This window comes from Colossoma macropomum, unplaced genomic scaffold, assembly GCF_904425465.1.
Source record: "Colossoma macropomum unplaced genomic scaffold, Colossoma_macropomum, whole genome shotgun sequence".
Classification (NCBI taxonomy): Eukaryota; Metazoa; Chordata; class Actinopteri; order Characiformes; family Serrasalmidae; genus Colossoma; species Colossoma macropomum.
The window spans coordinates 2,861,305-2,923,491 of NW_023494808.1; the positions used below are offsets into that span (position 1 = coordinate 2,861,305).

The 62,187-nt window shown below is 37.6% G+C and overlaps 3 protein-coding genes and 1 long non-coding RNA gene across 6 annotated transcripts in view; all 4 read right to left on the reverse strand.

The window, feature by feature from the left end:
- Positions 1 to 2,339, reverse strand: part of LOC118797712 (sialoadhesin-like) — a 4,941-nt gene extending 2,602 nt beyond the window's left edge. Inside the window, exons 1-2 of the mRNA XM_036556980.1 lie at positions 1,946 to 2,339; positions 1 to 164 (exon numbers count right to left, since the gene is read on the reverse strand). The exon at positions 1 to 164 is cut by the window's left edge and continues 82 nt beyond it. Coding sequence (XP_036412873.1) covers positions 1 to 164; positions 1,946 to 2,339 — 558 coding nt within the window. The remainder of the gene's footprint in view (positions 165 to 1,945) is intronic.
- A 12,463-nt stretch (positions 2,340 to 14,802) lies between these two features.
- On the reverse strand, positions 14,803 to 33,196 carry LOC118797713 (B-cell receptor CD22-like). The gene is made up of 15 exons (XM_036556981.1): positions 33,110 to 33,196; positions 32,593 to 32,672; positions 32,188 to 32,250; positions 30,794 to 30,932; positions 29,969 to 30,061; positions 27,608 to 27,670; positions 27,032 to 27,376; positions 26,459 to 26,707; positions 26,115 to 26,372; positions 25,759 to 26,016; positions 25,625 to 25,663; positions 25,406 to 25,519; positions 15,746 to 16,003; positions 15,390 to 15,653; positions 14,803 to 14,843 (listed from the first exon to the last, which is right to left on the reverse strand). The coding sequence occupies exons 6-15, from the start codon at positions 27,657 to 27,659 to the stop codon at positions 14,803 to 14,805; spliced, it is 1,878 nt and encodes a 625-aa protein (XP_036412874.1). The 5' UTR covers positions 27,660 to 27,670; positions 29,969 to 30,061; positions 30,794 to 30,932; positions 32,188 to 32,250; positions 32,593 to 32,672; positions 33,110 to 33,196.
- On the reverse strand, positions 23,932 to 25,644 carry LOC118798369. The gene is made up of 3 exons (XR_005005996.1): positions 25,406 to 25,644; positions 25,213 to 25,297; positions 23,932 to 24,287 (listed from the first exon to the last, which is right to left on the reverse strand). It is a non-coding gene; the product is annotated as an uncharacterized LOC118798369 (long non-coding RNA).
- A 22,325-nt stretch (positions 33,197 to 55,521) lies between the features above and the next one.
- LOC118798364 (B-cell receptor CD22-like) lies at positions 55,522 to 60,698 on the reverse strand. Of its 3 annotated transcripts, XM_036557799.1 has the most exons (11): positions 60,678 to 60,698; positions 60,386 to 60,464; positions 60,033 to 60,095; positions 59,351 to 59,695; positions 58,816 to 59,064; positions 57,711 to 57,968; positions 57,352 to 57,615; positions 57,138 to 57,222; positions 56,966 to 57,011; positions 56,692 to 56,757; positions 55,522 to 55,619 (listed from the first exon to the last, which is right to left on the reverse strand). In XM_036557799.1, the coding sequence occupies exons 3-11, from the start codon at positions 60,082 to 60,084 to the stop codon at positions 55,599 to 55,601; spliced, it is 1,386 nt and encodes a 461-aa protein (XP_036413692.1). In that variant the 5' UTR covers positions 60,085 to 60,095; positions 60,386 to 60,464; positions 60,678 to 60,698; the 3' UTR covers positions 55,522 to 55,598. The 3 variants fall into 3 exon arrangements, with proteins under 3 accessions (XP_036413692.1, XP_036413693.1, XP_036413691.1); XM_036557800.1 differs by lacking the exon at positions 60,678 to 60,698 and having other exon boundaries at positions 56,966 to 57,008; positions 60,386 to 60,637; XM_036557798.1 differs by lacking the exon at positions 60,678 to 60,698 and having other exon boundaries at positions 60,386 to 60,637.
- Positions 60,699 to 62,187: the final 1,489 nt, after the last annotated feature.

The window sequence follows — 62,187 nt, forward strand, 5'->3', positions numbered from 1 at the left end:
GCTGACTGTCTGCAGGTGGAGCTGGTTGTTCTTGATCTTTGTGGTTAAAGAATGTCCATTTTTGTACCAGATGAATGTTGGGTCAGTCAGACTGCAGGTGGTTCTACATGTCAGATCTGCTGTTTCTCCCTCTGTCACTTCTTCAGGAGTTTCCACATGGAGCTCTAAGACAATAAGAGGACTATCAGGTTAGGACAGTATAGCTGTAAAGTCAGGGACCCTTATTCATCAAAGTTAGAAATGAGTGCAGATTTAACTGTCCTGAATCAAGCAAGATATACTTTGAACTATAGTAGGGAAACAATCAAGCACCTTATTTACATATTAGTTGTAACTGGCATTACCCCAGTTTGCCCTCATTAACATGTAATTTACGTAAAGTGCACCTTTATTCCTTTAAGATAATTGGAGAAACATCAGAGAGAAAAGCTATAAAGTCAGTGTCTCTTACTCATCAGAGTTGAACAGATTTGGCCTTCATTTTTTTCCATTATGAAACTCTTGCTAACTTCATATACATATAATTTACACGAAGCACACACTAATTAATGCAGGTGTTTTGATAGTGAGCCACCCAAAAAAAAAGTATGCAGCAGGCACATGAAACATAATAGGGGGAGTTTGAGGTCAAGCAGGAGTTGTACTGCTCCCTCTACTGGCCAACGGTGAAATTTGGGTTTTGTTTTAAAATTATTACATGACTGAAAAGAAAATTCCTAAATGATTGAAGGGAATACAATATAAAAATCATAAAATGTAGCATTTTGTCAGATGGTAATGATGGTGTGAGTGTATGTTCTGGCTAGGATAATGTGGCAGGACCCCTTCAAAGATGGAGAAGACCCCTTCAAAGATGGCCTAATTTATTATTTTTATTATTATTTATTATTATTATTTTAAAATTGTGCTTGTGCTTAAACTCAATGCAAGTATTACAGTACTATTCTTGTTTCTTTATAGAGTTTAGAATGTAAAAAGGGATATATTATTGAAATACTGAAATGAAAAGGTATATGAGGTAGATCTTAATGTACTAGGTAAGCTATATTTTGCATTTTAGAGATGGAGTTATTTACTTTGTCAGTAATATGAAGCAAAACACTTTAAATAAACTTCATAGTTGTATCGTTTGTTTTTATCAATGTACATATAAAAAAGGTTGTTGTGTACTTCAGTATAAGGACTGCTGTTTACACGGTTATTAGAATTCTGAATATTATTTTCTATTGTTACTGTTATTGCAGTATTTTCCAATCAGATTTGATTGGACTCCAAAGAGTTTTTGTAAATGTCCAATGAGTGAACCAACAAAATAGGGGAAACATATAGTTAGGTACATATTTATATATCATCACTGACAGGCAAAAGTCCTGTATCTCCATTTTTGCCATTGTTGATTTCTTTTTCTAATTCACTATCCCGAATTTCCTTTTAGGACTCATTAGTACAGTTTTAGAACGGTTTAAATCATATTTTGTTAATAGACAGTTCAGATCATTCATAAACACAATTACTATGGAGTCCCACAAGGTTCGGTTTTAGGGCCTTTAGGGCATTAGAGAAATATTGCTAAAGTTCTGTTTTTTCTATCTCAAAGCAATGCAGAAATACTTGTTAATGTCTTTGTTACAGGTACAGTTGATTATTGCAATACTCTTCTGACTGGCCTCCCTAAAAATACAGTATATCCTCTACAACTCTTTAAAAAGTTAATATTTTCTATGACATATGGTCAAAAACAAAATTAGCAGATCAACTGAATCAGGTGTAAGAACAGATAAAATGATATAGGAGTGAATCAGAACAGAAGCTGAACATCATTAGAGCAGATTAATAAAATCAGCGATGAAAATCAACATGAATATTCAGAGCAGTCATAAATAAGAAACATTACTCTGAAACCAGAGCTGTGTCTTATAGCTGGATAATGGGATGAATAACTCACCTGTAACATTCAGCTGAACTCCAGGTTTACCCATCCATTTGTCCTTATGTACATTTGATATGATTCTGAAGCAATACTGTTTTTCATCCTCCTTCATTACATCACTCAGTTTGAGGGAGAATTGTTTCTGTTCACCAGTGAAATACTTGGCTCTGCCTGAGTAATCTGGGTTTTTACTCAGATCAGTTGGTTTCACCTTTGGAACTGGATCTATGATCCAAAAAGTCTCATTCACTGTTAGACCACCTGGGTGAGTAAAAGTTCCATTTATAAACACTGTGGATCCTTTTAAAGCACATATTTCCTGTTGGTTGTACTTCACACTCCACTCTGTTCCAAAAGCTCCTGAAACATATGATGCATGAAAGAGCTGATTACAGAGTCTGGAGCTCATAAGACAGTCAGTGTTACTGTAGCTTACAGCTTCACTTCTCTCCTCTCTAACTCCAGCAGCTCCTCTACAACACTGAGCTGATTCTGAGAGAAACCACAAACCACAACAAACACTGACTCACCGACAATCATGAGCAGGAAGATCAGAGGAAGAGGAGGAGCCATTCTCAATGACCTCATCACAGTTGCCTGTAGGATTTTATGACATTATGAATTAAATGTTTCCACATCTTCATCCAAAGTCCTGAAGAAGTCCAAAGATTTAAATGCTTCCTCTATAATGAAGTCTAATGTATATTGAAGTGTTTTATTTAATCAATCCTTCATTTTTTCATAGTATCAAGTTATGATTACCTGACTTTGAGAAACAAAAACTTATTAGAATTTATTATAATGTCATAAACAGCTATTAAAAATGAGATATCTGAGTATTTATGACCAGCAGGCTCTGTGCAAAGGAAGGTCTATACTGAGCAACATGGAGGACCTTCTTCATTCAGAGCTATTCTTCCCCCACAGTGCAGATTTAAGGCGTCTCATTTTGTTTCTCAGGCAATAGCAGATCTTGATATGTATTTTATTTGCAATGTATTTGTTTTTATATGTAATTTATTTTGTGTAGCGTGAACATGTGCACTATGTTTTCAAAAGTATTCAGTCACCCATCCAAATCATTCAATTCTGGTGTTCCGATCACTTCCATGGCCGCAGGTGTATAAAACCAAGCACCTAGTTATGCAGACTGCTTCTACAAGCATTTGTGAAAGAATGGGTCACTCTCAGGAGCTCATGTGAATGCCAGCGTGGTACCTTGATAGGACGCCACCTGCGCAAGTCCAGTCATGAAATTTCCTCACTACTAAATATTGCACAGTCAACTGTCAGTGGTATTATAACAAAGTGGAAGCGATTGGAAATGACAGCAACTCAGCCAAGAAGTGGTAGGCCACATAAAATGACAGAGTGGAGTCAGCAGATGCTGAGGCACATAGTGCACAGAGGTCGCCAACTTTCTGCAGAGTCAATCACTACAGACCTCCAAACTTCATGTGGCCTTCAGATTAGCTCAAGAACAGCATAGAGAGCTTCATGGAATGGCTTTCCATTGTTGAGCAGCTGCAACCAAGGCTTACATCACCAAGTGCAATGCAAAGCGTCGAACACAGTGGTGTAAAGCGCCGCCACTGGACTGCAGTGGAGGTATGTTCTCTGGAGTGACGAATCACACTTCTCTGTCTGGCAATTCAATGGACGAGTCTGGGTTTGGCGGTTGCCAGGAGAATGGTACTTGTCTGACTGCATTGTGCCAAGTGTAAAGTTTGGTGGAGGGGGGATTATGGTGTGGGGTTGTTTTTCAGGAGTTGGGCTCAGCCCCTTAGTTCCAGTGAAAGAAATTCGTAATGCTTCAGACCAATAGATTTTGGAGAATTTCATGCTCCCAACTTTGTGGGAACAGTTTGGGGACGGCCCCTTCCTGTTCCAACATGACTGCACACCAGCGCACAAAGGTCCATAAAGACATGGATGAGCAAGTTTGTTATGGAAGAACCTGACTAGCCTGCACAGAGTCCTGACCTCAACCCGATAGAACAACTTTGGGATGAATTAGAGCGGAGACTGTGAGCCAGGCGTTTTTCATCCAACATCAGTGTCTGACCTCACAAATGCACTTCTGGAAGAATGGTCAAAAATTCCCGTAAACACTCCTAAACCTTGTGGAAAGCCTTCCCGGAAGAGTTGAAGCTGTTATATCTGCAAAAGGTGGGCCAACATCATATTAAACCCTATGGATTAAGAATGGGATCTCTCTCAATTTCATATGCCTGTGCAGGCAGATGAGTGAATACTTTTGGAAACATAGTATATGTTCTCCAGGCTTTTCACCAAAACAAGCCCACATGAGTCAACAAACTGCACTTCTTTCAAACTGAAATGGTAGAAACATCAATCTAAACACAAATAACCAAATATGTACCGTAACTTTCTAACAAACTATTACCAATTTTTGGAATTAAAGAAAACATCTTACCGCTCTGTAACAAGGCTCATCTGCAATGTCCAGATGATAAATGGCGAAAACAGCGACAGCACTGAGATGTTCAACTACGTGTGGTTAACACATTTAACTCTAACCTGCTGCACTCTGTTCACATGCCCGGGTTCATGTACATGCTTCTTCCTGTAAAAGACTGCAAGTGACCTTCTTAGTCGCAGCAAGAGATGAACTCTATTTTAAACTTCTGCATAGTCTGAATAATCTATCAGTGTTTAATACAAAATTTCTTTTATTTCTTCATTATATATATAGTGACGTAGAACTTTAACCAGTTCCATCTCTTAATTACAACTTCATAATTACTGTATGAAGAAGTAATGATCACTGGTGTGTTTATCAGTGCTGATCTCAGTACAGTGTTACCCAGCTGATAGAATAAACATCATCAGATCATCTTAAGAATGGACAAAGATCAGGATCTGCTTCCACAGCAGCAGCTGTGATGTGTCATGTCATGAGTGCTCATCCCTCCTCCTCTTTCTTTTAAATGGAAATTCTGTTCTGCAACCCATAATATTTCTATTATTTACAACATGAATCATTTCTCTTGAGTGTTTTAGAGTAAATAATTAACCAAATCTTTAATTCTCTTTGTATTTTCTGATACAAAGGATTGTATGTTAAAAATAATGATTTGCCATTCTACACTTTTACAGCCAAATAAAACTCATATTAGAAGTTTTTACCTCTTAAAGCAGATCTCAGTTCAGAGTGTACTCAGGTTCTTGTGTTAGTATATGAAGAAGGAGTAACTAACCACATTGAGGCTTGGAAATGATGTCATTTCCTTTAAGGCCATGAAATCAACCCCAGTGACAGATTCTTATCTTGCTTCTTTAAACTGACACAAGCAGACGCACAGTCATAAAGAGTAATCCACTTCAAGAAACACAAAAAATGACAAATACTCCTCTCAAATGAAACACTGTGCTGAAAGACCATTGATGAATGAGAATCACGCTGAGTGGAAGGATAAAAATCATTTTTTTGAAATCTACTTTGATAAAATGCACAGTGTATGTATCCAAAATTGTATTTGTCTCTCCCTCTCTATAGTAATGAAGAATTTCTAATGAAAATGCAAATTACATTGTTTCCATCACTCAACCTTTTTGTTAGTTTTGGTGTTCAGCCACTGTTTCAATGAGCGAACATGGCAATGCAGACATTGCTTTTCATCCATCCACTTCATAAGGCATTGTCTGTGCATATAAGCACAAGAAAGACTGTAGAGATGGTGATGGATTTCAGATGTAACCCTTCCCCCAATGTAAATAGCTCTGTGGTTTCCACAATGAATTCACTCCAGTTCCTGGCCACCACCATATCCAGAGATTTGAAATGGGAGATGTCATCCTGTATATTGTGTATATAATAGTTATTATATGTCTTCTCAGAATTGCATATGTATAGACACAATATGGACAAAGATATTGGGACACCTCTCTCAATCATTGAATTCAGGTGTTTCATTCAGTCCCATTGCCACAGTTGTATGAAGTCAAGCAACTATCTATGTAGTCTGCCTTTACACACATTGTTGAAAAAAATGGGTTGTTCTAAAGTACTAGTACTAGGATAGGATGCCATTGTTGCAGTTTGCGAAATTTCTTCCCTCCTAGATATTCCCAGATCCACTGTGAGTCGTATTATTGAAAAGTGAAAGCGTTTAGGAACCACAGCAACTCAGCCACAAAGTGTCAGACCACATAAAGTTACAGAGCGGATCGCAGAGTGCTGAGGAGCATAGAGCATACAAGTTGCAATGCTCTGCTGATCAATAACGGCAGAGTTCAAACCTCCTCTGGCTTTAACATCAGCACAAAAACTGCCACTGGGAGCTTCATGGCAGGGTTTCCATGGCTGAGCAGGTACATGCAAGCCTTACATCACTGAGCCCAATGCCAAGTGTTGGATGGAGTGGTGTAAAGCACCGCCACTGGACTCTGGAGCAGTGGAAACAAATCAGGCTTCTCTCTGTGTCTGATGGACGAGTCTGTGCATGACGAGTGCTTGTTGTGTAATAAATAAAGCAATTGTGATTCTGATGACTTGCTCATCACTCCATTGCATAATGTGACACCAGTTTAAGCCGACTAGGCCTAACAAGGCCTCACACAGTTTGGGCCTTATTTACAGAGAAAGGATGAAAAATGCAAGGAAGTCAGAGCTTATCAAAAGGCCTTTATTTGCCATAATTATTGATTAGTGGTCTTTAAACATGATACATGCTTCATGTTATTTGTAAAAAAAGCTACTGAGCTTTGTGGAACATGCAAGAGATTTTCAATACAGATGTTTAAAAATACATGATGATAAATTACTAATGATACTAATGAATTTCTGTCATAGTTTTTTGTAAAGCGGTTTGCTTCCCATTGCACCCATAATGGCCCATTTTGGTATAGAGGAGCTGAGTGAAAGTGGCTTAGAATTTGTCAAAACGTTTCCATATGTTATGATTATTGATCATGGACCTTCCCAAAGATGTTCACCAAGTTTTGTTCAGATTGACCTTTTGACCTTTGTATTATACGATGTAGTCTTTGAATGAACAAGTTAAAATACCAGACAAGGAGTCTAATTTATATAAAACATAACATGTAATTACAGAGTTATTTAGGGCACTGAACTGAAAAACATGGCATCATTTTTTAAATCTGTTGACTTTGTAATAACATTGTAGTAGCATTTTTTATGATTTTCTGTGTTTTTGAGTCCTAAAGTGCCCCCTAAAGGCCAACCTGGTCCAGCTTTTGCAGACCTCACCAGAGTCTCAGTATATACAAATATTGACAATTTTGAGATTATGTGACCAATGACTGATGATTTCTAGAAATTTAAGCCAGCAGTGCCCTGGCCGCAATGATTAATTCACAGAGAGAGACCATGATGAGGAAAAGTCAACAGTGTTTGATAATTATTTACCTAGAAAGGCCACAGTGTAAATTTAGACCAAACCTGAGTCTAGTTCAAAAACTGTAGTTCTCGATCAGTTAACCATTGCAAAAAATAATAAATAAACAAACAAATAAATAAATAAATAAAAAAAATAAAAATAATAATAATTATAATACATAATTATTATTAATAATACATTTTTAAATACATTTCTAAGTGCACATTTGTTTGGCTTACTGCACTACATTATACGAAAACAGTTATGTGACCATAAAAAAGGACATACATGTACTATGTAATGCTTACTTTATTATCATGAATAGTGCCCCACAGTGACCAAATATTTTGAAATGATACTGGTTGTATGGTGCCTACATAGAGACACCATTCAAGTTTCATGATGATTGGTCAATGTCAAGCCTCTCAAATGTCTGCTGAAATCTGATTGGCTCATGGCAGCCATAAATTTCAATGCATCAAATTGTCCTTATATTAAATTTCAATGCATCAAATTGTCCTTATATTAAATTTCAATGCATCAAATTGTCCTTATATATCAATGAAAAGTCTTTTGAGTAGATGCTACCTGCAAAATTTAAGCTTGATCAGATGTGTGAATACTGAGGAACAGTTATTTAGTAGTTACAACACCACCTAACAATGTTTTTGAGTTTCATTTCCACATTTTGAGTCTAGCATATCTACTAAATGACAAAGCTGTTTCATCTAAGAGCATCGATATTGCATCAGACTCAGTATCAGGCTGAAAATATTTGGATCAGATCAATATATTCTTAAAATCCGTATTCAGAAAAAATCCTTACCTGATTGAGATTTCTTTAAATCTAAAAACACTTAGTACTCAGTACACACTTCTAAACCTTTAACAACACTTTATGTCTCTCACGGTCCATTAAAAATGTTCTAATATAAAGAAACAATCTTAGTGTTTGTTAAAGAGGCTCGTAATCAGCGTCACAATGCTGAGAGAGCAGACAACGCTAATGTATTCATGTGGATGTGGTTAAGACATTAAACTGCAGGTGCACATGCTCATTAATATGCTTCTTCCTGTAACAGGGTACATGTGACCTTCTTAGCTGCTGCGAAAGGACCTGAGGACCTGGCTGTGTGCTAAAGAGCTGTGTACATGTCGTCTTTAGCATTAGGGTCAGCGTTCTGCACAGAGTGGGCAGACTGAAGGTGTTTGTGAATCATCTTTAAAAAATCAGTTAAATCAGTTTTCTCTAAAACAATTTACTGAAAGATGTAAATTGTATTGATCATAATTTACTGACTGAAAACAGAAGCACTCTAAATTTACATAATTTACTGACTGAAAACAAAAATACTCTAAATTTCATGACAGATGGACAAACTGCGATTCTGGCATTTTAATGGCAGCCGTCCAACTCCAGGGACACTGTGACTATTCTGGGATTACTGCTTTTGACAAATCAGTGGTTTGGACCACTGATAAGTCCACCCATATGTTCCAACTCAGCACACATATTGTCCCAGCAAGAACAGAAACTAAATTCAGCGAGGGTACTCAAGTAAAGTGATGACCATAAAATGACATTGGTACAATGCCATAATTATAGGACCTTATCACCACCTAATCATGTTTGTCCATATTTCTGCTCTGCCTTTTGGCTTTGCAAAAAGATGTTTGAAAAACATTTGATAAAATGTGTTAAAATGTGACAGAAATAATAAAAAAAATAGTTTGTTCAATGGATATGTAAATGAATAATACACATTAGTCTATTCTAATGAACAGATTCAAAAACTTAATGGATCAATTATTTACACAATATAGAATACATTTTCATATTTTAAACAATAACTTATAACTAGGTTCCTCACCATTTGAAGTGAAAGCCTAATGGGACATATTTATGAACTGATAATGACAACCAATGAAGTTTGAGTTACAATGACTGGGACCAATTTTGTAAGAAGATGTCACTCTAAAATGTCACTCTAGGTCTTTGGAAGTAAATACCTCAGTGACTGTGAGTATGAGTGGGAAACTGACCAACACATTTCAGTCAGATGCTCAAAATGGAAAACAGTAGCAGCTCCATGCTAGGGCTCCTTACTGAAAACTGCCACAAAGTAAGATTATTTTAAGATATCTATTACAAGCTTCAAATAAAACATGGAGCATGATTTACAAGCTTCAAATGTCTATGTCTAATCTAGACCAACCCAAAATGTTAATGTGAATGCTAACATACTATGCTATACTACTATACTACTATACTAATCCTGTAGGGTGCCAGTAGAAATGATCGTCTCTTTTTTTTTATTTTTGACCATTAATTTACACTTAATTTAAAATACATCAATTAAAAAAAATATAAACACCTAACACATAATGCAGTGGTGTCCAGTCTTATCCATAAAAGGCCGGTGTGGCTGCAGGTTTTCATTCCAACAAAGTAGGAGATCACCAGGAGATCTGTGGTTTGAAGACTGAGACCAGCTGATTAAACAAGTGGCATCAGATGAGCTCCAGCTTGTTTGGAGTGAAAACCTGCAGCCACACCGGCCCTGTGTGGATAAGATTGGACACCCCTGACATAAAGTATATGTTTATCATCTACGGAACAACACAGTTCTCTCCAATGGTACAATAAAACAGTAAGAAATCTTTGTTGTGGCTACCAGTGAAGTTCTTTGGCCTCTGTATTAATACTTTATCATTTTTGTACTAAGATTATGTAAGACTTAATATATTAACTAAGCAAACTGACATCATTCTAGCACATCACATGAGCAGAAAGTATGGATGCCCTGAGAGGTAAGATGAAAAAAGGGTGACAGTGTGTTACAGAGTCTGTCCCACATTATTTGTTTTTGTTCTGCATGTATAATGTGCCAAAAAGAGTTTCTAGTATTACATATATGCACATACATATATGTAAATACATATTGGCTATCACTTGGCATGTTACACCAGTTTTGATCAGCAGGGGGCACCAGATTTTTATACATATATTTTTTTTTATATATATAATATATTTTCTTACCCTTCAAGGAAACCAAGTGAAAATTAGCAAGATTTCTCTTTAGGAATCAGGAGAAAAAAAATCTCTGGGGAGCTAAATGAAAACTGCTCAAAATTGGTGTAACATGCTAAGTTGTATGTTCCACAGGCAGAAAAAAATAAACAATGGGGATCTCAGGAGCACAGTTTCAACTTTCTTTTACCCTTCAGGGCTTCTGTAAGAAAGGCATATAACTACATTATGAAAATTGCTTTGAACTGACTGATGACTCTTACTGTTCTCACTCACATCCACATAACAAATCATCCCAAACAGCATGGCTCTCTTTCTCAGAATGTTTTATCAGTGAAACTATGCTGTCTCTTCATTTTTCATGTCTGATATCAAAGTTCTTTGTGATGTTTTGCATGGAGAGCTCTGTCCATTACAGCACGTAGGGCTACCCAGTTTCACCTTTTCTATCTCCTACTACATGATGTCATAGCTGTTCTTCCCTTCCGGTCACTAATGCAGCTGTAAAGTGTTTCTATTACTGAGCATGTGAAGGATTCCTAACTGTATGATTTTTGATTGTTGTTTAAAAACATGTTCCACTAAAGTTCTGGGAGAAAGTGAATATATACGTTCTAAAAGCAGATCTCAGATCAGGGTGTGAACTCTGACAGAGACTCTTGTGAAATATAAGGTCAGGATCATTTCACATGGTGACCAGCTGTAAATGATGTCATTTCCTACATTGCTATAAAACCAACCCCAGAAACAGGAGTGAGGCCTGTTCCTTAAAAACAGAGCCCTGAAACATGAAGATATTGCATTAAACCTTTTAGCCAACTGTGTTTGAACACATTGACCTCCACATTTAACCATGCAGTGAAACACCCACATACATGAACACACACACTAGGGGGCAGTGAGCACACTTGCCTGGAGCGGTGGGCAGCCCTATCCACAGCACCCAGGAAGAAGTTGGGTGCCCTGCTCAAAGGCACTTCATTCATGTTCTGTCAGCTCAAGGGATCAAACCAGCAACCTTATGGTCACAAGGCTGGTTCTCTAACCTCCAGCCCACGACTGCCACCATGATATGAATTCATATTGAGCAAATATGGTCCAATTAAAAGCTACATATTTATTCACTTATAAAAAAAATGAATAAACACAGGTAAACAAATGTTGTCATCCATGTTTTTGATAAAACATTATCTGTGCAAAGACTGTATATAAATACAATATTGGGCCCTCTTTATATTAAGTCTCTCTAACAATCATGTAGTTACACAGTAACAACATATGTAACAAGAATGTAACTACTGCTCATCTATTCACTGTTAGAGGTGGATAACAGTAGTGCAGCTTTTGTAAATAGACATGCATATCTTGATAGCTATAACAATATATTGTCTCTTATGTAATTGCTAATTACATTTGCATAAAATGCTGTTCTGATTGTAACAGCAGGTGTACAATTACTTACATTATGAAAACATTCACACTGCATCTGCACATAAAATGCCAAATTTCTAAGCCTTAGCTAGCTGTGGTATTGTGATTTTGTTGTAACACAGTAACTTAGGTTCTGGTTATAAACTGTCCTGTAATGTGATGGCATTTACACAACAGCACATGTCTTTAAAAGTAGATATTATATTATTACAATATGTGTTGCATTGAATGACTCCAAAAGCAAATCTGGATTACCAGTCAGTAATTTCAATGGACCTACATAACAACTACAGTTCTCTTCAAAACATAGACCAAGACAAAATACTAATGTTTTTAGCTGATCGTTTTGAGTCCAGATTTAATCCCTTAAATATCCAGGGACCACAGTTTTATTACACCCTTCTATAAGCAAAGAATAGCTCAGGCAGTTTCCACTGAGGTCCCTGTAATTACTGAAAAACAAGCCTTAGTATGTAATAAGCCTATAGGGATTTGAACTCTACAGTGAATATTTGGTCTCACATTGAACACAAACTGGCTTGGCAATGTTTTTCAACTGTTTTAATTCATCAGTTGATTGATGATCGATTAATACCAATTGGTTAACACATCATAACACATACTTACCACAGCTAACATAATGTTAGGAATGTTGGCATTTCATGTGTAGAGCAACTTACAATGAATATCTGTTGCTATCAGAAAAGTCTTGTTGGATTAAAAGCAGTTCATACAAAATGTACATATGTACCTGTATATAACCTGTATATAATTACACATATGCATTTACATAAAAGAAAATATGCTGTTATTACTACCAAGATAGGCTTATGCAGTTACATTAGTAAGAACAGAAGTTGACACACAGGTATTTGCATGAGCTGCACTGCTGTAATCCATCTGTAACAGTGAGTACATTATCCATAGTTACATTTTTGCATGTGCTAATGTTTAATTACAGTTATTATAGACACTTAATGTAAATTGTGCCTTATTTTAAGTGAATGTTGTGTTTTAGATATTTTTTTTTCCATCCATTTGATTTTATCTACTGCTAGTGCAAGGACAATGGCTACTGGTGATCCTGATAATAGTTAATCAGTGAAATAGAACATTTCTAGTGCAGTCAGTGACTCTATTTGTCAGGTACAACTAACATCTATTCTATCACACCTGATTCAAGTCATTAACTAATTAACAAGCTCCTCGCTGGCTGTGTCAGGTGTTACAGTGGGGAAAACCCAAAATGTCCAGAGTATGTGGTCTCCAGGACTGGGATTGTCTAATTGACAAATGTCATAATATCATCTTTACTCCTGGCAGTTTTATAACCACTAAAACATTCAGACCTATCAGGAGAAACAGCATCAGGGTTAAATTACACACCCAGTCACCTTCACTAACTACTATTAGACAATTCAATGACCTGGATGACTAAAAAAAAACTGCACAGACAATAAATCTGTAAACATTGAAACTACTGTGTGTAGAAAAGACTGAATTCTCAAGACTGCAAATTATAGTTTTTATTAGAGAAACATACTGAAATGTAGAGACAAAGCTTTGGCCTTAAACAGCTTCACAAGACATGATGTTGGAAAATCTTATAAACAATAAATACGTAAGTTCCAAGTCCTTTTAAATTGTGTACATTCTATAGACCATAAAAAATTGAAGGTAGAATGGGTTCTTGGTGCTGGTGCAATGAAAGAAAAGCCTCCTTTTAGCACATTAATATTTAAGAGTGGAAATTCAACAGCTCAACATAAAGGTATATCAAATACGTGGGTTTAAAAATGCAAACATTCACATAAAAAATACATAAAAGATCAGGAAAATGCATGTATGTTACAGTTTGATGTTTTGAATAAAACTCTCACTCTTTCTCTCAGCTATGGTTGTCCAGTGGATTGTTGGTGCAGTTTTGGAATTTGGTCTGGTAAACACTGTAGCCGATGGTCTCAGTGTTACTTCTTAAAAACCTATGTAAAGAAGTAGATGTGTTAGTGAAGATCACACTTTAATTTAAACTAGTTAAGAACTTTAAAATGGTTTGACAGCTAATAACTCATAATAACTAATAATAATAATTGTTTGGTTCAACTAACTAATGTTGAAAATACTGTGCATGCTGTTTAAATACTGGGTTTGTACATGTGATAGTATGTGTGAATGATTGAGTGATTGAGTGAATGTGTATGCATGTGAGAGAACAAGAGTGAGAAATAGAGACAGAGAGTGTATGTGTGTATGTATAAGGGAGAGAGAATGGATTGTATTTGTATGAGTGAATGTTTGCATGTTAGTTTGCATATAGTGTGTATGTGGGGTTAAATAGTGTGTAAATACTGTGTGTTAGCATGTACTTTTGTGTTCAAGTGTGTAAAGGTGAGCATTAGTGTACCAGTAGAGTGTAATTACAGTGTAGCAACATTGTAATTACTATGTAACTACTATGTAGGACGTGTGTGACTACAATATAATTACTGTTCATCCATGAGTAATTCTGTATGTAACATGTATGAGGACCAATGTGTGACATGTAGCCCTCAGGATGTCTATAAGTGCAAAGATCTATCAGAAAATAGCGTCTTTACTAACTGAGCTGTCCCACAGTCATTTAACAAACATTGGGTTAAGTTTTATACACAAATTTAACATGAACAATCTGAATAACAGTTGTAATTGAATTTTACCACCCTGATGTTGGGCAGCTCGGGTGTATCTGCTCATTTCTGCTAGTCTGCTTTGCTAACTAGCAATCATTATCAATCAGTGACACAAAATCAATAGTTATTCTAACCTCCAGCACTCTGGCAGTTCCTCTCAAAATTGTTTACTGAATGTGTCATAGAAATATAAGAGTTCCCTGCCTCCATTTTAAAGGTGAAATGGCAGAGTCCTTTCGCTCAGACACGATGTGAGACTGTTTTGTTATTTGCTATTTAGTTTCTCAAGACTCTAAAACTGTGAATGGACTGTAAGAGTGTAATAAGACTTAATGTCTCAAACTCACAGCAACATTCGTGTATACACTGCGTTCGTCTTCAGGAGGTGGATGGGTGCTGTGGCCTTTTTGGCCTTCGTTCTGCAGAACAGAGAGTTAGAGAACGTGAGCAGACACTGGTAAACATCAAACAACTTTACTGTAGTCAGTCACATCTGTCCACTGCAGGTCCACCACTGGATTAAGAATGAAAGGATCCTGATATCTAGAGCTCACCGCATAGATTGGTTCATCCATATTTCCATCCTGCTTCTTTCTCCTGCTCTCAGAAAACAGCCAGCAATAAATCAATAAATAAACATTAGCATTTATAATACAAATATGAACATTTAGCCTTGTTAAAAAAAATAATATATATAATATAATATTTTTTTTATGAAAAATAAAGCTTTTTCGTTGTTATTCTTACCTCCTCCACAAAACTACAGTGAGAAAGACTAAAAAAATAAAACAAAGTCCAACTCCAACAGCTACATACAAAATCACAGGGTAGCCTGTATAGGGATACACAAACAGGCAACGTTCATAAATTAATAAACATTAATAAGAAAATGAACAACATAATAATATGATCTACAAAAGAGAACATACTTTGAACTACAAGCTATAATCTTGTAAATCTCTCACCTTTAAAAGAGACCGGCACTCCAGCTGACCTCTGAGCTCCATGTTCATTCTGAGCTTCACAGTAGTACAGTCCAGTGTGTTCAGCAGTGATGCTGATGATGCTGTAATTCTGTCCAGATCCTACAGGTGAGGTTCCACCTTCTTTGAACCAGGTGTAGTTTTTCACAGGTGGGTTTGCATCACTGCTGCAGGTCAGAGTCACTGAACGGCCCTCCACTATTGCACCAGAGGGACTGATGGACACTGAGAGACTCTTTGGAGGATCTACAGACAAGATAAAAATGATAATGATCTTTGAGATTTCTGGACTTCCGCAAATCATCTAACACAACTTAAAACAGTCACAAGAAGCTTACACAGAACATTAATCTGCACAGCAGTGGAGTTTCTCTCTCCATGATCATTCCGACTCTGGCATGTGTATTCTCCACTGTCCTCAGATCTGATGTTGGGAATACTGTAGGTTTTTCCTTCTCCTACTGATGTTGATCCCTTAATCCAGGTGTAGTTCTTCACAGGTGGGTTTCCATCACTGCTGCAGGTCAGAGTCACTGAACTGCCCTCCACTGTTTCACCAGAGGGACTAATGGACACTGAGACATTATTTGGAGGATCTATAAGAGACAAGAATAAAAGTAAATTAGCTGTTACCCAACCCTGTATGGGATCAGCCTGTGTCTATGCCCACCCACAGAGGGTGACGGCGGTGAGGCATCACTGGTCCAGGTAACTCCAATTCTCAGATGCCCATGGGCTGGTTAGCGCAAACCAGGTACACCTGTGTGATGCTGCACTTGAGCCCATGGCAAACAGCAGTTTGGCACTGCACCTTGTAGAGGGGTGACCATATAAATCAGAGAACAAAAGAACAGAAAGAGCAAATGGCTCTAAAATCAAACGAGAAAAGAGTCTTTTCTGTAAAAGAAAAGAGACAAACAGCCCCAAATCAAAGAGATAAAAAACTAGAAGCTGCTAAAGTAAAGCAAAGAGACAAACAGTCCCCCCATACAAGAAAGAAAAAGAAGGCTGAGAAGAATGTCTGCCCTAAAAAAGTCTCAGAAGATTGAAAAGAGCCAGGAGATCAGGGGTTCAATCCTGGCTTGAGGTGATACTACAACAAAATACGCAATCATTACACTCCAGCCCACTAACAATTACCCACTATAAGCAGTCCACAACTCTTATCGTTTGATTCAATTAAAACCTTGTAAATAGGGGTTTTCGCCAATGCACTTTGCACCCTTACTGTCCTGAAAGAAATGGAGCACAACAAATAATCAACTTACAAAGAACATTTAGGTGAACAGCAGTAGATCTTCTCTCTCCATGTTCATTACGACCCTGGCATGTGTATTCTCCACTGTACTCAGATGTAATGTTGGGAATGCTGTAGGTTTTTCCTTCTCCTACTGATATTGATCCCTTAAACCAGGTGTAGATCTTCACAGGTGGGTTTGCATCACTGCTGCAGGTCAGAGTCACTGAACTGCCCTTCACTATTTCACCAGAGGGACTGATGGACACTGAGACATTCTTTGGAGAATCTAAAGACACACATAACCTTTTTCACATTAATATGGCAAGGTGTTACCAAGACATCTACATTTCTGTTTTCCTGCTAAAACCACTGATTAGTATTTACAGTATGTAGTGTATTGAACAACATGAACTAAACTCACATCTGACTCTGAGGTTGTGAGCAGTAGACTGGAGATGTTGATATCCTCTTACAGCACAGCTATAACTGCCTGCATCCTCACTGCTGACTGTCTGCAAGTGGAGCTGGTTGTTCTTGATGGTCTTTGTGGTTAAAGGACGTCCATTTTTGTACCAGATGAATGTTGGTTCAGTCAGACTGCAGGTGGTTTTACATGTCAGATCTGCTGTTTCTCCCTCTGTCACTTCTCCAGGACTTTCCACGCGGAGCTCTAAGACAATGATGGAATTATTACATTCAGAAAAAAAAAAGTTAATCTCAGACTTTTGTATGGAAAACTTTGATTTGTTTGTGTTAAGTTTTCTGTCACAGTGCTGAGAAACCTGATAACTGTAGCATTTTGTGTTTTCCAAGGTCGGACATGAATAGGATGAAAAAATTGCATGGGAATCAGTGGAGCCAACATGTTGAGTGCATAACCCAAATGTTTAGTTATATCCATGAATAACTTCAGCAGTCCCTCATTAATCAGGAATGTGTTACCAAGTGAAATCACAATGTCTAAAGTGAGAGGATGAATCCTGTCACATAATTGGTAAATTTGATTTATCTTACCTGTAACAATTAGCGTAACTCCAGGTCTTTCCAAATATTTTTGCATTTCTTGATTTGTCTTGATTCTGATGCAGTACTCATGTTCGTCATTCTTCATTACATTATTCAGTTTAAGGGAAACTAATTTCTGTTTATCACCCAAATACTCAACTCTGCCTGAGTAATCTGGGTTTTTGGACAAATCAGGCCAACTCGGATTCTGATCTGGGTCCATAACCCAGAAAACTTCTGTCACTGTTAGACCACCTGGGTGAGTAAAAGTTCCATTTATAAACACTGTGGATCCTTTTAAAGCACATATTTCCTGTTGGTTGTACTTCACACTCCACTTTGTTCCAAAAGCTCCTGAAACATATGATGCATGAAAGAGCTGATTACAGAGTCTCCTAAAAGATGGAAAAAAGCAGTTTTATCCGTTGACAAAATTTACGTTGACAGTCAGCTATACAGTGACAAGGATATTACACCTTGGCTGTTTTGAAACCTATCATTGTGAAAGGCAGATCAGATAAGTTGATACGAAACCTGACAATCTGATATCTATCTATCTATCTATCTATCTATCTATCTATCTATCTATCTGTCTGTCATCCATCCATCCTACTACTGTATGTATATGTAACTAATACATCGCACTCATTACAACATACGTCTAAAGCAGGAGAGCATTCCTATCCATAACTGTAGATTTTCTGCTCTTTTTATCTTTTTGTTCTTTTCTTTGCTTCTCTCTCCTTCTCCCTCCAAATCACTATGTATATCTGTGCAATTTACTTTTTTACTTTCCCAACACCAGTACATATTTTTGTATACCTTATATCAATTTGCTCACACACAAGCTTTCAACCACTAACAGGAGCATTTATAACAAATTATTTATGTCTACACAGAATCATCTTCATAGCAACACACACCTACACACAACCTGGCGAAAACATTCAGGAAACCAATGAACATTTAACATCATTATCATGTCACAGTTGAATTCTATTACATGGAATATACGTGGTATTGGCTCTCAAGATACACAAAGAGTTTACATGTTACAGCTTCACTTCTCTCTAACTCCAGCAGCTACTCTACAACACTGAGCTGATTCTGAGAGATAACAGAAAGTGCGAAGAGCTCTAAAGGTGTTGCAGCAGAGTCAAAGAAGGGACAAGAGAGAAGCACAAACTACCAACTGAACACAGTGAATATGTTGTAGCTCCAGACATTAACAACTTACTTAACTAACTTAGTTCATGTGTATTTCTACATCACAACAATCCATTGTGCTGTTGTAGAAATTATGTTTCAGTAAGATGTGTTGACTCACCTACAATGATGAACAGAAACAACAGAGGAAGAGACACTCTGTGCGACGCCATCGCATTAAAGCCTACAATAATAGTACATAACAAATATACTCTTTGCAGACAAAATTTGAAAATCAATTCATCCAGATGGCTCTTAAAACCCATTATATTGTAATCTAACAACAAAACACTTTGGTCTGAGTAAAATTATGACTTGTCTTAACATTCTAAGAACTGAGTAACCACAATTGATGTGGTCCAAATCTTTTTTATTCTTAATATATTTAGTTTTAAGTCACCAAACATCATGTAGTCTGTTATTATTAAATATATTCAGATCTGAAGAATCAGTCTTACCGCTCTGTAACGAGGCTCATCACTGATGCCCAACTTACAAGGAATGAGAGCTGTGTCGACCTGTGAACCGTTGAAATGCATGTGGTTAACACAAACAAAGCTGTAAGCTGTTGCACTTTATAGAGACATTCAAACATTTTAATATATTAACTTCCTCTGACTGGTTACATGTGATGTTGCAGCAAGACATCAGCATAATCTGCTGCAAAAACAGAATTATCTCTGAGTAAAACCATTAAGTCCTTTCATTTCCCATTTCTAATATTGAAGTTCTTCATAATATGTTCCATTAAGAGCACTGACCCTTCTACAGGACTACAGTTCCACCTCTTGTTTTCAGTGCTGATCTCAGTACAGTGTTACCCAGCTAATAGAATAATCATCGTCAGATCATCTGAATAACACAGTGAGATCTGGACCTGCTTTCTGAAAATTTCTCAGCAACTGGCATGATGTGTGATGTCATAGGTGTTTCCCCTCCTCCACTTCTTTTCAGTAATGATGACTTTTGACAGCAGCTCAGTGCATAGTGTTCCTGTTACTGACAACATGAACCCTCTGAGTCTTGGTTTGTATGAGGCATTGTAGAATCTCCATATATTACACTCCTGTTGTTTTAGTATCCATTTTATAGCAGATTTGCAGTTTGTCCTGGCAGTCATGCTGCAGCTTACTGTAGGCATTCATACAAAGAGATCAAGGATGCTTTATGTGATAAAATGCTGGAAAATTTGGTGCCATTTCAGCTTTAATTCCCAGTTTGTTTATGCTTGTTTGATAAAAATGAGCTCCTGTTAAGGCCACTAGACATTTACATTTACAGCATTTAGCAGACACTCTTATCCAGAGCGACTTACAAAAAGTGCTTTGTCTATCCAAAAAGTATCTTTGCTAGTTAGGTTAGAGAGAAAGTCAGTCCTGAGCTCAGATACTGCTAGAATCAGAAAGTCATTATTGACACCTAGAGAAAAAGGGAGAGTTAAACACAGAGCAGTGCAATACAATACAATACATAAGTGCAGTACAATACATAATCAATACTTAATTCAGTGCTCATTTAAGTGCTGTATAAAGATATGTGTCTTCAGTCTGCGTTTGAAGACAGCGAGAGACTCTGCTGTATGGACAGCCAGTGGGAGTTCATTCCACCACATGGGTGCCAACACAGAGAACAGTCTTGATGCTTGCCTTCCCCGCCTTGAAGGATGGCGGGTCAAGTCGAGCTGTGCTCAAAGCTCGAAGGGCTCGAGACTAGACACTGTGATATTCACCTGTCTTCACATTAGCAATGAAATAGATTTTTGAATGTCCTTTAGATTAACTATGCATTGTTTTCTTCATTAATATTGATACAGTATGTATGGATGGGAATATTGTTTTCAAAATTGGAAGTGAGCTAAATTTTCATATTTGTAGGTGAGCTAACGTCAACATTTATAAAAGTGTTTGCGTTTAAATACATTATTTAATTAAGACAGATGTACCAAATTTATTGATAACAAGAACAATGCTGTGTAGAGAATTGTTTTTACAGCAGGAGGTCCCCAATTCTGCCCTTTCACTCCACATTGCTCGCTAGCAGCTCAATACAGAGGCAACATCATCCTTGTTTATCTGTACAGAGTTGTGGTGAAAAAAAATATTTTATGATACTAATTTAAAGTATCCAAATCAATATCCATTATGCTCATTTATTACTTTGTGTTGTGTTTTATCTGTGAGATGACTTCACAGGCTGTTCATTTGATTAAAAGAGTAAATGTTGTTCTTCATGTTTACCCAATGTGCATCAAATTCATTTACTGATTTATGTTTTTTTTTTTCTGTTTGTATTTACAGCTGCACTCAGGTAAATGCCCTTGTACCCAATATCACACTGACCATTAAAATTCACTATTGGTTAAACATATTAAGAATTTCTGCTCTCTTACAAGAGCCTCCAAGATCTACCAACCTACCAAGTCAGCATCTCAAAAGTTTTAACTCCATTCACACATTTCTGGCAAAGTTTCTGGGAGTAAGTAGTGAAAATTCTGATATCCAAGAACAAAGACGCTGTACTGAATGCTCTTTTTCCACCCCAAGTAAACAGACAAAGATACCTAGTACATTCTGTTCAGAATGATCTACAAACCCAATTCCAAAAAAGTTGGGATGCTGTGCAGAATGTAAATAAATGCAAATAAAAACAGAATGCAATGATATGCAAATCTCATACAGCCATATTTGATTCACAATTGAACAAATATCAGATGTTGAAAGTGAGACATTTTACCATTTCATGAAAAATATCAAGTAATTTAGAACTTGATGGCAGCAACACGTCTCAACAAGTTGGGACAGGGCCATGTCTACCATTGTGTAGCATCCCAACTTCTTTTACCAACAGTCTGTAAACATCTGGGAAGTGAGTGCACAAATTTTTGGAGTTTTAAGAGAGGAATGTTCTCCCATTCTTGTCTTATGTAGTATTCTAGCTGCTCAACACTCCTGGGTCTTCTTTGCCAGATTTTTCTTTTCTTGATGGAGCAAATGTTTTCTCTTGGTGAAAGGTCTGGACTGCAGGCAGGCCAGTTCAGCAACTGGACTCTTCTTCTGTAAAGCCGTTCTGTTGTGATGGATGCAGTATGTGGTTTAGCACTGCTGAAATATGCAACACCTTCCCTGAAAAAGACATCTTAATCTCAGCATATATTGCCAAAACCTGTATATTTAATTCAGCATTAATGGTGCCATCACAGATGTGCTGGACACCCATGCCATGTGCACTAATGCTCCCCCATACCATCATGGATGCTGGCTTTTGAACTATGTGCTAATAACAAGCTGGGAGTTCTTTAGCCTGGAGGATGCAGTGCCCAGTATTTCCAAAAAGAATTTCAAATTTTGATTCACTGGACCACAGGACACTTTTCCACTTCACCTCAGTCTATTTTAAATGAGCTTGGGCCAAGAGAAGGTGGCAGCATTTCTGGATCCTGTTTATATGTGGTTTCTTCTTTGCATGGCACAGCTTTAACTTGCATTTGTGGATTTCACGGCGAACTGTGCAAACTGTGATTTCTGGAAGTGTTCCTGAACCCATGCAGTGATTTCCAGTACAGAATCATGCCTGTTTTGAATGCAGTGCTGCCTGAGACCCAGAAGATCACAAGCATCCAATATTGACCATCGGCCTTGTCCCTTGCATACAGGGATTTCTCCTGATTCTCTGAATCTTTTTATGATATTATGTGCTGTAGATGGTGTGACATCCAAAGTCTTCGCAATTTTGCTCCACAATTTTTAGACGCAGTTTTATACAGGTTGGTTTTCATGACTGGCTCAACATCATGACAAATAAAAGGGAAGCACACAGTGAAAGGATTTTAATAAGAAATAAACTTAATGATCTGGTGCAAACATCTCAAGGACAAAAAATGTAGGCGAAAAATAACTCCAAAATAAAACAAAACAAATAAACTGAAGCATAATACCCAAAAAAACAAAAACCAACTGCCTGGGACACAAACAACAAAACAAAAGAGTAGCTCCCACCACAAGCATACCACACAGGTGTAAGTAGTGTTCCTGATGAGGCTTTCAGCCCCACCCACTACAAGTCCACCTGTAATGGCACAGGCCCGTCACATTGGTGAACCTCTGCTCCTCTTTGCTTCTGAGAGACTCTGCCTCTCTAAAATACTCTTTTTATACTCAGTCATGTGAGTTGGTTACATATTGCTTCTTCAGCTGTTTTTTTATTAGTACCACTTACTTTTCCAGTCTTTTGTTGCCGCTGTCCCGACGTTTTTGAGATGCGTTGCTGCCATCAAGTTCTAAATGAGTTAATATTTTTCAATAAATGGTAAAATGTCTCACGTTCAACATCTGATATTTGTTCTATGTTCTATTGTGAATAAAATTTGGCTGTATGAGATTTGCAAATCATTGCATTCTGTTCATTTCAAAATTTCCAATTTTTTTTGGAATTGGGGTTTTAAGTTTCAAAGCAAGTCAGCAGATAAACAAACTTAGATTCTTGTTTTGGAAGATGACCTCAGTTAAGATGCTGACTGGCTGTAAATGATGTCTTTTCCTCTGTAGCTATAATATGAATCCCAGCAACAGAAGCTGATCTTTGAATAAAGCAGTGAAACAGGCATAAAGTTAATGTCATAAATGTGAACCAGTAATTGTTAAAAATATTTATCCTAAACTTCATAGTTATTGGCCTAGTATTTCTTCATTATTCTGTATTAGTCCTATGCAGAGGTAAGGTTAGTGCCTGCACTGTTACTTTAAGTAGCCCTGCGGTTTGATGTCATCACTGGTGCGACTGTCTCTGTCTGCAGTTTGTGAATTGACAGAAGGAGGGCGCTGTTTCTCTGCTTTGAGAAACAGGGGATGTTTGTTGTGGAAATCAACACATACATTCACTTATAATAGTAATAATAATAATATTAATAGTAATAATAATAATAATAATAATCATCTCATTATCATCATCATCATAATTAATGTATATAAGATTTATTTATTTATGATACAAGGTCACGTTACAATTTTAAAAAGATAAAATACAGATCATATCAAAGAGTGAAAGTGAAATGTAAAGGAATTCTTTTTTTTATTTGGCATTTGTAGGAGTGCTGGATACTGTTTGATGACATTGTAATTAGTGATATTGCTGAGCAAATGATATAAGTTTATAACTCATAATAACTTGGTGCAACCGGAGAAAATCACAGAACAACATAATTGTATGTTTTCAGCTCTAAGCATTTCATAGAGAAAAGACAATTAGCAGAAAATCATACAGATGTTTTTATTTATTTGGGTTTAATTTTTTTGATCGGTAAAATCTAAGGTCCCCACGTAAAGACTGACTGTTTCACATGTTTTAAAATAGATGTTTCAAAGTAATCTCACTCGGGATTGCTGTAGTTTTTATTGAAAATTATGGTGATGGTCTCAGTGATGCTTCTTCGTCTATAAGAAAATGATACAAAATACAGCAGAGCATATGCACACACACACACACACACACACACACACACAAAGCTTTCAGTTTGTGCTTTGGCTTAGCAACTACACTATTATACAATTTTTAAATACTAAACCACATTTAGTTTTAATCTCTCAATGTGAAGCATTATATGGTTGCAATATATCTGGATGATGCTACCCTGAACAAATTTCTGTAAGGTATCACTCTACTTCAGTTTTTGACTGCAGGGAGTCAAATTGCACTGATGTTCCACCTTAAATATTGCAGTTAAGCCTGTCAATCACAACACAGACAAACTGGCCAAAACAGGTGAAGAGAAGCTGACATGGAGAATAATGAGCTGTATGACTCTTCCTCTATTGTTTCTAAAACACAGTTAGTCTGCTGGAAGGTTTAGGTAGTGATACTATGCTTTTAATCTACTGTGAGCTTCTGATATTACTTTAAACACACATGCTAAATATGTACCTTATTCTCTGTTAGCTGGTATGATATTCTGATGTTTTTCCAAGGCTTTATATGGATCATGTTTATGCAGCAGCTCTAGATAAAATATATTTTTTTTCTTACTAAAGTAAAAATAATTCACTTAATCATAAATGTCAATTTAATAATGAAAATCAAGAATAAAATTGTGCCATACTAAGTGGTACAATCTCAAAAGTGTGAGAATCTATATACTACCTTACACACTTTCATATTGAAGCAGAATTTCAGAATTCTGATATCTAGAGCTCACCACTTAGATTGGTTGATCCATATTTCCATCCTGCCTCTTTCTCATGTTCTCAGAAAACAGCCAGTAATAAATCAATAAACATTAGCACTTATGATACAAATATGAACCTATAGCCTTGTTAAATAAACTGTTTATGAAAAATAAAGCTTTTTCATTGTTATTCTTACCTCCTCCACAAAACTACAGTGAGAAAAACTAAAAAAATAAAACAAAGTCCGACTCCAACAGCTACATACAGAATCACAGGGTAGCCTGTATAGGGATACACAAACAGGCAACAATCATAAATGAATAAACATTAATAATCATGTTAACAACACACTTTGAACTACAAATGAAATGTTTAATCTTGTCTCTCACCTCTCACCGGCACCCCAGCTGACCTCTGAGCTCCATGATCATTCTGAGCTTCACAGTAATACAGTCCAGTGTGGTCAGCAGTGATGTTGATGATGTTGTAATTCTGTCCAGATCCTACAGGTGAGGTTCCACCTTCTTTGAACCAGGTGTAGATCTTCACAGGTGGGTTTGCATCACTGCTGCAGGTCAGAGTCACTGAACTGCCCTCCAATATTATACCGGAGGGACTGATGGACACTGAGACGCTCTTTGGAGGGTCTACAGCAAACAAGATAAAAATGATAATGATCTTTGAGATTTCCGGGCTTCCTCAAATCATCTAATACAGCTTAAAACCATCACAAGAAGCTTACAAAGAACATTTAAATGCACAGCCGTGGAGTTTCTCTCTCCATGATCATTCCGACTCTGGCATGTGTATTCTCCACTGGCCTCAGATCTGATGTTGGGAATGCTGTAGGTTTTTCCTGGTCCTGCTGATAGTGATCCATTAAACCAGGTGTAGATCTTCACAGGTGGGTTTGCATCACTGCTGCAGGTCAGAGTCACTGAACTGCCCTCCAATATTATACCAGAGGGATTGATGGACACTGAGACGCTCTTTGGAGGATCTAAAACAGACAAGAAGATAAAAATGATAATGATCTTTGAGATTTCCGGGCTTCCTCAAATCATCTAATACAGCTTAAAACCATCACAAGAAGCTTACATAGAACATTTAAATGCACAGCCGTGGAGTTTCTCTCTCCATGATCATTCCGACTCTGGCATGTGTATTCTCCACTGTCCTCAGATGTGATGTTGGGAATGTTGTAGATTTTTCCTCCTCTTACTGATGTTGATCCCTTAAACCAGGTGTAGTTCTTCACAGGTGGGTTTGCATCACTGCTGCAGGTCAGATTCATTGAACTGCCCTCTATTATTCTGCCAGAGGGACTGATGGACACTGAGATGTTCTTTGGAGAATCTGGAGCCAAATGTGAAATTGTTTAAATTACTATGACATGATGTTACCAAGACATCTATTTTCCATTTGTCATGAACTAAACTCACATCTGACTCTGAGGTTCTGTGCAGTAGAGTTGAGATGTTGATATCCTCTTACAGCACAGCTATAACTGCCTGCATCCTCACTGGTGACTGTCTGCAGGTGGAGCTGGTTGTTCTTGATGGTCTTTGTGGTTAAAGGATGTCCATTTTTGTACCAGATGAATGTTGGGTCAGTCAGACTGCAGGTGGTTTTACATGTCAGATCTGCTGTTTCTCCCTCTGTCACTTCTTCAGGAGTTTCTACATGGAGCTCTAAGACAACGACAGAAATATTACATTTGGGAAAAAAAAAGCTAAACTAGACTTTTTGATTTGTTTGTATTACATTTTCTGTGCTGAGAAAACTGACAACTGCATGGCTTAGTGTTTTCCAAGGTTTGACATCAACAGGATAAAAAAAAAGCATGCAAATCAGTGGAGCCAACATGTTGAGTACATAACCCAAATCTTTAGTTATATCCACAAATAACTTTAGCAGTCCCTCATTAATCAGGAATGTGTTACCAAATAAAATCGCTATGTCTGAGGTGAGAGGATGGATTGTGTCATATATTTGGTTAATTTGAATTATCTTACCTGTGACAGTTAGTGTAACTCCAGGTCTTCCTAAATATTTTTGCATTTCTTGATTTGTCTTGATTCTGATGCAGTACTCGTGTTCATCCTTCTTCAATACATCACTCAGTTTAAGGGAAACAAGTTTCTGTTGATCACTCAAATACTCAACTCTTCCTGAGTAATCTGGGTTCTTGGACATATCAGGCCAACTCGGATTCTGAGCTTGGTCCACAACCCATGAAACTTCTGCCACTGTTAGACCATCTGGGTGAGTATAAGTGCCATTCATAAACACTGTGGATCCTTTTAAAGCACATATTTTCTGTTGGTTGTACTTCACACTCCACTTTGTTCCAAAAGCTCCTGAAACATATGATGCATGAAAGAGCTGATTACAGAGTCTGGAGCCCATAAGACAGTCAGACTTACTGTAGTTTACAGCTTCACTTCTCTCCTCTCCAACTCCAGCAGCTACTCTACAACAACTGATTCTGAGAGAAACCACAAAGTGAGAAGAGCTCTAAAGGTGTTGCAGCAAATTCAAAGAAGCCTGCTGTTGTAGAAATCATGTTTCAGTAAGATGTGTTGACTCACCTACAATCATCAGCAGAATCAACAGAGGAAGAGACACTCTGAGCGACACCATTGCATTAAAGCCTACAACAATAACACATAACAAATATACTCTTTGCAGACAAAATTTGAAAACTGATTCACCCAGCCAGCTGTTAAAACACATTATTTTGTAACCTACCAACAAAACCTTTGGTCTGAATAAACTTATGACTTGTCTTACAGTGTAAGAACTGACTAACCGCAATTAATGTGGTCTAAATTTATTTTAATCTGAATATACTCTAGTTCACTTATACTCTAAGTCACCAAATGTTATGTAGTCTGTTACTATTTAACCTATTCAGATGTTGACATGAACTGTTCAAATGCACTGCTGTAAACATTACCCTTGTTATTGTCATTCCTGCCTGGACAAACCGCAAATCTGCTACAAAATGGATACAATAACACTTTACGCAGTGGTGATCACCGGTGTGGTTATCAGTGCTGATCTCAATGTTCTCAGAAACAACATTATAGTTGGCACTAACATTATAGTGTTTACTGGTTTAGTGCAATATTAGAGGGATTCTACTTGGCCTGATTACTTTCTTTAATTTTAAACTGCTGTGGCTAACATCATTAAAATGCTTTTTTTCTTTCAGGATGCATATGACCTTAACCATCATTCACAATATATGTGCTTAGCCTTAAAGTTTAACTTTGAAGTTAAATTTATTTTAATGTCAAATGTTAAAGTTCTTTAATGTGTGCCACAGAGCGCACTGGCTGTTCCAACAATCTCTTCTCCTTTTATTGTATGAAATTGTAATTAATCTCATAATGCATGAGAAACCATGGTGTATCATGTGTCTTATTCTATGCCAAAGCCACACTGGTGTGAGAAGTGGGATGACCCCCACCCCAAGCAAGAGAAGCAGAGCTTGACGAGGGAAGCAGGGAAGATGGCCTGGTGAGAATTGCTATAACAAAATGTTTCTACCAGATTTTTATGTTCTAAAAACAAGCTGTTGACATCTATTGAATATTTTTTTTTCTTATTTCTTTTTTTCTTAGAGATTTTATTGTGTACACAAGGAAGAACATTTCTTGTAAAGGAAGCCGTATTGGAATATAATCCAGGGCTGTCCAATCTTATCCACAGAGGGCCAGTGTGACAGCAGGTGTTCACTACATCAAAGCAGGAAGGCACTTGAAGAAATGTTTGAAGACTAAGACCAACTGATTAAACAAGCAGAATCAGGTGTGGAATGAAAACCTGCAGCCACACTAGCCCTTTGCAGATAAGATTGGACACTCATGTACTAATCATACATTAAATGAGTTGTACAATCACTGCTCCTTCTGTGTATAGAAATGAACATTATATATATATATATATATATATATATATATATATATATATATATATATATATATATATATATATATATATATATTTGCAGTTTTAATAATGTTTAAACATACAGATGTGTATAGAAAAAAAAATATTCTGTACTTTCTAATATTTATACCAGAGATTCAGGTTCTCAAAACTGCAAACACATTTCATTTCAGTTCTTTTTATTTTCATCCATTTTGCATGTATTTTGAAGCTTCTCCTCTTAACAATTTATTTTTTCTTTGGAGTAATGTGATGTTCCAAATGTGTTAGGAGTTTATAGGATGCATGTGTGCAATGTGACTTATCCAGAAAAATGAAATATTGAAGCTTAGGTAATGAAGGCTTTTTTTAAGAAATACATGGAACTTTTGATTTTTTATGTTATTGAAACTCCTGTTTTTTCAGAAAAGCAGGTATTTTGGGTGGTGGATCATTCTCAGCCCTGGAGTGACACTGGTGCAGTGGTGGTGCTATGTTAGTGTGTTATGTTAATCAGACACAGCAGTGCTGCTGGAATTTTTAAACCCCTCAGTGTCACTTCTGGACTGAGAATTGTCCACCAACCAAAAATATCCAGCCAACAACATCCAATGACCACTGATGAACTAGAGGATGACCAGCACACACTGTGCAGCAGCAGATGAGCTATCATCTCTGACTTTACATCTACAAGGTGGACTGACAAGGTAGGAGTGTCTAATAGAGTGGACAGTGAGTGGACACAGTGTTTAAAAACTCCAGCAGCACTGCTGTGTCTGATCCACTCGTACCAGCACAACACACACTAACACACCACCATCATGTCAGAGTTACTGCAGTGCTTAGAATGATCCACCATCCACATAGTACTTGCTCTGTGGTGGTCCTGTGGGGGTTCTGACCATTGAAGAACAGGGTACCAAAGTATGCAGAGAAATAGATGGACTACAGTCTGTAACTGTAGAACTACAAAGTGCTCCTATATGGTAAGTGGAATTGATAAAATGGACAAGTACCTCTCCTCGCCTTCTAGAGTCCAGCAACTGAACAGCCTAGACAGGGGCTCCATCAACCTCCTCAGGTGGGGGTGGCGTGACGTAGAGTGTGACCTTGTCCAGCAGTAGAAATGTGATAGTGAGGGGGCAAATCTAACTTATAAGAGACAACATTAACCAATTTCAAAATTTAAAATGACGATGATACCCTGAAAACAAGCTAACTGAAACTCCAATGTGCTTGAAAAAGGCTGACCAAACCTGAGAAATGAATTGAGGGCCCCTATCTGACAGGATGTCTTCTGGTATACCAAAAGACCTAAAGACCTGATTAACCTGATTAAGTTTCAGCTGTTTGATATGCCATGGGAAGAGAAGCAAAGGGAATTATCCGAACACTGTGTGAAAATCTATAAGTTACTGTGTGGATTGTGGTGAAACCCTGTGATTCAGGTAGGTCAGTAACAAAATCTAGGGCAATGTGTGACCATGGTCTAATTTTTATAGGTAATGGAAGAACCTTACTGGTTGGTAATGTTTTAGTTTTACTTCATGTTCCAAGTTTACACTGTTCTCTGTGGTGATTGCAAATCTTCTCACAGTGGGTTATTTGAAAATGAAGGGTTTTACTTTTCCTGATCTTTCGATAATGAATGAGATGGTCTAAATGAAGGGAATAAGTTATCAACTGATCCAAAGTCAGATTATCATCTCTATATGCAGGATTGGTGAGAATTTCTTGGCTAAGTCCTTTATTGAAGTTGACAAATAATGCTGGTTCATTCCATACACTGCTAGCAGCCTGCATAAGAAATTCTAAAGAATATTCAGAGACAGTGTGATTACCTGCCGTAAATTCATTAATAATTCTCCAGTCTTTTTGCCCTCTTATGGATGATCAAACACCAGACAAAACTCTTTCAGGAATTGTTCATAGGATAAGGTATGTAAACATGGCCAGCTAGCAGTAGCCCACTCCAATGGTCTGTCAGAGAGGTGTGATAGAACAAACAGAATTTTTGCCTGGTCTGAACTCTGAGGGAAGTTCTCAAAAAACACAGGAAACTGAAGGAAAAACCAGTCTGGATTATACTTTGTGTGTGTGTGTGTGTGTATGTGTGTAAAATTATACAGGATATTGTCATTAACTTGAACTGCAGTTTATATTGTCCCTCCCCATAAGGTCAAGTTCATGCTTTCCTGTGAATGTTTTAGTTCCCCTGGACAGTGTGTGTGTGTGTGTGTGTGTGTGTCTGTGTGTGTGTGTGTGTGTGTGTGTGTGTGTGTGTGTGTGTGTGTAGAATTATACAGGATATTGTCATTAACTTGATCTGCAGTTTATATTGTTCCTCCCCATTAGGTCAAGTTCATGCTTTCCTGTGAATGTCTGAGTTCCCCTGGACAGTGTGTGTGTGTGTGTGTGTGTGTGTGTGTGTGTGTGTGTGTGCACAGCAACAACAACACAGACCAATGTGTTTTAGGAATGCCTGAATCAGAAACATGCTGCTGCTAGTGACCAGAAAACATGTGAACATGATAAACATACTATCAGTGACGTTGAAGCTGCCAGTGTTTAGCTTGAGAAAGAGAGGAGGGAATTGCAGGTGCAGCCTAAGACATAGGAAAGGAAATTGTTTCCTTCCTCCTTTTCTTAAGGAGTTTAGAAGAACAAAAAAGAGAAAATAGAGAAACAGTCGGATACTTCAGAATCTTTTAGTTATGATACTGTTTTTGATCCTACTGTATTAAAATCTCTAAAACAGATGTGGAAGCCAAATAACAATTAAATATATCCCGCTGAACCCAGAACAGATATATCATCAAATATTAAAAAAGGAGGGCACTCTCCTTTTTTAACAGTAACAACACATAAATTATATTCTCTTCAACTGTTGAATGTCCTGTCAGTGTGCTCTCAGATACTGATATTCGATGAGATGGTAAAAAGAAGGAAGCACAGAATCTATAATGTCTCAAGCACTGAGTTGAATTCGGCCACTCCAAACCTTAATTTGGTTTCTTTGAGATATTTAGAGGTGGACTTGCTTTTGTTATTCGGATCATTGTCCTGCTACATAACTAAACTGCACTTGATCTTTAGGTCACAAATTGAAGTTCAATAAAAGTAATTCATTTAAAAAAAATAAGATTTGATCTGGTGCTTGCTTTCAAGTTTCTTGATGCTCTAGAAGTATAGTTGGACTGTAAAAGTGTAACAAGACTTTAAATCTGGAACTCACTGCAGTATTCTTGTAGTCACTGGATGTGTCAACATCAGGAGATCAGGAAGTGGGCTCTACATTCTACAGAATAGAAAGTAGAATAGATGAATAATAAACATTATAAACACCTTTACTGTTTATGTTCTGTTTTACTGTTCTCACTTTACAACTAAGAACTACTACACTCATCACTCTTTCACATTAAAGCAGGATTTAGGGACACTGATATCTAGAATTTTATAAAAGCTCACCACATAGAGATATTCATCTGTGTTTCCATCCTGCCTATTTTTTCTGCTCTCAGATTTTTTTTTTTATAGAGGTTTATTTTTTTTGTTAATGAAACTGATATTTGAAAAGATTAACAAACATGGAATGAAACTAATATTTTATATTTAATGTAAAGTTCAAAGTGATTCTCACCTTCTCCAGCAAACAACAGTGAGAAAAGCTGTGATTCCATACTCCGAATCCAACAGCTATATATAGGATCGTGGAGTAGGCTGATAGCAACACATAACAACAAATACATATGTACAAAGAAAAACTAAGTCTAAAGAATGAATGAAAATCATGTGAATCATGTAAAACAAATAAAATTTAAAAAGTCACACAGCGTGAGATCTGGTGATGCTGGTGACCTTTTTCTTGCAACTGTTGGTACCAGTGACACATACTCTGAGCTGTTGGAGGTTCACTGCCGTACTGACAGTCAGAAACTCTATGACTTTCTCTTTCAATTGTCTTGTGATTGGTTCCTTGGTGACTTACGGTTGTAAAAATATGGTGCTTTGAAATCGGATTAATTTTTTTGAATCACCCTGTATATGCTATGATCGCATTTTTCAAATCACAGTCTTGATTTTTATTTTTCTGATTGATTCATTTCACATTATGGCATATCAGCTATATGTTAAGGCAAGAATAAAGGTAAACTCACATCTGACTCTAAGGTTGTGAGCAGTAGAGTGGAGATGTTGATATCCTCTTACAGCACAGCTATAACTGCCTAAATCCTTGGTAAAAGACTGTGATTATGGGGCGGTGCTGCAAGGCTCTACAGGAAAGATAGCTTGGCAAGGTTTCACGGCAAGGCTGGCTTGGGAAGTTTTTATGTTTCCTAGTTTTTCAAACATGCCTTTGATATACTGCGACTGGCCACTTCAATAAAACCTCTCTTTCTACACACTGACCATTTTATCAGCTCCACTGACAATATAGTTCTACAGTTACAGACAGTAGTCTCTCCATTTCTCTGCATACTTTGTTACCCTGTTCTTCAATTGGCCCTAGGGTCAATCAGATTATATTTTGAGGTGCCATTGCACTTCAAGTTTCAGAAGGGAATGAAAATGCTATTTGTGCATTTTTTTCAAATGAAAGCCTCCCGAGCAAATAAGAGGTGTGTGTGTGTGTGTGTGTGTGTGTGTGTGTGTGTGTGTGTGTGTGCAAAATCCTACAAGTTATTGTCATAACTTGATCTGCACTCTATATCATCCCTCAGTTATGGGTAAGGTTCATGCTTTCCTGTGAAAATTTTAGTTCCAGTGTACTCTGTGTGTCTGGGTGTGTGTGTGTGTGTGTGTGTGTGTGTGTGTGTGTGTGTGTGTGTGTGAAAGAGGAACACTGAACACACATACAAGGAAAAGGCGGGAACTCTTAGCTTTTTACATGTTAATATCATGACTTTTGAGGAACATGGTAAGATGGTTAAGGGAGGCTTGAAGCAGATATTAGATAAACTGTGTTTAAAACAGAAAGTGGTGTAAAGTGTGGTGTTCTAGAGGAGTCAGAGTCTAGAGCACTGTTTTATGGTCCTGAGCAAATTGTGTTAAGGGTTAGGGTTAGGGTTAGGTTAGGGTTAGATTCCCAGTTTCTCAGAGTAGAGAAACAGTGCCCTCCTCCTCTCACTTGACAAACTGCAGACAAAGTCAGTCGGACCAGTGATGACATCAAACCTCACAAGTGAACATGAACTGGAATTAGTATTGGTGAGATCCAAATATCAAAATCTGTTGCTGGGGTAAGCTTTATAGATACAAAGGAAATTACATCATTTCCAGCCAGTCAGCATCTGAAATGAGGCCATCTTCCACAATAAGCTGATGTGAGGAAATCATCGGCTGTCGGCTCTCCACCCTGGAAGACCTTCCCTCATCTAGGATGAGGAAAATCATGGGGATTTCTGGGGGAAATCATGTCTGACTCCTCACACCCTGGTCACTCTCTTCCAGACTCGGACTAACTGCCTTTTCCACAGCTTTTTTCCTCAGGCCATCATCCTCTTAAACAAGGACTCTTCTCACATTCCTCTGCTTTTTTAATGTTAATCTTAATTTAGCTTTATATGTTAGCTTACAGCATCTTAACTATAGTTAGGGAATACTTAGATATTCAAATTAATAATCAGTTATAAACACGTAATTGAAATAACTTAAATCTAAGTTTGTTAGCTAGACAGCTACTGGTGTAACAATGTTAAAACAAAATTAAAGTGTGATTACCTGGGGGTTCAAAGTTTAACTCATTATATTCCTCCATTGCTGCAATATTTTATTTGACAAACAGATACAGGTAAAAAGAGGGGATGAGGAGATAAAATCACTCTCAGGAGTGAAACTAACATTTTGCAATATAAATAAATGTAATGTCATTATGTGAGTTACAGCTAATGTTATGCTGATTGTCACAATTGCCTGAAAAGTTTCAGTTAAGAGGTTTTGGTAAAATATTCTCATAATTCTTTTGACACTTGATTTGTCATACGCTGTTTTAACTGTTTATTATTTTTTGCAGGTTAGCTGGCTGTAATACTACCTCAAACTCCTGATAAAGTCTCTACTCTGCTTCACAATCAACGAACTCCACCCTGAAACAGCTGGACCTCAGTAACAATTACCTGCATTATTCAGGAGTGGAGCTGCTCTTTGCTGGAGTTCACACTGTAACTTTTTTTGATCAAACTGTAATGCACATAACCACTGTATGTACAATGGCATATTCCTTCTGAATAACGCCATCTACTGTCATCAGTGCACATGCACGTGCAATATACATATTTCATATATATATATATATATATATATATATATATATATATATATATATATATATATTGACATTTGGTGCACAGGTCTTTAAGCTATAGATAATGTACTTATGTACTCCAGTACTTGACTGTAACTGTATTATCCCACTGGACATCCTCTATATTATTGCAGATTGTTTCCGTATTGACTATTTTATGTTTATGTACAGTACATATTTTTGTTCTATATTTAATTTACTGGATTTGATTTTGACACATGCACCAAGAGAACTTCCTGTATTTTTGGTACTTGCTGAGTTTAGATTTTGATTCTGATTCTGGTAGCTGTCAACTTGAGCAGGAAAACTTTCCCCAATAATTACAATCATTTCACTTTTCAAACTTTGAAAAATGTCAGATAAATCTGTTCGATTCTTCAGCTACACTTGATAGTTATTAATCACATGTATCTGATGTTGCTGTTTCACCTGCTGTCTGTGCTGTTCTGACACTTTAAGTAACAGCAGAGTTTGATCATCACTGGTGTGACTGTCTCTGCAGTTTGTGAAATGACATGAAGAGGGCACTTTTCTGTCTGATGGGTGAAAGAGGGGATTTTTACAGTGTGAATTTATGATGCTGATGCATTCAAGTGGATAAACCCTTTTTGCAGCTTCAATAGTTAACATTTCACCTAAAGGATTTCGATGTGTTCTCTTTTATAATGAGGATAGACCCATTATGCATGTATTTATATACAGAAAAGATGCATTTTTTACATAATAATTGATGAAATAACTGAGGTAATAATGTATAATCTCTGGTACTGTAATCAATTGGTAATGCTGAAACATCACCAGCAGTTACATTGTTGTGGCATGTATTGTTAATGTGTAACTACACGGTTATTATAGACACTGTAAGAACATTTAATAAATGAAACAAATTATGAAATTGATTTACTGACAAAGCATCTGCATGCTTTAATTTAGTTGTGTTATCTTCATTGGGTGTTGTGTCTATGGTGGTCCGACTCATGCTTTATAGTGAACGGTGGTGTGGTGTTGGTTGTGTATTTATGTATTCAGCTTTCTGTTTGAATACTATTGTTTTGTGTCACCATAGGGTGGAAATAGAAATGTTATAGTGATGGCTGTACAGCTGTCAGGAACAGGCTGTAGCATGGTGTAATGGCATTACAGGACACTGGACCATTAGGAAAGTGTATCTACTAGGTTGACCTACCAGATTTTAGACAGCACAATCCAATAATTAATTTCTGTTTTTTTTTCATGGTTCCTCTAATTGTGTTTATCAATCTTTCTCACAATATGTCCAAGATATGCTTCAGTTTAGCTATCTCAGCTATAAGTGAGTGTCTGAATAAAAATAAGTCTGTAGTTTTATTTTACAAACACCTTGCAATACAAAAGATGTATCAACTAAATGATTTCCACACATGGTCTAAAGCAAAAATAACCAGCCAGTGAGGAAGACCATCCCTCCTCCCACTGACCAAGTATGTTGTATATCAAAAATTCAACTGTGGGGAATGTAAAAGCTCCAAGTTGCTTGGTGTTTATCCCTTAGTGATTTTGTTTCACAACAAAGAAGTCGTTAATTTGATCTCCAGTTGTGTTAAGCACCCTGCCATGTTGCAGCAAGACTGAGTCAGGTCATGGACTCAGCAGAGCAGTAGGAACTAGAGCATCTGTGAAGCACCTTAGCTAATCAGGGCACAGCTATAGGCCATCATGAGCAAGTCCTGAAGCAGATATTAACCTAACTGCAGGGCCTGGCTGGGGCCATCACTCAAGCCCAACAGGTGGAAACTCCTGCCCTGCCTGTTGTGGCTCCTGAAATTCCACCAACTATGGCATTGATCTTTAGAGTTGAGCCTAACCTGCCTTCCCCAGAATGGTTTATGGGTAGCCTGGCCATTGTAGGTGGTTTCGACTGCAAATTATCCTTTGAAGAGCAGCTCTCATAGTTCCCCACTGAGTGTACCATGTGTTCCTCCGCAGAGCTGTTTATGGCCGCTATGAACAGTATGTTTGACCATCCAGAGTGGCTAATTCTTGTGTCCTCCAACTTTGGAGGACAAGTGCTCAGTGGCAGATTATTCCATAGAGTTTAGCACTCTGGCCGCAAAGAATGGATGGAATGTGAATGGCTATTTTCCAACAGAGCCTCCATAGTGAGGTTGAGGATCAGCTGGTCACACAAGACATGCTGGATTCCCTGGAAGAGCTCACTGAACAGGCACTATATTTGAACAACTGTCTATGAGAGCGCTGTATGGAACCGGAGTCTTTGTGCTCATGCTATTATGGCTCCATCCCTGGATGCCCTCAGCCCTCCCCCATTCCCCATACCTCTTGATTCTACCAAAAAGCCCATGCAGTTGGGAGGTACCCACCTTTTTTATCTGGAGTGCAAAGCTCATTTACAAGAGAGTAGTTACCTTTCCTGTGGGCAGCCTAGTTATCTCTGTTCTGGTTGTCCCAAGCTTGAAGGAAAAGGCCAAGGTAAATTGCAGGAGCGGGATCTGTGATGGACCAATCCCCAAGACTTCTGGGCCTTTCCTTACTGCCACACTCTCATGGGGGAAACGTTTTGAGAAAATGCTCCAGGTTTTTGTGGACTCTGGTGCAGCCAGCAATTTTATCGATATTACTCTGGCTAAAATGCTAGTCCGCTAGTTAACCTGGAGACCTCTGTATCAATTTTAGCCATTGACAGGTAAGCCAGCAGACCCAGCCCATCACCTTGTGATAGGTCAGCACACAGAGCAGATTTCAATACTGCTCACTCAGGTGCCTGAGTTGCAGCTAGTATTAGGGTTCTCCTGGACCTCCACACATGTCCTATGACTGAATCATTGACCTCCTCCCAGGCACGAGGGAGGCTGTTTTCTGTTATTCTCTTTTTCCTGAAAAACAGCTGTGGAGGAATGCATCAGGGAGGCCCTAGCAGTTTGGTTCACTTGACCTCCCCCTCGCCAGCTGGGGCCATTATTTTCTTTGTGGGGAAAAGACTGGCGGCCTTTATCCCTGCATTGAGTATAGGGGCTAAACAAAATTACAGTTAAGAACCACTACCCATTGCTGCTGATGAACTCAGTGTTCAAGGCACTGCAGCAGGCCTCATTCAGGTATGCCAGAGGGATGAATGGAAGACAGCATTCTTTACCTCATCTGGTCATTACCAGTACCTCATGATGCCATTTGGTTTGATGAATGCTCCTGCAGTCTTCCAGTGCTTTATTAATGAGGTCCTGCACAAAACTCTTAATGACTATGTTTTTATCTACCTCGATGACATCCTTATCTACATCTGCTCATGTCCAAGAATCATCTGAACATGTACCCAGTGAAAACCTAGGCCATCACTAAGTGGCCATATGTCACATCTCTTCATTTAGTTCAAATCTTTCTGGGCTTTTCTCAGTTTTTTTCTGTAAATTTATATGGAATTTCAGCACAGTAGCCACCCTATTAACTGCCCTCACAAAAGCAAGAGCTTGGGATGCTTTCAGTGGACTCCAGAAGCTCAGAAATCTTTAGAAGGACTTAAGCATCATTTGACCTCTACCCTGGTGCTGTGGCTCCCCAATCTCACATTATGATTTATACTAGAGAACAGAATTGTGAATGATTGTGAACCCACCATTGTGTGGTATAGTGTGTTGCACCACTGGGGCCTGATGAATGACTTTTGACTCAAATGTATACAAGTTACATTCATGGTTTTTGTGACTGAGATTTGCTGGAAAAATTGCAGAAATCCTTTGAGAAGAAGGGTTGAAGCATGTGTTTGCAAGTTTTACAAAAATCATAAACATGTACAATGGCAATACTCATTTGTTTTAAAAAAGAAAACAAAAACAGTGTTTGTCTTTACATGTACAAGTTCTTCCACTACATTCTTCAACTAAACAAATACATGCTTTCTAAACAGGAATAGTAAGAAGGATAAAAATCATCTATGTTATCAAAAACTGTTAACGACGTCAGAGGATCCCAACCTTGTTCCCGGGAATCTATGCACATTATAGTGTAGAGTAGTGGCCATTATAGTGTACGGTTAGGCCAAACTCAGCAGAGCAGCAGGTCACCATAACCAGGGCTGGTCCTCCCTTATTTAAACAATGTTTTTAACTTATTAAAAATCCAAGCTTATTACATACAAGGGCTTATTATTAAGTAACAGGGATGTCAGTGCAAAATGGTTGAGCTATTCATAGGTTGTGAAGTGTGTAATAAAACTTTTGACAGGTCTGCCATCGGGCCTAAGGGGTTCAGGTCCAACTGTGTACCTTCAATAAGTTTTTCCCAGGGAAAAGATACAAATTTATACTTCATAATCTAATGTTTTAAAACAGAACAATAAAATTAAAAGCTTAGAGATGAAAGAGAGTGTGTGGAGGTAATAATAATTAAATAATTATAATTTCAATGAAATGTGGTACAATTATCTTTCCAAACTAATGTTACTAAAGACATACCCTTGAGGGATACCATCCCAGTGAAAGTTTGGTACCCATTTTCTGAGAGTGTATAGTACCAGTAGAAAATCATTTAAAAGAAAAGCTGATGATGATGCTGATGACCTTTCAGAAAGCAGGCCCAGATCACAATTTGTTATTAATATGGTCTTATCACATTTATCCTATGAGCTGGGTAACACTCTATTTATATAGCACAGATAATTCCTGCAGTGATAATTTATTAAGTAGAGGGAGAAGAGGTAGAACTGGCTAAATTATGCTGGAACATGCTTTCAACAACAGACATCACAAGCAACTATAATATTATACATGAAAAATGAAAAATAAAACTAAAAATAATAAATAATAATATTCATAGTTTTACTAGTAAATAGCTTTGCAGGACTTTTAATTGAAGCTTATCTCTTGCTGCAGCTAAGAAGGTCACATGCTTCCTGTAGGAGGAAGGAGCATGTTAATGAGCCTGGATATTTTTATTGAGCAAGAGAGCCTGGAGTTAAGTGTTGGCCACATCTAAATTAAAACTTCAGTGCAGCTTGTGTCCTCACCATTTCGATGATATCTTCCGGGTGCATCCAATGCTACAGGATGCTCCTCAGCAAGTCAAAATGAATGGGTTCCTGTGGTGCTTCTGTGCAACCTTATTGTTTGTGAATGCTTTTTTTTTATGAAAGATGCCCATTAATATAGTATTTTGAAAACTACTGTTACATTTTTGAGTGCTTGTCAACTCAATTTCTAGGATTTTCTAAAAGTATCTTGTATGTGTTCTTGAAGTCAGTAAGAGCCAAACATTTCACTCAGCCAATAGCAGTTTATCCGTCCTCCAGTTTTTTGGTGAATTTTGAAAATGCACAAAAAATCTGAATGGAAAAAAAAATAAAGAAATAAAGAAATAAAGAAAAAGTACCAAAAAAAAAAAAAACAGACAAATATCGCAAAAAGAGTTTTATGCTAGATTGATGTGGAAAATTTAGCATATGGCTAAAGCCAACATGCAAAAAGGGATGATTGAAAAGGATTTTTCTTCTCCCTCAAACTGAGTGATGTAATGAAGAAGGATGAACATGAGTATGCTTTCAGAATCATAACAATTGTAGATAAAGAAAAATGGCTGGGTACACCGGGAGTTCAGCTCAGAGTTACAGGTGAGTTAAACCATCAGGTTTTCAATGATCACACACAGCCTTAGTTTGAGAGCAATGTTTCTTATTAATGAAGACTCTGCCTCCTGTTGCTTTACATCAGTCATTATATTAAAGTGATTTTCATTACATACAAAGTTGATTTTTTCTAATCAGACCTGATTCCGTCCTGCATTGTTTTCTCTGCTTTAAACCTTCTTTTTCATTTATATTTTAAAATTCTAAACTATTCAGAACTGCAGTATACAAGAAAAACCAACTGCAACAATTTAAAACATTTTAAACATTAAACTTTTACTTCTCAGTGTATGATGAGAGTATGAACTTTAAGCTTTTGTAGATGGATGAATGATTATCTACAGCTTTTCTTTTCAGATCTGAGGCCGTATTACAGAAACTTAGTCACTCTGAAATCTTATTTACTTATTTACCACAACAACTTCAGTTAGGATTGAATTTAGTATAGAAGCTATTAAAGAAAAGCAGTTCTTAAGGTCATAATCTTATCCATTAACTCCAAATAAGAAAACAGTATTACAGAAACATCCTAACTTGACCTAATCTCCTAAATACTTTACCAATTTTAACATCTGTATGAACTTTGGTTTTAACCATCAGTTTCTAACAGTTTATGCAGTGAAAAGCAGCATATTTCTTTATAACTGGCATACTGACACTAAATTTGTCCACAGTGAAAATTGTGCTTTGACATGTGAGGTGCTAACAACATTTTGAAAATCTTAGACACTGGAGACACAATGTCCACCATCCCCTCTTTTTTCCTCTGTGTTAATGATGATAAAATATTACAGTGACAGTGGTGAATAATGATAATAATAATGAGTGTCTGTTTATTAGGAGGAATATGTTGGTCAGCTTAAGTGTTTGGGAAATGAAAAGTGCAGAGCAGCAATAAACAGCACACTGACACAACATTCTTAACTTCAAGTTCATCGCACTTTAATTTGACCTGTTTCACATCAGCAATGGTAGCTGACTGTCTGGTTAACTTGATTATTTTGGTTGCATGTTCACGTTTCAGCTCTGCTTATATGGTCAGTTGCTGGCTAACGGACATGCCAGTTGGTTGCTGACTTCGATCAAGTAGATTAAGAGTTCCTATTTGAAAAAAAAGGTGCTGTAAAAAAAGATAAAATTACTGAATTAAGATCATATTTGCTTTCTGTGAAAAAACCCACCATTGACCTTGACCTGTCAAATCATAACCTCATAATCACCTGCAAACAGTCAGCAGTGAGGATGCAGGCAGTTATAGCTGTGCTGTAAGAGGATATCAACACCTCCACTTTACTGCTCACAACCTCAATGTTGGATGTGAGTGAAGCTTATATTTATCATTATATGCCACATGTTCAGAGATGTATAAGTCATGTTGCTGCATGTAATTCTGAGTCAAGTCTCCAATCTTTGGTAGAGAATTTTACAACTTCAAATATCAAGACCTGCATTACAAGAAGATATTCAGAAGAAATTAAGTGCTACACATAACTACAGTGCTTTAAACAAAGGGTTTAAAATAGCTTAAAATGGTTAATTAGGCTGCTAAAATTCAGCAAGTCTTAAATGATTGTAATTCATAACATACTAAAACTTTTGCTAGATTATCTGAATAAAGCTAAACTAACTCTTGCCATATTTGACTTTTTATTTTGGACACCACTTTTGTATGTAAAGCTTCACTCTGTCTATCTGACTGAATGTTTCTCTATAATGAAAGTCTTGTAAATTAGAAACTGCTGAACCTGATGCTGCTGTGAGCTGCAAACTAATAACTGCTGTTTACTTTTTCTGATTTCTGTCTCTAGACTGTAGTTGCAACCACTTAAGATCACTTATTAACAATTAAACCAATAAACAACACCAAAAAGTGTCAATTAGAAGAAAAAAAGTTTTTCACACAAATAAAGTTGGAGTGTTATGATGTCAACACAGATCAGACACTCACAGATAAAAGGACATGGTTGAAGTTTACTTGAGGTTTTGGTGAAGGTACAGAGGGCATAGTCAGAACAGGCTAGGGGCAGAACCAGAGATCAAGACAACAGAAAGAAATGGAACATCCAGAGAGTAGCCAAAAACCAGTCCAAGTTCAAAAACCAAAGTCTCAGATAACATCCAACAAACAAACCAAAAAGGACAGGTCAGAAATATAGAAAACAAATACAAGTCATACACAGAAGAACTTACACAAACAAAGAATGCTCAGTAGACAGCAAAAGATGTTGGCAATATTTTGCAAATTACTAAGCTAAAGCCCATTTAATGTTCATTGGTTGATGGTGATGGGAAGAGAGTCATGTGATCTCTCACAGATTCATGGGAGTTGGAGTCCTCTAGACCATTCCTGGACTCAAGTGATCTTGTGAGGAAAAAGGAACAGGTGGTGGAGGTGTCTGAGTCGATGTATGAGTCACTTAAGTGCACATCTGAGTCAAACCACGAGTCGGCTACGTGCATGTGTGATTTGAGTCACAAGTCAGTAATGTACTTGTCTGTGTGAAGTTTAATCACAAGTCAACTAAGTGCATGTGAGTTGAGTCACAACTCAGTTAAGCATGTGTCCAAGTCAAGTCACGAATCAGCTAAGTGCACATCTGACCTGCAGCAGTAATGCAAACCCACCTATGAAGGTCTGTGCCTGGTTTATGGGATCAACATCAGTAGGAAAAAGAAAAACCTACAGCATTCCCAACATCAGATCTGAGGACAGTGGAGAATACACATGCCAGAGTTGTAATGATCATGGAGAGAGAAGATCCACTGCTGTGTATTTAAATATTCTATGTATGTTGGTTTTAAATGTTCCATTAAGTGATTTCTTGATACTCCCTTTCCCCAAAGTTGTATTTTTGTTGTTTACTATAGATCCTCTGAAGAGTGTCTCAGTGTCCATCAGTCCCTCTGGTGAAATAGTGGAGGGCAGTTCAGTGACTCTGACTTGCAGAAGTGATGGAAACCCACCTGTGAAGATCTACACCTGGTTTAAAGAAGCTAGAGCTTTACCTGTAGGATCTGGATACAGTTACAGTCCTCTACAGAGTGGATCTTACTACTGCGAGGCTCAGAATCAACATGGAGTTCAGAAGTCAGATCAGGTGCTAGTCGATTTAAACGGTAAGGCACATAACTTCATATATTTGTGAATATGTTCCATTTCCTACATCTTGTGATTATACAGTAATTATTCAAGTCATTAATCCATTATGTTTTACAAACTATGGCAGTTCCATAGTCATATTTCGGGTTATATATGTGTTTGTTAGAGTATTGATGTTTTCAGCAGGACACTCATGTTTTCAACAGGAGTCGGACTTTGTGGAGTTGCAGTTTTTCTCACTGTATTTTTCTGGAGAAGGTGAGAATCATTAATTAAATACAGTTACTATTATTATATCACTAGTTGCATGTTGTTTTTTAAAGAGTGTCATTATATTAAATTATTAATAAAAATGCACATCTTGTAATCCTCTTACAGTGTCTCTTTTTTATTTTTTGTGAGCAGGAGGAAGAGGCAGACCAGGAATATGAATGAACCAGATTATGTGGTGAGTTCTTATAGTATTCTAGATATCAATCAGTCAGTGGTGAGTCTCTTAACCCACCTGTTGCATTGGTTAAAAATTGATCCATTTTCCAATCTGTTCTCTAACTCTCTGTCCTGAAGAACACAAGTCATAGAGCCAAGCCTCCTGATGACAACTCTTGCAGTGTTGATGACTATGAGAATGTAACAGTGAGTTGCAAGCAATAAAACTTATTACACTGTTGTACACCACACTCCAGCTACATTTGAGAGAAGGGAAAAACTTGAAACCAAGTACTGATGCAGATTTTAGGACCTTAACATTAAATAAATGGTTTATCTACTTGCTGTTCTTTTATTGGCCACTGGAAAATATACATTACCCAACACTACTTGTACATTAGTCTAACTACTAAGACTTTGCTTGCTATAATTATGTAAGATGGATTGCTGTACTGTAAGACATGAGTAATGACTAATCCTCAACCTCAAGTGCCAACTACAGTTTCATGCTTATAACTAAATTGAAACAATTATGACCAAAAAATTGCATTAGCAAAAATTTATTTACACTGCCTGAAGGAAAATATCTCTGATCTAGTGTTGCTGCACATAAAGACTACTAAAAGAAATGTCACAACGTAAAAAGCTCAGTATTCACTACACTGGAAACATACTAATCAGAAAAAATATAAACAACCTATGAACTTATCAGCTACCAGCTTGAGAGAACTAGCTACATATTTAATGTGTTACACATTTTAAAGTAATAACAGAAACTCACAGCAGATTAAAAACACATTACTACTGACTAAACCTTCTAACAGGTTAGTAATGTCCTCATAAACATTAGAGGAAAAGTGATACAGCTCATTGATCTCCACCTCATTGATTAGTTTCTCCTCATCAGTTTTTGATCAGTTTTTCTATGTTTTGTGAAAAGACAGCAGTTTTTAAGGTGGAACATCAGCATAACACAAGCTGTTGCCCTTGGCCGAAAAAAATATTTGTATCTGACCTGTTCTATAAATGTCTGTTCTGCAGAACACAGACCTCAGAGCCCCGCCTCCTGATGACGACTCATCCAGTGCTCAAGACTACGAGAATGTAACAGTGAGTCCCAAACACTTGGCTGTAATCAAAAACACTGGGATATTATGCAGGACAAGGAAAAGGTGCTTCAACCCTCCACTTCCAAGTATTCTGCTCACAAATGTTCAATCACTGGAGAACAAAATAGACAAGCTAAACGCAAGGATCAGGTTTCAGCCCGACATTGAAAGCTGCTGCGTTTTAACGCTCACAGAAACGTGGCTATCCGCGGCAATATCAAACAATGGCATCACACTGGCCGGCTTCACCATCTACCACCAGGACAGAACTCTGGACTCTGGTAAGGGCAGAGGTGGAGGGGTATGTGCTATGGTGAACTCTCAATGGCGAACAGATGTAGCGGTTCTTGCCAGTCACTGCTCTCCAGATACTGAACTCATAACAGTCAAATTTCTAACCTTTTTTGCCCAGGGACTTTAGCTCAGTCATCCTCACTACAGTCTACATCCCACCTCAGGCAGATAGGTCACATGCATTGGAAATTTTGAATGAGACCATTAATGGACTTGAGAACGTTCACCCTGAGGCTGCTTTTATTGTGTTTGGGGATTTTAACAGGGCAAACTTGAAGACGGCTCTGCCCAAATACTACCAACACATTAAATTTCCCACCCGAGGAGAACAGACTCTTGACCACTGCTACCCTGCAATCAAGGACAGCTACAAACCCCTCCCCCGCCCTTCCTTCGGCAAACTGATCACACATCCATTCTTCTCCTGCCCGCATACAAACAAAGACGTAAACAGGGAAAACCAGTTCTCAGATCAGTCTATCAATGGAGTGAGGAGGCCATCTTCACACTTCAGGACTGCTTTGAATCCACAGACTGGAAGATGTTCCGTGACGCGGCTGGCACAGACATCAATGAATACACTGACTCCATCACAAGCTACATCAATAAATGCACTGAAGAAATTGTACCAAATATCAATATCAGAACATTTCCCAACCAGAAACCCTGGATCAATGCTGAGGTTTGAGCCAAACTAAGAGCTTGGGCTGCTGCCTACAACTCTGGTGACCTGGCTAGCTACAAGAAGGCCAGATATGACCTTCAGAGGACCATCAGGCTGGCCAAAAGGAGCTACAGGACAGGGTGGAATCTTGGCTCTGATCTCAGATGTACGTGGAGTTGCCTGCACACTCTCACTGACTACAAAGAAGGTGTGATCTGGATTGGGGCTCTTCCTCTTCACTTGCAGATGAACTTAATGCTCATTATGCTTGTTTTGAGGCAATCAACACCTCACCTGCTGAGAAACTCCCCTGTCTGAGGTGGTGAGATCCTTCAGGGCACTTAACCCATGCAAGGCACCTGGTCACTACGGCATCCACAGTCGTGTACTTAAAGCATGTGCCACCCAGCTGGCTGAGGTTTTCACTGACATCTTTAACCTCTCCTTAAGACTGTCAGTGATTCCCGTGTGGTTTAAGTAAACCACAGTTGTTTCAGTCCTCAAGAAACCGGCTACCACCTGCCTGAAAGACAACCGCCCTGTTGCACTGACATCAACAGTTATAAAGTGCTTCAAGCAGCTGGTCAAAACTCACATCTGCTCAACACTTCCAGCCACCATGGACCCTCACCAGTTTGCATACCGCTCCAACAGATCCACAGGCAATGCCATTGCACTAACAATACACACTGCTCTCACACACCTGGATGGAAAGAACACATATGTAAGAATGCTGTTCATAGATTACAGCTCAGCATTCAACACAATAATCCCTGCCAAACTCATTCCTAAGCTCACAGACTTGGGTTTGAACTACTATCTCTGCAACATTATACGGACTTCCTGACGAGCAGACCCCAAGTGCTGAAAGTTGGGAACAGCTTTTCTTCCACACTGACTCTGAGCACAGGGGCTCAACAGGGATGTGTGCTCAGCCCCCTCTTGTACTCCCTGTATACACATGACTGTGTAGCCAGACACACATCTAATATCATCTTCAAGTTTGCTGATGACGCTACCATCCTAGGCCTCATCACGGACGGAGATGAAACAGCCTACAGAGACGAGGTCAGCACTCTGTCAGAGTGGAGCCATGACAGCAAACTCTGTCTCAACATCAGCAAAACAAAGGAGATGATTGTGGACTACAGGAAGCTGCAAAGGGGTGGTCACTCTCCCCTATTCATCAATGGAGCCAAAGCAGAGAGGGTCAGCAGTGTGAAGTTCCTCGGTGTACACCTCACTGATGACCTCACCTGGTCCCTCCACACCAACACTATTGTAAGATCTGCTCGTCAGTGTCTCTTCTTCCTGTGTAGGCTCAGGAAGTTTGGTCTGCCTCCTCAGATCCTCACCAACTTCTACAGATGCACCATAGAGAGCATCCTCACAGGCTGCATCACTGTCTGGTACAGCAGCTGCACTGCCTCTGAACGTAAGGCCCTTAAAGGAGTTGTGAGGATGGCTGAAGCCATCACAGGCAACAAACTACCAGCCTTACAGGACATTTACCAGTCCCACAGCCTCAGGAAGATCAAAACGATCCGATCAGACAGTGTCACACAGCACACAGCCTGTTCACCATCCTGCCATAAGGCAGGAGATTTCGCAGCATACAGGCTAGAACAACCCAGTTAATGAACAGTTTTTACCCACAGGCTGTCAGGCTTCTGAATAAGCATTGAAGCTGTGGGTCCTTCACCAACTACCATCTCACTCAGTCACTTTATCAGTATTATTATTATATCATATCACTACTATGGACACTAACACTAAGTCACATTAAATAACAATAACACTGAGTCACTTAAGTCACTTCAGCAATAATGCTGAGTCACTTAAATCACTAACACTAAGTCATTTTAAAAGGTATATATTTTTCATGGATTTTCCCTTGTTTAATATAAATATATTTGTACATAGCAGAGAGGTCTTTTCCCCCCAGTTTCAATATTTTCTTTGTATTTTTATTTTTACTTTGTTTACTTTCTGTAGAGTGATTACCTGAGCCTCACCACAAGCATTCAATGCATGAATGTCCTGACATGTTGTGCACATCTACAACATCCAAATGATGAATGCAGAGAACAGAGACAGAACTGAGATGATAAACTAGGTGTGGTTAACACGTTTAACTATAACCTATTGCACTCTGTTAAAATACTCAGGTTCATTTACATGCTTCTTCCTGTCAAAGACTGCAAGTGACCTTCTTAGGTGCAGCAAGAAATGAACTTTATCTTCAACTTCTGCAAAATCTGAATAATCGATCAGTGTCTAATATTAAATTTATTTTACATTATATACGTAGTGAACTAGGACTGTAACCAGTGGCATTTCTTAATTACAACTTCATAATTACTGTATGAAGCAGTAATGATCACTGGTGTGTTTATCAGTGCTGATCTCAGTACAGTGTTACCCAGCTGATAGAATAAACATCATCAGATCATCTGAAGAACAGAGTGAGATCTGGATCTGCTTCCACAACAGCAGCTGTGATGTGTCATGTCATGAGTGCTCATCCCTCCTCCTCTTTCTTTGAATGGAGTGTACTGCAGGTTTGAACCCCATAATATTTCTGTTATTTACAACCTGAATGATTTCTCTTGAGTGTTTTGTAGTAAATAATTAACCAAGTCTTTAATTCTGTTTGTATCTTCTGATACAAAGGAATGTATGTTAAAAATAATTATTTGTCATTTTACACATTTACAGCCAATTAAAACTCATATTATACGTTTTTACCTCTTAAAGCAGATCTCAGTTCAGAGTGTACTCAAATTCTTGTGTTAGAATATGAATGCACAGTAATTTAACACATTGAGGCCTGGAAATGATGTCATTTCCTTTAAGGCCATTAAATCAACCCCAGCAACAGATTCTTATCTTGCTTCTTAAAATGACACAAGCAGACACACATTCATAGGTGTAATTGAGTTCATGAAACACAAAAACTGACAAATACTCCTTCTCTCAAATGAAACGCTGTGCTGAAAGACTATTAATGAATGAAAACTACACTGAGTGGAAGCATAAAAATCATGTTGTTCGAATCTACTTTGTAAAAAATGTGAAGTGTGTGTATCCAAAGTTGTATTTATATTTGTATGTCCCTCTGTTTAGTTTGATTAATTAAGATTCTGTAATGAAAATGCACATTTTCAAAGTGGCTCAGAATTTGTCAAAAGGACTCCATATGTCATGATTATTGATCAGGGACCTTCAACAAAGATGGTCAAGTTTTTTCAGATTGACCTTCTGACCTTTGTATAATAAGATGTAGTCTTTGAATGAACAAGTAAAAGTACCAGACAAGGAGTCCAATTTATGACATAACGTGTTACAAAGTTATTTAGGGCAGTAGACTAAATAACATAGTACCATTTTTAATCTGTTAACTTTATAATAACACTGCAATAGATTTTTTTTTATTATTATTATTTTAAGTGTTTCTGAGTCCTAAAGTGCCCCCTAAAGGCCAATCTTGTCCAACTTTTGCAAACCTCACCAGAGTCTGAGTATATACTATAGTATATAAATAATTTTGAGATTATTTGACCAATGACTGATGGGTTCAAGGAATTTAAGCCAGCAGTGTCCTGGCCGCAATGATTAATTGACAGAGCGTGACTGTGATGAGGAAAAGTCAACAGTGTTTGAAAATTATTTACCTAGAAAGGCCACAGTGTAATTCTAGACCACTGGGAAAAGTTAGGTTCAAAACCCAGAGTCTAGTTTGAAAACTGTAGTTCTCAAACTTTTAATGATTGCAAAAATAAATAAATATACAAACAAAACAAAACAAAACAAAAACAAACAAAAAAAACTATGCAATTTTAAAGACATTTGTAAATGTACCTTTTTTGGCACACTGTACTACATCATAGGAAAACCTAAGAAAACAGTTATGTGACCATAAAAAAAACATACATACTTGATTTCATGAGTAGCGCCCCCCAGTGGCCTAATATTTTGAAAGTACACTGGTTGTTAGAAAGTGCCTACATAGACACAGCATTCAAGTTTCATGATGATTGGTCAATGTTAAGCCTCTCAAATCCCTGCTGAAATTTGATTGGCTGATGGCAGCCATAAAGTTCAATGTATCATATTGTCCTTAGATATTGATGTAAAGTCTTTTGAATAGACACTACCTGCAAAATTTCAGCTTGATCAGTTGTATGAATGTGCTTAACATTATGGTCGGCATTCTGCATGGAGTGGGCAGACTGAAGGTGTTTGTGAATCATCTCTAAAAAATCAGTTAAATCTGTTTTCTCTAAAAAAAATACTGAAAGATGAAAATTGAATTGATCATATTTTACTGACTGAAAACAGAAGCTCTGCAGGTCACCTGTTAGAACAGAACCCTGGACAGCACACTTACCTTTTCATAGATACATTCCACAAACCTAAGACCTATTCTGCCATCTAGGGGGAATAGAAGTGTAATCACACACACTCTAAATTCCGTGACAGATGGACAGACTGTGATTCCGGCATTTTCAATGGCAGCTGTCCAACTCCAGGGACACTGTGACTATTCTGTGATTACAGCTTTTGACCAATCAGTGGTTTGGACCATTGATAAGTCCACCCATATGTTCCAACTCAGCACACATATGCTCCCAGCAAGAACAGAAACTAAATTCTGCGAGGGTACTCAGGTAAAGTATGGTTCAGTTGGCAGTGAAAATGACCATAAACCACATCATAGCAAACTGCAGTGCACAGTGGTACAATGCCATAACTATAGGACCTTATCACCACATAATCATGTTTGTCCATATTTCTGCTCTTGGCTTTGAAAAAAATATGTTTGAAAAACATTTGATAAAATGTGTTAATTTTTTTTTTTTATTTTTACTTAATGAAAATGTGTGATGAAAAATAATGAAAATAATAATAAAAAAAAACGGTTCGTAAAATGAATAAGTAAGTGAATAATACACGAGTCTAAAAATAAAAACGTCTTTAAATAAAAACTGAATGAACAGAAAAGCTTAATGGATAAATTATTAACACAATATAGAAAAAAATGGACATTTTAAACAATAATTTATAACTGGGTGCCTCACTATTTAAACAACTGGCACTGGATCTGATCTCTGAGCTTCATGTTGATTATAAGCCTCATAGTGGTAGGATCCCCTCAGTGGATCACTGTGACTGTGTCCATATCCTACAGAAGAGCTTCCATCCAGATTTAAACATAGACATCAATCAAGGGTTGGTTTTACTCATTTAAATTTGAGAGAAGCACAAATTCATTATAGTCAACATAAATAATATGGTGTAATTCCAGTCAGCCACCAATAGGGAACAATCAGCCTTCTGAGACTTAATAATCTCTGTGAAACAAAGTTATATATAATAATTTTAGTTCTTTTTTATTCATCATGTTTATTGCATTTAAATTCTTCAAATATTGTAGCAACACTCATTTCATTGTTAAGTTTTGATTGGTAACAAAGGGGTTGAAACAGCTAATAAAAAAATATCCAATCAGGATCTTTTTTTCCATGTGGTTTCTAGGTTGATACATCTGAGTCAGCTGTCCCACTGGTTAGGACTTCAGGAGCTGAACGGTAGGCCTAATGTGACATATTTAGGAACTGATAGTAGAATCAACCAATCAGGTTTGAGTTACAATGAGTGGCACCAATTTTGTAAGAAGAGAAATGTCAGTCTAGGCTTTTGAAAGTCATAGAAACACCATTTACTGTGAATATGAATGGGAGACTGACCGACACATTTCAGGCAGATGTTAAGAACGGAAAACAGTGGCAGCTCAATGCTGGGGCTCCTTACTGAAAACTGCTACAAAGTAAGATTATCTTAAGATATCTATTACAAGTTTCTAATAAAACATGGAGCATGATTTACAAGCTTCAAACGTCTATGTTTAATCTAGAACAACCAAAATTGTTAATGTGAATTGCTTTTAGCTTAATGCTGACATATTACTAGAATCCCTTAGGGTGCCAGTAGAAATGAGTGTCTCTTTTTCTCATTTTTGATCATTTGTACACTTTTTACATTTAATTTCAGAACACATAATGAAAAATAATATAAACACCTAACACATAATGCAGGGGTGTTCAGTCTTATCCACAAAAGGCCAGGGGTGGCTGCAGGTTTTCATTCCAACAGAGCAGGAGATCACCTGATCAGTGGTTTGAAGACTGAGACCAGATTAAACAAGTGGAATCAGGTGAGCTCCAGCTTGTTTGGAGTGAAAACCTGCAGCCACACCGGCCCTGTATGAATGAGATTGGACACCCCTGAGAAAGTATGTTTATCATCTATGGAACAACATGGTTCTCTCAAATGGTACAATAAAACAGTAAGAAATCTTTGTTGTGGCTACCAGTGAAGTTCTTTGGCCTTGTATTAATACTTTATCACTGAGAGATTCTAAGAATTTTGTACTAAGATTATGTAAGACTTAATATATTAAATAAGCAAACTAACATCATTCTACCAATCACATGAGCAGAAAGTATAGAAGCCCCGAGAGGTAAGATGAAAAGAGTGAGAGTATGTTACTGAGTCTGTCCCACATTATTCATTTTTTTTCTGCCTGTATAATGCACCAAAAAGAGCTGAAAAAAATATTTCTAGTATTATAAAATTACAATTTCAGCCATCAAAAACCTCAGATTTTTTCTCCCATGTATATGTAATATGTTGGCTAACACTTGACATGTTGCACGAGTTTTGATCAGCAGGGGGCGACACATTTATATACATGTATTTCTTTCTTACCCTTCAGTGGAACCAAGTGAAAATTAGTTTTTTATTTAGTATTTTTTTTCTTTGACTCTTTATTGACCAGGTGAAGAAAATCTCTGGAGAGCTAAATGCTAAGAATTAGCATGCTATAAAGAACATGTGAAAGAATGTGTAGAAATTGTGAGAACAAATACATTTTTTAACCTCTTCAAACAGGCAAAATAAACAAGTATGTCTGTATGTGTGAGTAAGTAATTAGTTTATGGTTAACATGTACTGGCCCAACACGACAGGGGAGCTATACGAAGGTTTGAACCATTACACTGTGCTGCAAACAATACAGTAACTCCAACTGGTCAAACAGGCTTGGTTCAGAGTGTTAATATCAACATTTACAAGAAAGAACAGCCGAACATTTATCTCACCTGTAGCTGTATGACGGCTAACTTTTCTTCTGCGGTTGCCTCTGCAGTCGCAGTCTTTTGAGTTAAACTGCTCTCTAATTCTTAGCATTTAGCTACAGGAAACAAAAAAAAACAAAAACAAAAAAAACTGCTGCCTCCTGCTGGTCAAAACTGGTGTAACATGCTAAGCGGTGTGTTTCACAGGCAGACAAAAAAAACAATGAGGATCTCAGAAGTAATTGCAGTTTCAATGTTATTATTATCATTTTACCCTTCAGGGCTTCTGTAAGAAAGGCATATAACTACATTATGAAAATTGTTCTCAACTGACTAATCAGTCTTGCTGTTCTCACTCACATCCACATGACAAATCACCCCAAACAGCATGAAAAGACCAACAAAAACCTGTGTGAATATGCCTTTCTTAGCAGGCTTTCTTTCTCAGAATGTTTTATCAGTGAAACTAGGATGTCTCTTCATTTTCTATGTCTGATACTAAAGTTCTTGATGATGTTTTGCATGGAGAGCTCTGTCCATTATGCCATACAGGGCTACCCAGTTTCCCCTCTTCTACCTGATACTGCATGATGTCATGAGTGTTCATCCTTCCCCTCACTAACGCAGCTGTACAGGGTTTCTATTACTGAATATGTAAATTATTTCTAACGTGATTTTGGTTTATTCATGAAACACATTCTACTAAAGTTTTGGGAGAAAGTAAATGTATACATTCTAAAAGCAGATCTCAGATTAGGGTGTGAATCTCTTGTGAAATATGACGTCAGGATCATTTCACATGGTGACCAGCTGTAAATGATGTCATTCCCTATGTTTATAGAAAACCAACCCCAGAAACAGAAGTGAAGCCTGTTCCATAAAAACAGAGCCCTGAAACATGAAGATATTTTTTTTTTTTTGCATGTGTTATTAATGTTTAACTACATGGTTATATACACTTAATATAAATTGCGCCTTATTTTAAGTGAATGTTGTGTTTTAGATCTTTTTCCATCCATTTGATTGTATCTACCGCTGTTACAAGGGCAATGGCTACTGGTTATCCTGATAATACAGTTAATCAGTGAAATAGAACATTTCTAGTGCAGTCAGTGACTCTATTTGTCTGGTACAACTAACATCTATTCCAGCACACCTGATTCAACTCATTAACTAATTAACAAGCTCCTCGCTGGCTGTGTCAGGTGTTACAGTGGGGAAAACCCAAAATGTCCAGAGCATGTGGTCTCCAGGACTGGGATTGGGACCCCTGGGTCCAATACCATAATAGCATCTTTATTCCTAAAATATTTACTCCTCTCAGGAGAAACATCTTCAGGGTTAAATTACACACCCAGTCACCTTCACTTACTACTATTAGATAATTCAATGACCTGGATGACTAAAAAAAAACTGCTCAGACAATAAATCTGTAAACTTGGAAACTATTGTGTGTAGAAAAGACTGAATTCTCAAGACTACAAGTTATAGTTTTTATTATAGAAACATACAGAAATGTAGGCACAAAGCTTTGGCCTTAAATAGCTTCACAAGACATTATGTTGTAAAATCTTCTAAACAATAACAATATAAAAGTTCCAAGTCCTTTGAATTGTGTACATTCTATGGACTATAAAAAATGAAGGTACCAGAATGGTTTCTTTAGACTGATTCAATGAAAGAAAAGCTTTTGTATTGGTTCTTCTTTGGCATTGTTCCAAAGAGACCCTCCTTTTAGCACATTAATATTTAAGAGTGGAAATAAAAGGCATTCAACAGCTCGACATAAAAGGAATATTAAAGATTTGGGTTTAAAAATGCAAACATTCACATAAAAATGAAAAAAACAAAAACATATATAAAAGATCAGGAAAATCCATGTATGTTACAGTTTGATGTTTTGAATAAAACCTCTCACTCTTTCTCTCAGCTATGGTTGTCCATTGGATTGTTAGTGCAGTTTTGGGTGTGGTAAATACTGTTGGCGATAGTCTCAGTGCTGCTTCTTAAAAGCTTATGTAAAAAAGTAGATGTGTTAGAGAAAATCACACACTTTAAGTTAACTTTGTTAAGAACTTTAAACTGATTTGAAAAAGCCACCTAATCAATATATACATTGTTTAGCTGAACTAGTTGAAAATACTGCGCATGCTGTTTAAATACTCTGTGTATGAATGATATTATGTGAGAATGAGTGAGTGAGTGAGCGATTGAGTGTGTATGTGTGTATGCATGTGAGAGAAAACAGCAAGAAATAAAGACAGAGAGTGTATGTGTGTAACTGTAAGGGAGAGAGAATATGTTGTATTTGTATGAGTGAATGTTTGCATGTGAGTTTGTATATAGTGTGTATGTGGGGTTAAATAGTGTGTAAATACTGTGTTTTAGCTTGTACTTTTGTGTCCAAGTGTGTAATGGTGGGTATTAATGTATTTTTACCAGTAGTGTGTAATTACACGGTAGCAACATTGTAATTACTATATAATCACTTAGTAAAACCTTTGTGACAACAATATAATTACTGTGCATCCAAGATTGAGTCTGTATGTAAAATGTTTGGGGAACAGTGTGTGAGATGTAGCCATCAGGATGTCTATAAGTGCAAAGACATATCAGAAAATAGCTTCTTTACTAAAAGAGCTGTCCAACTGTGATTGTTGGACACTGATTTAATGCATAATTGGTTACATTTTATCCCCACATTTAACATGAACTGTCTGAATAACAGTTATAATTGAATTCCACCGGCCTGGTGTTGGGCAGCTCGGTTGTATCTGCTCATTTCTGCTAGGTCTGCTTAGCTAAGTAGCCGTTGTTATCAATCAGTGACACAAAACAAATGGCCACTTCTCATGTCCAGCACTCTGGCAGTTTCTCTCAATGTTTTTTACTAAATGAGTCATAAAAATCCATGAGTTCCCTGCATCCATTTTAAAGGTGAAATGGCAGAGTCTTCTCGCACACTGTTAGGAAATGGTGTGAGACTGTTTTGTTATTGTATTGTATCTGTTATTTAGTTTCTCAAAACTCTAAAACTGTGAATGGACTGTAAGTGAGTGTAATACAACTTAATGTCTTGAACTCACAACAACATTCGCGTATACACTGGATTTGTCTTCAAGAGGTGGACTGTGGTCTTTTTCGCCTTCGTTCTGCAGGACAGAGAGTTAGAGAACATGAGCAGATACACTGATAAACATCAAAAAACTTTACTGTGGTCAGTCACATCTGTCCACTGCAGGTCCACCACTGGTCAGAATCAGGACCTCAGATAGTGTTCTCAGTCTACACCTGTGAACTACCACATTACACACACTTTCATATTAAATCAGAATTAAAGGATTGATATCTAGAGCTCACCGCATAGATTGGTTGATCCATATTTTCATCCTGCTTCTTTCTCCTGCTGTCAGAAAACAGTCAATAATAAACCAATCAATAATCATCAGCGGTTATGATACAAATATGAACATTTAGCCTTGTGAAATAAACTGTTTATGAAAAAATAATGATCTTTCAATGTTATACTTACCTTCTCCACAAAACTACAGTGAGAAAGACTAAAAAAATAAAACAAAGTCCGACTCCAACAGCTACATACAGAATCACAGGGTAGCCTGTATAGAGATACACAAACAGGCAACATTCATAAATGAATAAACATTAGTACAAATATGAACAACATAATAATATGATCTACAAAAGAGATCATACTTTGAACTACAAGCTATAATCTTGTCTCTCACCTTTTAAAGAGACCGGCACTCCAGCTGTCCTCTGAGCTCCATGTTCATTCTGAGCTACACAGCAGTACAGTCCAGTGTGGTCAGCAGTGATGCTGATGATGCTGTAATTCTGTCCAGATCCTACAGGTGAGGTTCCACCTTCTTTAAACCAGGTGTAGTTTTTCGCAGGTGGGTTTGCATCACTGCTGCAGGTCAGAGTCACTGAACTGCCCTCCACTATTTCACCAGAGGGACTGATGGACACTGAGACATTCTTTGGAGGATCTACGCCAGACAAGATAAAAATGATAATGATCTTTGAGATTTCTGGGCTTCCTCAAATCATCTAACGCAGCTTAAAACAATCACAAGAAGCTTACAAAGAACATTTAACTGCACAGCAGCGGATCTTCTCTCTCCATGATCATTCCGACTCTGGCATGTGTATTCTCCACTGTCCTCAGATCTGATGTTGGGAATACTGTAGGTTTTTCCTTCTCCTACTGATGTTGATCCCTTAATCCAGGTGTAGTTCTTCACAGGTGGGTTTGCATCACTGCTGCAGGTCAGAGTCACTGAGCTGCCCTCCATTATTTCACCAGAGGGCCTGATGGACACTGAGACATTCTTTGGAGGATCTATAAGAGACAAGGATGAAAGCAAATTAACTGTTATCCAACCCTGTAAGGGATCAGCCTGTGGCACTGCCTGCCAGTAGAGGGTGACAGCAGTGAGGCACCACTGGTCCAGGGAACTCCAATTCTCAGAAGCCCATGGGCTGATTAGCACAAACCAGGCAGACCTGTGTGATGTTGCCCTTGAGCCCATGGCAAACAGCAGTTTGGCACGGCACCTTGTAGAAGGGTGACCATAAAAATCAGAGAGCAAAAGAACAGAAAGAGCAAAAGGCTCTAAAATGAACAGAGAAAAGAATCAAAAGCTATAAAACAAAAGAGACAAACATAAGCTGCTAAAGTAAAGCAAAGAGACAAACCATTCTCCCCTACAAGAAAGAAAATGAAAAAGAGGGCTGAGAAGAATGTCTGCCCCAAAAGTGTCAGAAGATTGAAAAGAACGAGGACATTAGGGGGTCAGTCCCAATTTGAGGTGATACTATGCCTAAATGCACAACCATTCCACTCCAGCCTACTCACAATTATCCACTATAAGCAGTCAAAAAATCGTATCGTTTGATTCAATTAAAACCTGGTATATATGGGTTTTTACCTAAGTGCTTCACACCCTTAGTGTGCCCGAAACAAATGGAGCTCTACAAATATTCATCAAGTTACAAAGAACATTTAATTTCACCAGAGGGACTGATGGACACTGAGGTGCTCTTCGGAAAATCTAAAGACTCACATAACCTTATTCACATTAATATAACATGATGTTACCAAGACATTTATTATTCTCTTTTCCTGCTAAAACCACTGGTTAGTATTTGTAGTATGTAGTGTAGTGAACAATATGAACTAAACTCACATCTGACTCTGAGATTCTGAGCAGTAGAGTGGAGGTGTTGATATCCTCTTACAGCACAGCTATAACTGCCTGCATCCTCACTGCTGACTGTCTGCAGGTGGAGCTGGTTGTTGTTGATGGTCTTTGTGGTTAAAGGATGTCCGTTTTTGTACCAGATGAATGTTGGGTCAGTCAGACTGCAGGTGGTTTTACATGTCAGATCTGCTGTTTCTCCCTCTGTCACTTCTCCAGGAGTTTCCACATGGAGCTCTAAGACAATGACGGAATTATTACATTTGGAAAAAAGCTAAACTTAGATTTTGTATAGAAAAACTGTTTGTGTTATGTTTTCTGTCACAGTGCTGGGGAACTTGACAACTGCATGGCTTAGTGTTCCAAGGTCTGACATATATGTATATAACCCAAATGTTTAGTTATATCCATGAATGACTTTAGAAGTCCCTCATTAATCAAAATGTGTTACCAAGTGAAATCACTATTTCCAAAGTGAGAGGACGGATTCTATCATATTTTTGTTAAATTTGAATTATCTTACCTGTAACAGTTAGCGTAACTCCAGGTCTTCCTAAATATTTTTGCTTTTCTTGATCTGTCTTGATTCTGACGCAATACTGGTGTTCATCCTTCTTCATTACATTATTCAGATTGAGGGAGAAGTGTTTCCATTCATCAGTTAAATACTCAACTCTGCCTGAATAATCTGCGTTTTTGGACATATCAGGCCAACTCGGATTCTGATCTGGGTCCATAACCCAGAAAACTTCTGTCACTGTTTGACCACCCGGGTGAGTAAAAGTGCCATTCATAAACACTGTGGATCCTTTTAAAGCACATATTTTCTGTTGGTTGTACTTCACACTCCACTCTGTTCCAAAAGCTCCTGAAACATATGATGCATGAAAGAGCTGATTACAGAGTCTGGAGCCCATAAGACAGTCAGAGTTACTGTAGCTTACAGCTTCACTTCTCTCCTCTCTAACTCCAGCAGCTCCTCTACAACACTGAGCTGATTCTGAGAGAAACCACAAAGCGAGAAGAGCTCTAAAGGTGTTGCAGCAGAGTCAAAGAAGGGACAAGAGAGCAGCACAAACTACCAACTGAACACAGTGAAAATGCTGTAGCTCTAGACATTGACAACTTACATCACTAACTAACTTATTTCATATGTATTTCTACATCACAACAATCCAATGTTTCAGTAAGATGTGTTGACTCACCTACAATCATGAGCAGAAGCAACAGAGGAAGAGACACTCTGAGCGATGCCATTGCATTAAAACCTGCAATAATAACACATAACAAATAAACTCTTTGCAGACAAAATTTGAAAACCGATTCATCCAGCCAGCTGTTTAAACACATTATATTGTAATCTAACAGCAAAAAACTTTGGTCTGAGTAAAGTTATGACTTGTCTTAAAGTTCTAAGAACTGAGTAACCACAATTTATATCGTCTAAATCTATTTTGATCTTAATATACTCTTCCATAGTTCACTTATACTTTAATTCACCAAATGTTACGTTTTCTGTTACTATTTATCCTACTTAGATCTGAAGAATCAGTCTTACCGCTCTGTAATGTGGCTCATTACCAACACCCAACTGACAAGGAATGAGAGCCGTGTCGACATGCAAACCGTTCAATTGCCTATGGTTTACACAAACAAAGCTGTAAGCTTTTGCACTTATAGAGACATTCAGACTTATTAATATACAAACTTCCTCTGACTGGGTACATGTGACCTCTGCTGCCGCAAGACATCAGCATAATCTGCTGCAAAAACAGTTTTATCTCTCAGTAAAACTATGAAGTCCTTTCATTTCCCATTTCTAATACTAAAGTTCAATTTAGAACACTGACCTCTCTTCAGGACTTTAAACAGTTCCACCTCCTGTTATCAGTGCTGACCTCAGTACAGTGTTACCCAGTTGATAGAATAAACATTGTCCAATCATCTGAATAACACAGTGAGATCTGGCCCTGCTTTCTGAAAATTTCTCAGCAACTGCCATGATGTGTGATGTCATAGGTGTTTCCCCTCCTCCACTTCTTTTCAGTAATGATGACTTTTGACTGCAGCTCAGTGCATAGTGTTCCTGTTACTGACAAAATGAACCTTCTGATTCTTGGTTTGTATGAGGCATTGTATATTATACTCCTGTTGTTATAATATCCATTTTATAGAAGATCTGCAATTTGTTTTGGCTGTCATGCTGCAGTTTACTGTAGGTATTCATACTCACAGCTCAAAGGTGTTTTATGTGATGAAATGCTGGGAAATATGGTGACATTTCAGCATTTAATTGTTTATGTCAATTCGATAACAATGAGCTCCTGTTAAGATAGTAGGCCACTACAGATTGTAATATTAATCTGCCTATCATTGTCTTCTTCCATAAAATTGGTTGATTTTAGAGGTAACATTGTTCTAGTTTATCTGTACAGAGTTGTGGTGAAAAAAAAAAAAAAGATATTAATTAAAAAATCCCAATCAAAATCCATTACTCCAGGGCAGTGGTCAATAGGGTGGCTGCAGAAAAAGCCTACTTTACTCACCACCTTTGTTAGCCATTAGCAAAATGCTGGCATAGAAATCATCAGCATGCTTATTTTTTACTTTGTGCTGTGTTTTATCTGTGAGACGACACTCAGGTCAATGTCCTTGTACCCAATATCACACAGACCATTCAAATTCACTATTGGTCTAACATATCAAGAAGCTCTGTTCTCTTACAAGAGCCTTGAAGTCATACCAACCTACCAAGCCAGCATCTCAAAAGTTTTAACTCCATTCACACATTTCTGGCAAACTTTCTGACAGCAGGTAGTGCAAATTCTGATGGCTGAAAATGAAGACTCTGTACTGAATGCTTCTTTTCCACCTCAAGTAAACAAAGACAACTGGTATATTCCATTCAGTATAATGTAAGTTCTTAAAGCAGGTCAGTAGATAAGCAAACTTGGATTCTTATTTTGGAAGATGACCTCAGTTTAGATGCTGACTGGCTGCAGCCCAGCAACATAAGCTGATCTTTGAATAAAGCGGTGAAACATGCATATACAAATTCAAAGTCATCAAACATGATCCAGTAATTATTTACCTAATATTTATTCATTATTTTCTATTAGTCCTGTGCAGAGGTATGGTAAGTGTCTGTACTGTCACTTTAAGTGGCCCTGAGGTTTGACATTATCACTTATTTATTTATGATATAATATCGCATTACAATTTTAAAAATACAAAATGCAGATTATATCAAATAATGTAAATGAAATGGAAAGGAATTATTTTTTTTATTTGGCATTTATAGCAGCCCAACATATTTGATGACATTTTAATGAGTGATGTTGCTGAGCAAATATTATAGGT

Excerpts from the sequence above, each read along its gene's own strand:
- LOC118797713 (XM_036556981.1), bottom strand. The coding sequence starts at position 27,659 with ATGGTGTCGCTCAGAGTGTCTCTTCCTCTGTTGATTCTGCTGATGATT. Across the intron at positions 26,708-27,031 it reads AGTTACACTAACTGTCACAG|AGCTCCATGTAGAAACTCCT; the intron begins GTAAGATAATTC and ends TCGTTGTCTTAG. Across the intron at positions 25,664-25,758 it reads TGTGCATTTAAATGTTCTTT|ACCCTCCAAAGAGCGTCTCA; the intron begins GTAAGCTTCTTG and ends TGTTTGCTGTAG.
- LOC118798364 (XM_036557799.1), bottom strand. The coding sequence starts at position 60,084 with ATGGCATCGCTCAGAGTGTCTCTTCCTCTGTTGCTTCTGCTCATGATT. Across the intron at positions 57,012-57,137 it reads ACTGTAGTTTTGTGGAGAAG|CAGGAGAAAGAAGCAGGATG; the intron begins GTAAGTATAACA and ends GTTTTCTGACAG. Across the intron at positions 55,620-56,691 it reads GTGTATACGCGAATGTTGTT|GCTTTTAAGAAGCAGCACTG; the intron begins GTGAGTTCAAGA and ends TTTTTTACATAA.